Source organism: Pongo abelii, chromosome 21 (assembly GCF_028885655.2).
Source record: "Pongo abelii isolate AG06213 chromosome 21, NHGRI_mPonAbe1-v2.0_pri, whole genome shotgun sequence".
Lineage (NCBI taxonomy): Eukaryota > Metazoa > Chordata > Mammalia > Primates > Hominidae > Pongo > Pongo abelii.
Window position 1 is genome coordinate 36,853,810 of NC_072006.2, and position 58,706 is coordinate 36,912,515.

The following is a 58,706-nucleotide window of genomic DNA, read 5'->3' on the forward strand; positions in this document are numbered from 1 at the left end:
GGCTGGAGTGCAGTGGTGCAATCTCTGCTCACTGCAGCCTCTGCCCCCTGGATTCAAGCAATTCCAGATTACTTTGGGTTAGAAAGATTTTGTAGTGGATTCAGGCAGGGCTGAGAGGAGACTATTTAATAACAACCTAGACACTAGAAGGAGTGGAAATCTAAGAGCTGATGGGCTAGAAATCATGAGATCTTTACCAATTGGTTAAAATTCAGACTCTACCATGTACCAGCTGTGGGCCTTTAGGCAAACTATTTAACCTTTCTGAGCCTCAGTTTCCTCATCTGTAGAATGAAGATAATTATAGTTCTAACTCGGGGTTGCTAAAAGCAGTAAAAATAAGCTAATGTACATAAAGCACTTAATGCAGTGCCTAACACAAGGAATCACTTAGTAAATGTTGGCAATTATTACTTTTATTATTACTCATGGAACACCAGTACTGAAAAGGCCTTGAATTGAATCTAAATCAATTCTTGCATTTCGGCTGGGTGCGGTGGCTCACACCTGTAATCCTAGCACTTTGGGAGGCCGAGGTGGGGAGGGGGCGGTGGATCACTTGAGGTCAGGAGTTCAAGACCAGCCTGGTCAACATGGTGAGACCCTGTCTCTACTAAAAATACAAAAATTAGCCGGGTGTGGTGGCAAGCGCCTGTAGTCTCAGCTACTCAGTAGGCTGAGGCAGGAGGATCACTTGAACCCAGGAAGTGGAGGCTGCAACAAGCCGAGATCGTACCACCGTACTCAAGCCTGGGCAAGAAAATGAGACTCAGTCTCAAAAAAACAAAAACAAAAACAAAAACAAAAAAAGATTCCTGCATTTTATCATCAGGAAACTGATGCAGGAAAAAAAAGGTCTTGCCGGCGCAGTGGCTCACGCCTGTAACCCCAGCACTTTGGGAGGCCGAGGCGGGCAGATTACCTGAGGTCAGGAGTTCGAGATCAGCCTGGGCAACACGATGAAACCCCGTCTCTACTAAAAATACAAAATCAGCCGGGCGTGATGACACATGCCTGTAAACCCAGCTACTCGGGAGGCTGAGGCAGGAGAATTGCTTGAGCCTGGGAGGCGGAGGATGCGGTGAGCTGAGATCGCGCCATTGCACTCCAGCCCTGGGCAACAAGAGTAAATCTTGTTACCAAAAAAAAAAAAGAGAGAGAGAGAGAAAGAAAGGTTTTGCCAGTACCTTCTGTCCAGGCCTTGCAAACCCAGAGTGGCCCCAAATCAGTGGGGTCTCCTTCAGGCCCCGCAAGGCGAGCTGGAGAGCTGCTGGAAATCAGCTGATGTGCTGGCAGAGCTCCAGCCCAGAGTTTCTCATGACTTGCAGCCGACATATTCCCAACATCTCAGCTCATTTCAGGCAAAATTGTCGAGCATATTTTAGGATCAGCAAAAACCCACAATGCCTTTGGCCGAGCACTTTCCCTCTTCTTGTTGAAGCCCAGGGGTATTTTCTAGGAAATTGAGTCCATCTGTTTCTGATTCATTCGTACTTAACTCATCACCGGGCTGTTTTGTAAGAGCCCTTTGATGTGAAAGCCGCCTTATTCTATAAGCCTCTCTAAGCCTTTATTTAGTCAACAGTAGGTAAACGGGTCTCTCCAAAGAGGCCACAGGCAGCATATTGATCTCCTGCTACACAAAGTCCATGTGAAGGGAAAGTGTGGCCCAAACGCCTGCCTGGAGACACTGAGACTCCCCGTCTTTGGGCCTAGCAGGGCAAAGCAGACCACTCCCTAGCCCTGACCCAGCCTGTGGGGCTAAGCCACGCAGAGGGACCTCCTCTGGCGACTCACTAACTCTCCTCCCCAGGCACTGTAACCCAGCGTCCTCCTCCATAACTCACAGCCTTGCTACATAGATTTACGATTTCCTGTAAGTTGCCCAAGAGTTCCTTTTTTTTTCGTGGGGGACAGGGTCTTGTTCTGTCACCCAGGTTGGAGTGCTGTGGTGTGATCATGACTCACTGCAGCCTTGACCTCCCAGGCTCAAGCAATCCTCCCTTCAGCCTCCCACATAGCTGGGACCACAGGCGTGTGCCACCACACCAGGATAATTTTTGTATTTTTTGTTGAGAGAGGGTCTCGCTATGTTGCCCGGACTGGTCTTGAACTCCTGGGCTCAAGTGATCAGCCAACCTCAGTCTCCCAAAGTACTGGGGTTATAGGTGTGAGCCACCGTGCCCAGCCCCAAGTGTTTTTTTTTTGTTTTGTTTTTTGGTTTTTTTTGAGATGGAGTTCAAGCGATCCTCCTGCCTCAGCCTCCCAAATAGCTGGGACTACAGGTGCCTGCCACCAGGCCCAGCTAATTTTTGTATTATTAGTAGAGACAGGGTTTCATTGTGTTGGTCAGGCTGCTCTCGAACTCCTGACCTCAGGTGATCCACCCGCCTTGGCCTCCCAAAGTGCAGGGGTTACAGATGTGAGCCACCGTGCCCAGCCAATAGAATTTTTTTTTTAAAGAGAACCATTGGTCTAGCCATTCATTTAGTCCTTGGGTAGAACTTGCAGGGGGATCAGGTAGCTACCTACCACCAATAAATTTGCTTGGTTTATCATTTTCTCCAAAAGTACTCAGTACTATGGCTTAGTACTAAGCACCCAAAGATGAGTGATAGAGGTGATGATGTACAACTCTGAAGCAGGCACTGCATTCAGTCCTCAGAATCACCTTCAGAGGATACACTATCTCCATTTTATAGATGAACCTCAAAGGTATGGAGAGGTGACACAAGCCTCCAGGTTACGCACTGCTTAGCACCGGGGCTGGTGCACAGTGGGCGGCTAACATATTCTCACTGAACTGGTGTATCCACGAATATAAACAGTAAGAGTGGATTTAGGTCGAGCATGGTGGTTCACTCCTGTCATCCCAACAGTTTGGGAGGCTGAGGCGGGAGGATCACTTGAACCCAAGAGTTTGAGACCAGCCTGGGCAACCGAGTGAGACTTCATCATTGCAAAAAATTTAAAAATTAGCCAGTCATGGTGGTGTGCACCTGTAGTCCTAGCTACTCTGGTGGCTGAGGTGGGAGGAGCTCTTGAGCCCAGGAGTTCAAGGCTGCAGTGAGTTATGATTGTGCCGCTGCACTCCAGCCTGTGACAGAGTGAGACCCTATCTTTAGAAAATAATTAATTTTAAAAAAGGAGGTGGTGGGCTGGGCGCGGCGGCTCATGCCTATAATCCCAACACTTTGGGAGGCCAAGGTGGGCAGATCACCTGAGGTCAGGAATTCAAGACCAGCCTGGCCAACATAGTGAAACCCTGTCTCTACTAAAAATACAAAAAAGTTAGCTGGGCATGGTAGCATGTGACTATAGTGCCAGCTACTCAGGAGGCTGAGGCACGAGAATTGCTCGAACCCAGATGGCCAAGGTTGCAGTGAGCCAAAATCACGCCACTGAACTCCAGCGTGGGAAACAGAATGAGGCTCTGTCTCAAAAAGAAGAAAAAAGAGATGGATTTAAGTCTTAGGCCAGGCACGGTGGCTCATGCCTGTAATCCCAACACTTTGGGAGGCCGAGGCAGGTGGATCACCTGAGATCAGGAGTTCCAGACCAGCCTGGTCAACATGGTGAAACCCCATCTCTACTAAAAATACAAAAATTAGCTGGGCATGGTGGCATGTGCCTGTAATCCCAGCTACTTGGGAGGCTGAGGCAGGAGAATCGTTTGAATCTGGGAGGCGGAGGGTGCAGTGAGTAGAGATCGTGCCACTACACTCCAGCCTGGGCAACAAGAGTGAAACTCCATCTCAAAATAAATAAATAAATAAATAGATAAATAAATAAATAAATAAATAAAAATAAACCCAAGTCTCATTCAAAGTCAAACACATTCTACCACATTAGCAGGAAGTGTTACATGAGGTAATGCACACTGTGGGAAAGAAAGGACTGCCTCCCTTCTTCCTGCCTTCCCTCCCTCCCTCTCATTTGAGTTTATGAAAGCAGTGATGCAACCAAAGCTTTTCTGAATCTAACCTACCCTCAAGACATGCAGGGCCTAACTTAGGGAGCAGCGATGAACAGAGATGGTAAGGAACTGGTTCCACAGGGGCCATGACATGTGGGACCACCTGCTAGAGGAATTGCAAATGACTCAGGCCACGGGCTCAGATCAGCCCAGGGAATCACCGCAGTCTGGACAGCAACAAGGCATCTACAAATAACTGAGGTGGTCAGTGGGGAGGAAGTTCAGGTGTTTTGGCTGGAAAAAAGTTTTTTTTTTTTTTTTTTTTTTTTTTTTGAGATGGAGGCTCTCTCTGTCACCTACGTTGGAGTGCAGTGGCCTGATCTCAGCTCACTGCAACCTCCACCTCCTGGATTCAAGCAATTCTCCTACCTCAGCCTCCCAAATAGCTGGGAGTACAGGTGTGTGCCACTATGCCTGGCTAATTTTTTATTTTTAGTAGAGATGGGGTTTCACCATCTCTACTAAATGGGGTTTCCAGGCTGGTCTTGAACTCCTGAACTGAAGCAATCTGCCCGCCTTGGCCTCCCAAAGTGCTGGGATTACAGCCGGGAGCCATCACTCCCTGCTTGAAAAAATGTTTTTTTAAATGATGTTCTCAGTATCTACGTTCTTAGCAACTAAGATGATGGATCTTAGTTATAGAACTCATAACTAATAAAATCCTTTAGGATTACAGTTCATACACCAAAAAATAGAAGCTATAATAATCTTGTATAAAGGTAAGAATCTAAAATAGAAACTATGGAGAGTGGCTATCTCTGGGGAATAGGTTGTTTTTACTTTTCATCTTTTTCAGTTCTATAACATTTGAATTTTTATTAAGTATATTTCATGTATTGTCTCTATAAATAGAGCACATTAATTTATATTTAAATTGAAAATTTTTGAAACTATAAATAAGCAAAAGAAAAAAATTAAAAACCTATAATTCTACTGCCCAAAAATAACCACTGATAACATTTTTGTTTATATCCATTTTATCCATTTAGTTTGTTTCTATGTAAACATTTTTTTAAAAGAGAAGTTTCACCCTCACCTCACTATGTTTTGGCTTTTTTTTTCTTTGAGATGGAGTCTCGCTCTGTTGCCCAGGCTGGAGTGCAGTGGCACAATCTCAGCTCACTGCAACTTCTGCCTCCCGGGTTCAAGCGATTCTCCTGCCTCAGCCTCCTGAGTAGCTGGGACTACAGGCGCTTGCCACCACACCTGTCTATTTTTTGTATTTTTAGCAGAAACAGGGTTTCACCATATTGGCCAGGCTGGTCTCGAACTCCTGACTTTGTGATCCGCCTGCCTTGGCCTCCCAAAGTACTTGGATTATAGGCATGAGCCACCGCGCCGGCCTGTTTTTTTTGTTTTTTGTTTTTTTTTTTTTTGAGACAGAGTCTTACTCTGTTGCCCAGGCTGGAGTGCAGTGGCGCGACCTTGGCTTACTGCAACCTCCGCCTCCCAGGTTCAAGCGATTCTCCTGCCTCAGCCTCCTGAGTAGCTGGGATTACAGGTGCCACCACTACGACTGGCTAATTTTTTTTAATATTTTTAGTAGAGACAGGGTTTCACCATCTTGGCCAGGCTGGTCTTGAACTCCTGACTTCGTGATCCACCCGCCTTGGCCTCCCAAAGTGCTGGGATTACAGGCGTGAGCCACCGCGCCAAGGCTTTTTTAATTTTTAATTTTTCATAAAGGCAGGGACTCACTGTGTTGTCTGGGCTTGTCTCCAGCTCCTGGGCTCAAGCACTCCTCCCACCTGCGCCTCCCAAAGTGCTAGGATTACAAGCGTGAGCCACTGTGCCTGGCCCTCACCTTACTGTCTTCTAACCTCATTTTTGTGTCTACACATCATGACCATGATCCTCTTTGTAGCACTCTCTTCAACATTAGTTATTCTCATATTAAAACAGGGGCCATTTACATTGGTAAACATTTAAAAAACTGGAATGTATCCATGCTTTGGAATGCAACGCTGGCACAGTGATTCATGCCTGTAATTCCAGAAATTTGGAGGACTGAGGTGGGAGGATTGCTTGAAGCCGGGAGTTCGAGACTAGCCTGAGCAACATAGCAAGAACCTGTCTCTACAAAAAATACAAACAAATTTAGGTGAGCATGGAGACCAGTAAAAGGCAAAACAGTAGGGACAGAAACCAGGCCAGTGGCTGCCAGGACTGTGCTGATGGGAGGGCTGAGCATGGTGGCACATGCCTGTAACCCCGGCTACTTGGGAGGCCGAAGCAGGAGAATCACCTGAGACCAGGAGTTCCAGACCAGCCTGGGCGACATGGCAAAATCCCATCTCTACTAAAAAATACAAAAATTGGCCAGGCATGCACCACAGGGCTTTTAGGCTCAGCCGGGCTCAGGCGGCTCCATGGTGCTTCCAACAAAAATTGAAAAAAAAAAAAAAGAGAGAGAGAAAAAAATTAGCCAGGCATGGTGGCACGCACTTGTATTCCCAGCTACTCAGGAGGCTGAGGTGGGAGGATATCTTGAGCCTGGGAGGTGGAGGTTGTGGAGAGCTGCAATAGTGCACTCCACCCTGGGCAACAGAGTGAGACCCTGTCTCAAAAACAAAACAAAAACAAAAACAAAAAACAACCCAGCCATAAAAACGAAAGAACTACAGACGCACTAGCAATGTAGATGAATCTCAAAAACATTATGCTAAGTGGGAGAAGTGGGGCACAAAAGGCTACATAATGGGCCGGGTGCGGTGGCTCACACCTGTAATCCCAGCACTTTGGGAGGCCAAGGCAGGCGGATTACTTGAGGTCAGGAGTTTGAGACTAGCCTGGCCAACATGGGAAACCCCGTCTATACTAAAAATACAAAAATTAGCTGGGCATACTCAGGATGCTGAGGCAGAAGAATGGTGTGAACCCGGGAGGCGGAGCTTGCAGTGAGCTGAGATCATGCCACTGCACTCTAGCCTGGGTGACAGAGCGAGACTCCGTTTCAAAAAAAAAAAAAAAAAAAAAAAAAATTAGCTGGGCATGGTGGTGTACGCCTGTGGTCCCAGCTACTCAGGAGGCTGAGGCAGGAGAATCACTTGAACCCAGGAGGCGGAGGTTGCAGTGAGCCGAAATCACGCCATTGCACTCTAGCCTGGGCAACAAGAGTGAGACTCCCTCTCAAAAAATAAAAAATAAAACAAGCCTCCATAATGAATGATGCCACTTATATGACATTCTGGAAAAGGCAAAACAGTAGGGACAGAAACCAGGTCAGTGGCTGCCAGGACTGTGCTGCTGGGAGGGCTGACTCTAACCACACACCAGGGCACTTCGTGGGGTAATGAAAATCGTCCATGTCTTGACTGTGGTAGTGATTACACTACCACACATTTATCAAAACTCACTCAACTGCATACTCAAGAAGGGTAAATTTCACTATATGTAAGTTACTTGACTGCTCCCACCCCCCGCCAAAAAAAAACAAACAAAAGTGCTGTCCAAATATAAAGTATCACTAGACATTACAGCACTTTTCTCAGAGATTCTGAAATACCTTTGTGAAATGTGACAAATGTTAAAAAACAAAAACAAAAACGAAAACAAAACCCCAGCCAGGTGTGGTGGCTCATGCTTGTAATCTCAACATTTTGGGAGACCAAGGCAGGAGGATCCCTTGAGCCCAGGAGTTTGAGACCAGCCCTGGCAACAGAGTGAGACCCTGTCTCTACCAAAAAAAAAAAAAAATTAGCCAGGCATAGTGGCGCATGCCTGTAATCCCAGCTACCAGGGAGGAGTACCTGAGCCCAGGAGATCGAGGCTGTGGTGGGCCGTGGTCACACCACTGCACTCCAGCCCAGGCAATAGAATGAGACTCTGTCTCAAAAAAAAATAAAGCAACTTGGAAAAGACCAAGCATCCTTTAGAAAAATATTTGTTGTTGAGTGTTCTGTCTTTCAGAAAGGCCATTTTCCACTCTGGCAAATGCTCATGTGTGAGGTTGCTGGTCCCACAAGGGAGCAGTTGACCACTTGGGCTATTTGAGGACTTTCCACAACATCATCAGCTTTTTTATTTTTATTTTTAAAATATGAGGCTGGAGTGTAGTGGCACAGATCATGGCTCACTGCAGCCTCTAACTCCAGGCTCAAGCAATCCTCCCACTTTAGCCTCCAGAGCAACTGGGACTACAGTCACATGCCACCACATCTGGCTAATTTTTAAGTTTTTTGTAGAGACAGGGTTTTGCTATGTTGACCAGGCTGGTCTGGAACTCCTGGCCTCACATGATCCTCCTGCCTTGGCCTCCTAAAGGGCTGAGATTACAGACGTGAGCCACCGTGCCAGGCCCAGCTTCTTTTTTTTTTTTTTTTGAGATGGAGTCTAGCTCTGTCGCCCAGGCTGCAGTGCAGTGGCGCGATCTCTGCTGGCTGCAAGCTCTGCCTCCTGGGTTCACACCATTCTCCTGCCTTAGCCTCCCAAGTAGCTGGGACTACAGGCGCCTGCCACCACGCCCGGCTAATTTTTTATATTTTTAGTAGAGACGGGGTTTCACCTGTGTTAGCCAGGATGCTCTCGATCTCCTGACCTTGTGATCCACCTGCCTCGGCCTCCCAAAGTGCTGGGATTACAAGCGTGAGCCACGGCACCCGGCCCCCAGCTTCTTTTTTTAATGCCACTATAGTAAAAATAAACAATAGTGTCAGAACTCAACAGTTATAGGAAACAAGAATGATAAGCCAAAAAGTGAAAAAATGAAAGAAAAAAAAAAGAACTGAACAGTCAACACCCCCTCCCCCCACTTGATCTTAACATCCCAGCCAATCCAGTCCTCTTCCCTCCAGGGAAAGAATACAGGTATTTCTGGCTCATCTCCTCTTGGGCCAGACTATTACCATCCTAATGAACACTATACTCCAAAAGCAAATAAACTGCAATCAAAAGTGAGATTACCAGACAGCAGATTTCTAAACAGAATTGGAAGAAGAGTGAATCGATGCAAAGGTGCAGTGCTAACAGTAAGAAAAATCCTGCCCAAATCCCCCAGCATTGCAGCAAAACCCCTTGACAGTCTGCAGAGCCTGATCAATGCCCCTTATTCAACAGAGTATATTCGTGACAAAATTCCAATCCAGCAAAGGAACTGTAGTAGTTCTGGAGTTCATAATGGGCTCTGAACTACTGTAAATGGGAGTGAGGATATAATCTACTCTTACATAGAAAAAACAATCTGGCCAGGTGCAGTGGCTCACGCCTGTAATCCCAGTACTTTGGGAGGCCGAGGCGGGCGGATCAGGAGGTCAGGAGATTGAGACCATCCTGGCCAACACGGTGAAACTCCACCTCTACTAAAAATACAAAAATTAGCTGGGTGTGGTGACGCGTGCCTGTAATCCCAGCTACTGGGAAGGCTGAGGCAGGAGAATCGCTTGAATCAGGGAGTCAGAGGTTGCAGTAAGCCGAGATCATGCCACATCATTCCAGCCTGGTGACAGAGCAAGACTCAGAGGTTGCAGTGAGCCGAGATCATGCCACATCATTCCAGCCTGGTGACAGAGCAAGACTCCGTCTCAAAAAAAAAAAAAGAAAGAAAGAAAAAAAGAAAAAACAACTTGTCAGTTATCTGTGTTCAGGGCTTATCACTCCCTCCCCCAGGGCCTAGCAAAGCTTTTGCCCATAGGAGGCGCTCCAGGAATGTTGGTGGAGTCAGGGAGCAGGATAGTCAACTGCTCTGGGAAGAGGACCCCCTTACACTGTGGAGCTATCTGTGATCTATGTTAAAACTGACCCACAATGAAAACAACTTCCCTGGCCTTTTTTTTTTTTTTTTTTTTTCCAGACAGTGCCTCACTCTGCCGCCCAGGCTGGAGTGCAAAGGCGTGATCTCAATTCACTGCAACCTTCGCCTCCCGGGTTCAAGCAATTCTTGTGTCTCAGCCTCCGGAGTAGCTGGGACTACAGGCACGAGCCACCATACCTGGCTAAGTTTTTGTATTTTTAGTACAGATGGGGTTTCACCATGTTGGCCAGGCTGGTCTCGAACTCCTGACCTCAGGTGATCCGCCTGCCTCGGCCTCCCAAAGTGCAGGGATTACGGGTGTGAGCCACCACACCTGGCCTGGATTTCTTCTTCTAAAGCCAGGGAGGTTTGTTAACATTGCTTCCATGGAGGCTCTACACTCAGCCTCATTTCATTTCAACAAAGGGCAGGACCTGTTCCAAGGCTGGCTTGGGGATGAGGAGTGGGGCTGAATGAGGCTGATTGTAGGGGTGATTGAGCTGAAAAGCAAGTCTCCTATCAAGAAGCTCATGGGCTGGGCATGGTGGCTCACGCCTGTAATTCTAGCACTTTGGGAGGCCGAGACAGGCAGATGGCTTGCGCACAGCAGTTTAAGAACAGCCTGGCCAACATGACAAAACCCTTCTCTACTAAAAATATGAAAATTAGCTGGGTGTGGTGGCAGGTGCCTGTAATCCCAGCTACTAAGGTGGCTGAGGCACAAGAATCGCTTGAACCCCGGAGGTGGGGGTTGCAGTGAGCCAAGATGGTGCCACTGGACTCCAGTCTGGGCAAGAGAGCAAGACTCTGTCTCAAAAACAAGACAAAACAAAACACACACACACACACACACACACGCACAAAATAAAGAAAGAAACTCAGGGGCTAGTGGGAAAGAGAATCCTGGGAACAAATAATTACAACGATTTGATAATAAGTAGCTTACTGGTTAGTTAAGCATGCTCTGTGTGATCTACCCCAATAACCTTGTGAGGTGAGAATTATAACCCTGTTACAAAAGGGGAAACTAAGGTTCTCAGATGTTAAGGAGTTTGCCCAAGGTCACACAGTTAATAAGCAGAAAGGCCAGTATTGAAACCCAAGCAGGGCTGGGTGCAGTGGCTCACACCTGTAATCTTGATGCTTTGGGAGGCCCGAGGCGGGAGAATCACTTGAGTCAAAGAGTTTGAGACCAGCCTGGGCAATGCAGTGAGACCGCCCCCTCCCAATCCTGCCCCCCCCCCCCACTCTCTACAAAGAGAAAAAAGAAACCCCAGGCAGTCTGACTTCAGAGCTTGCACTCCTAACCCCTGAAGCAGTGGAATGAGGGCCCAAGGGGTGTTTATTATGGCCAAGAACTATCAGGAGAGGCCTTTAGAAATGTGGGGCAGCGCTGTGAGCCCAAGGGGAGAAGAGGCAGATGGCATCATGGCTCGGTGGCTGTAAGCAACCTGGTAGTCTAGATGCTCCAGTAGGATGCCTGCCAGGAGGCAGTGGAGATGGAGCATTGGAGGAGGTCAGCAGGGCCAGGCTGTCAGGGCTGGGTGTTCTAAGGAGTTCTGACTTTCCTCTGGACACCTGGCAGAACCCTGAGCAGTGGATCTGTTGGGTGACATGAGACTTGTGCATAAGAATGGTCACACAGGAAATGGGCTGGACTGTGCAAGCTGTGAGGCTGAAGACTCCAGGGGGGCCATCAGGAAGCCAATGTTGTGATCCAGGTGGGGCAGCAGCGGCTGAATTGGGCAGGGCAAGGAGCTCCTTGGTCAGAATCTGTCCAGTGGCCAGCTGGATGCAACTCTTACACAGCACCCGGACTTGGACCTGCACCGGATGGCTTGGCGTGCTGGAGGCCCTTCTAGTCTCAGGAGCCCATTTCTGAATCAAGCAGGACCCCATGGATCACAAGACAGCACTGTCTGACCCCTGGCCAGTGACCACAGTTTCAGTCTCCAGGCCTCAGTTTCCCCATCTGTAATATGAGTGAGTTTTAAACAGGTTGTATTGGCCGAGCATAGTGGCTCACACCTGTAATCCCAGCACTTTGGGAGGCCGAGGCAGGCAGATCACCTGAGGTCAGGAGTTGAAGACCAGCCTGGCCAATATAGCGAAACCCTGTCTCTACTAAAAATACAAATCTAGCCGGGCATGGTGGAATGCATCTGTAGTCCCAGCTACTTGGGAGGCTGAGGCAGGAGAATCGCTTAAACCCAGGAGGCAGAGGTTGCAGTGAGCCAAGATCACACCACTGCACTCTAGCCTGGGCAACAGAGCAAGACTCCATCCCAAAAAATAATAATAATAAATAAATTGATTGTATTTTAGGTACCTTCCCGTTCTGACTTTCTGTGAACTTTTTTTTCTAATTTTTTATTTTTACTTTTTTGTGAATTCTTTTTATTAATACATTAGATTCTCATGGTCTCAAGCTACATGAGGTTCTCTGAAAACTCATGAACACATCTGGACACTGTTCAAAGGCACTCATCTGTTCTTCTTTGGAACTTTTGGACAGTAAACTTGCTGGTGGAAGCAGAAATTGAAAGAAGGTAGAGATCAACTTGGCACTATGAGGATTAATTTTGTGTCAACTTGGCTGGACCACAGTGCTTAGAGAGTTGGTCGAACACTATTCTAGATGTTTTTCTGAAGGTGTTTATGGATGACACTAAACTTTTTTTTTTTTTTTTTTGAGATGGAGTCTCACTCTGTCACCCAGGCTGAAGTGCAGTGGCACAATCTCGGCTCACTGCAACCTCTGCCCCCCGGGTTCAAGCAATTAGATTCTCTTGCCTCAGCCTCCCAAGTAGCTGGGATTATAGGCACCTGCCACTGCGCCCGGCTAATTTTTGTATTTTTAGTAGAGATGGGGTTTCACCATCTTGGCCAGGCTGGTCTTGAACTCCTGACCTCGTGATCCACCTGTCTCAGCCTCCCAAAGGGCTGGGATTACAGACGTGAGCCACTGTGCCCAGCCGACACTAACATTTAAATCAGTGGACTTTTGCCAGGTGCGATGGCTCACCCCTGTAATCCCAGTACTTTGGGAAGCCAAGGTGGGCAGATCACGAGGTCAGGAGTTCCAGACCAGCCTGACCAACATGGTGAAACCCCGTCTCTACTAAAAAAAAAAAATACAAAAATTAGCCGGGCGTGGTAGTACACACCTGTAATCCCAGCTACTCAGGAGGCTGAGGCAGGAGAATCGCTTGAACCCGGGAGGCAGAGGTTGTATTGAGCTGAAATTGTGCCATTGCACTCCAGCCTGGGCGACAGAGTGGGACTCCGTCTCAAAAAAAAAAAAAAAAAAAAAATCAGTGGACTTTTAAGTACAGCAGCCCCCTCTTATCCATGTGGGATATGTTCCAAGACCCCTAGCAGATTCCTAAACCCACAGATAGTCCCGAGCCCAGTTTTTCTCAATCTGACAACAGTACCTGCTACTAAATGATTAACAGCATATATAGCATGGGTACCCCGGAGAAAGGATTGATTCCTATCCCACAACATGAATTCATGTCCAGGATAGAGTGGGCCAGCACGAGATTTCATCATGCTACTCAGGATGGTAGGCAATTTAAAGCTTATAAATTATTTCTGGAATTTTCCACTTAATATTTTCAGACTGTGAGTAAATGAAACCAGGGAAAATGAAAACATGGATACATGGGGACCTATTGTATAGCAAATTCTTCTCCATAATGTGGGTGGGCCTCATCCAATCAGTTAAAGCCTTAAAAAAAAAAAAAAAAAAAGCCTGGCATCCTATGCCTTCCTCCCCAGCAAGGAATTCTGACAGCAGACAGCCTTTATTTTCCTATTTTTTTTAAGAGACAAGGTCTCACACCATTGCTCAGACTGGTCTTGAACTCCTGGGCTCAAGTGATCCTCCTGCCTCGGCCTCCCAAGAAGCTGGGAGTACAGGTGCACACCACAGTGCCTGGCTAGTAGATACCCTTTGAACTGCAACTCTTCCTGCATCTCCAGCCTGCTGGTCTACTCTGAAGACTGACCATGTCACTGTAATCATGTGAGCCAATCTTTTGAAATAAAAATCTCTCTCCCCACATACATATACATATGTACACATACATCCTGTTGATTTTGTTCTGAGAACTGTGATTAACACTGGCACCATTTATCAAAACTGCTCATACTGGACCAGGCACAGTGGCTCATGCCTGTAATCCCAGCACTTTGGGAGCCCGAGGCGGGTGGATCACCTGAGGTCAGGAGTTCGAGACCAGCCTGGCCAACACGGCAAAACCCCGTCTCTACTAAAAATACAAAAAAATTAGCCAGGTGTGGTGGCATGCACCTGTAATCCCAGCTACTCAGAAGGCTGAAGCAGGAGAATCACCTGAACCCAAGAGGCAGAGGCTGCAGTGAGCCAAGATTGCGCCACTTCACTCTAGCCTGGGTGACACAGCGAGACTCCGTCTAAAAAAACACAGAACAAAAACAAAAAAAAAAAAACACTGCTTATGCTGGTTACGATCCATCCACAAAACTGAATATGCTACAGCCACAGGGAGGGGATGCAGACTCTTTATGTAATGATATGGAAAGATCTCATAGATGTATTAACAAAAGTATGTAGAGTGTGCAATTATCTGTGTAAACAAAAAAAGGGTGTAAAAATAAAAATTCCCATTGTTTATTTTTTCATTTTTTGAGACAGGATCTCACTCTGCCACCCAGGCTGCAGTGCCGTGGTATGACTGATCACAGCTCACTGCAGCCTCTAACTCCTAGGATCAAGTAATCCTTCTGCCCCAGCCTCTCAAGTGGCTGGGACAACAGACATACACCACCAAGTTCAGCAATTATTTTTTTTCTCCCTATACGGAGTTTTGCCTGTTGCCCAGGCTGGAGTGCAGTGGTACGATCTCGGCTCACTGCAACTTCTGCCTCCCGGGTTCAAGCAATTCTCCTGCCTCAGACTCCTGAGTAGGTGGGATTACAGGTGTCTGCCACCACAACCGGCTAATTTTTGTATTTTCAGTAGAGATGCAGTTTCATCATGTTGGCCAGGCTGGTCTTGAACTCCTGACCTCGTGATCCGCCTGCCTCAGCCTGCCAAAGTGCTGGGATTACAGGTGTGAGCCACTGTGCCCAGCCACGTTCAGCAAACTTTTAAATTTTTTGTAGAGACGGGGTCTCCCCATGTTGCCCGGGCTGGTTTCAAACTCCTGGCCTCAAGCAATCCTCCTGCCTCGGCCTCCAAAAATGCTGGGATTACAGGTGTGAGCCACCGTGACTGGCCGTATTGTTTCTATGTGGAGGAAAAAAAAAACCTGTGGAAGGGTACCTAAGAAACTAACAACAGAGGTTTTCTATTGGAACAGGCCAGTGGGAGAATTAAGTAAATGGGAGACAAGGGAGAAGAAACCTTTTGTTTTACTCTTTTTTACACTCTTTGATAAACGTACATATTCTATGACCCAGCAGTTCCATACCCATGTAATTACCTTATAAACATACTTCCATATGTGCAAAACGACATATATACAAGGATATTCTGTTGTGGCATTATTTGTAAGAGAAAAAGAATGGGAACAACCTAGACACCCATCAGCAAGAAACTGATTAAATAAATCATCCATTTGAAGTAGAACGGTGCATTTGTTATCAAGAATGACGCAGTTCTCTGTGTTCTGATATGGAACAATTTCCAAGTTGAATGGAAAAAAGAAAGGGGCAGGATGGTGGGTACATAATGCTACCATTTGTGTGGGAAGAAAAGTGAAACTATATGCATATCCGTTTGCAAATGCAGTTAATGTCTCCAGAACAAAGAATAAACTAATAACAGTGGCTACCTCTGGGGAGGAGAACTGGGTAACTGGGGAGGGGTTATTACCTTACACTGTACCTTTTGAATTATGGGCATCTTTTATCTATTCGAAACTTTATAAAATTTCTGAGGTGGTATTTGCCAGGTACGGTGGCTCACGCCTGTGATCCCAGCACTTTGGGAGGCCAAGGCGGGCAGATCACGAGGTCAGGAAATCGAGATCATCCTGGCTAACATGGTGAAACCCCCTCTCTACTAAAAATACAAAAAATTACCCGGGCGTGGTGGCAGGTGCCTGTAGTCCCAGCTACTCAGGAGGCTGAGGCAGGAGAATGGCGTGAACCCGGGAGGCAGAGCTTGCAGTGAGCCGAGATGCTGCCATTGCACTCCAGCCTGGGTGACAGAGCGAGACTCTGTCTCAAAAAAAAAAAAAAAAAAAAATTCTGAGGAGGAGGGGTAGTGGAGGAGGAGGAGCAGGAAAAGTCACATGCTAGAGTGGGGGCTAAAGCCATCTGTACACAAAGCATTTCACATGTTATGCTTTTTCCTGTGGCTTTTAACCTGAGTTTCCCCGGAATTGCTCTTACAAATTCCAACTTTGGAACAGACCCAATTTCACTGGAGACCCAGGATCGTCACAAAACCAAGAAGATAATTTTTAAAGACAAGAGCAAGCACTAGCTCTCTGCAAGGTGCACGACTCTCTAATCCATGCAGAAAGACAACTGGATCCAGACCTTTTCTTCAGAACCTTTTTATTCATCATCTAACCAACAGAGGTGGTTGGCTCGAACTCAAACTAAAATGGCCTCAAAAGGCCTGCCTCGTTAACAACATGACAGGGCAAAACCAGAAGTAGGGACAGAGTTTAGCCTCAGTTCTCTGCAGAGAAGACCAAGCATGTATTTATACACAGGTGCCTCATTAAGAACTGATTGGCAATGTTCCACCAGCACAGACCCAGAGTGTGCAGAAATCCGTGGGGGCTCTGTACATGTGTCATTCAGACAATCTGCCGATTCCTCAGCCATAAACAAGCTCTTGCTTTTTGGGAGGAGGGTGATCAGCATGTTATCTTGAATGATGGCACCATTTCTTTACTCTGGAACTTTGAAGGGGAGGTGACAACTTATTTTCTCCCCTGAATCTGAGATGCAGTGGCCTGTCAGGGTATCTAAAATGTGTCCTAGAAGACAGATAGGTGGTGGTGGTTGCCCTAACAGAGAGTTTACGGGGTAATTGTGTTGCGCTCTTTCAGTATTTAATCCTGCTGTTTTTCAGAAACCCTTTGCACCTGGGCCCCATGGAGCCAGCAGGGCCCCATGGAGTGTCCCACAGGCCTGTGAGTGAAGTGCCTCTCAGAGCAGTCACCCAGGGAAGGGAGGAGGGCAGGGAACGGGGCAAGGGGAGATGCAGGGACAGAAATCAGCAGAAACACTCCATGCTGGTTCTGACTCGCTCCATCTCGTGCAGGAAGCTGTAGAACTGAGGCAAGGTTAATTCTGGGGAGAGAAAATTCAGCTTCAGATAAATGTTTCCAACTCCACAGAATCATCCAAGAAAATTAATTTCCACCCAGAGGATTTTTTTTCTTTTTTGGCTTAATACATCTAAGCAGCTCTTGATGGGTAATTGATCATAATAAAGAACTGAGACTTGAATGCAGAAGGTTCTCTGCTCCAAAGGAAAAAAAAGGGGAGTGAGTGTTCAAATGGCACAGCTCCATGGCACAAAGAGATGAAAGGGTATCATTCGGGATGTTCAATGTGACTTCTATGGCAAGAGCTTCTTGCTCATCAACCTTCTTCTTCAATCCCAGCCATTCCGTTCCCTCCCTTTCCCTTTTTCAAAAGGGCTCTTCAACTGTGGGGGCTCCAACCTGCCAATGGCTTTCTAACACTCCTTGTGCCATCTTTCAGGAGAGGAAACGCAGTGGAACAGCTACTCCACAGCTGGCAATGACTGTTTTTATAGAACACATGATTTGTGGTGAGTGTCACCAGCCCCTGACTGCAGAGAACACAGAAAAGGTGAAGAGGCTCAAGTGGGAATTCAGACTCACCTATATACACATTTTCGGTTTGATTTCCTTTCTTAACCACCAACTTTAGCTGATGAAAGACAAAGAAATAATTTAAATTTAAATGATGACAACTGGGCAAAGAAATTCTTAAAACCCTTTGACTTAATTAAGCTTCCAACCTGAGAGTCATACAAGAGCAGTCTGGATCATCCACCACCGAAAATTCTAACAATTCCCATGATTATAGGAACGATCATGCATCAATGAATAACGCTAGGATCTATTCATCTGAAAGTAGGCAACGTTAGTGACCACATCTTTAGCTGGCCACACTGCTCTGAGATATATAAGGTACTTCAGTAAAACAACCATTTAAATATCCATTTAACCCAACATAGATTTGATAATTTTTAACCAAGTCAAAAATCTACCCATTTTCAAGGATCAGAAGACTTACTTGTAAAAATATACTTCCCACTTTCTCCAATTCGCTGCTCCCAGATGTCACTGTGACAAAAAAAAAAAAAAAGAGAGAGAGAGAGAGAAAAATAACAAGTGACTGATTGAGGACTGACTCTGAAGACCCCAGTTTTGCAGCTGTCCAGCAGAAGCCATGTGGGGGCAAGTATGAGGGCAGCAAGGTGTGCCTTTGGAAAGTCAACTTATCCAGAGGCATGAATGGAAACAGCTACTGAATGTGGACAGAATACAAAACAGCAGCTGCTGCCCCAACAGTGCTGGGGACTAGGTCATGCCTTCCCCATAGTGGCTGTGTCACAGCCTCTGCACCCCAACCCTGTACCACCCAAATAACCCAGGACTGGTTGTAACTAGTTACCTCCAAATTTCCACTCCATATCTATGAGCTGGTTAATCATCAGAGTCTGACCTATGGCCCATCGAGCAAGGGTGGGAGCATTCTGCTTCCACTAGAACAAAAGCAAAAGACAAAGTCAATTACAATAGGAAAATCTCCCCCTCTCCATCCTGCCCCAAACATCGCAATATTTAGCATTGACACAGATAGTGGGGAGGGTGCAGAAGATAGTGGGGAGGGTGCAGAACGAAGGGCTCAGTCTATATGCACATACCTAGGGATGTAGGAGGGCACAGAGTGGCAGATCACAACATTAACGTTGTATTTTTCATTCCAAGATTTAATCCATCTTGGAAAAAAAATGGTGCTGCCATCATACTGGCCCCCACATGGCTTCTACTAGACAATTGCAAGATTGGGGTCTTCAGGGTAAGTTCTCAATCAGTCACTTGTTATTTTTCTCTTTTTTTGTCACAGCGACATCTGAGAGCAGTGAACTGGAGAAAGTAGGAGGCATATATATATATATATACATATATATATATATATATATATATATTTTTTTTTTTTTTTTTTTTTTCTTTGAGACGGAGTCTCGCTCTGTTGCCCAGGCTAGAGTGCAGTGGCGTGATCTCGGCTCACTGCAAGCTCCACCTCCTGGCTTCACGCCACTCTCCTGCCTCAGCCTCCCAAGTAGCTGGGACCACAGGTGCCCACCACCATGCCCAGCTAATTTTTTGTATTTTTAGTAGAGATGGGGTTTCACCGTGTTAGGCAGGATGATCTCAATCTCCTGACCTCGTGATCCGCCCACCTCGGCCTCCCAAAATGCCGGGATTACAGGCGTGAGCCACCGGGCCTTGCCAGTAGCAGGTATATTTTTATAAGTAAGTCCTCTCCTGATCCGTGAAAATGGGCAGATTTTTGACTGGGTCAAATCAGGAGAAATGATTAGAGATGCACTGAATAGTGCTGGTTAAAGCTGTGTGTATGACATGCGCATGAAGTCAAATGAAAACCTTAGGCTGGGGAAATGATGATACTGATAGATAGTTTGGCCTTACTTGGCATTTCCCATTGTTTTCTCTCTTCATGATATAAAAGCAAGGGGCTGGGCATGGTGGTTCACGACTGTAATCCCAGCACTTTCAGGCTGAGGCGGGTGGATCACCTAAGGTCGGGAGTTCAAGACCAGCCTGACCAACATGGTGAAACCCCGTCTCTACTAAAAATGCAAAATTAGCCAGGCATGGTGGCACATGCCTGTAATCCCAGCTACTTGGGAGGCTGGGGTAGGAGAACTGCTTGAACCAAGGAGGTGGAGGTTGCAGTGAGCCGAGATTGTGCCATTGCACTCTAGCCTGGGCAACAAGAGCGAAACTCTGTCTCAAAAAAAAAAAAGAAAGAGGCTGAGCACAGTAGCTCACGCCTGTAATCCCAGCACTTTGGGAGGCCAAGGTGGATGGATCACGAGGTCAGGAGTTCAAGACCAGCCTGGCTAACACGGTGAAACCCCGTCTCTACTAAAAATACAAAAAATTAGCCGGGCATGGTGGCATGCGCCTATAGTCCCAGCTACTCAGGAGGCTGAGGCAGAAGAATCACTTGAACCCGAGAGGCAGAGGTTGTGGTGAGCCGAGATCACGCACTGCCACTGCACTCCAGCCTGGATAGAATGAGACTCCATCTCAGAAAAAAAAAAAGAAAGAAAGAAAAGCAAGGGATCTTAATTAACCATTAACCTTGATTAAGAGGAATTATACCTTTTCAGAAAAGTAAGTGGCTTTCTCCTCACTAAGACCTATAAGAGAACAGAAGGAGATATTAACATAATAAAAAGCCTCAGAAGCCAGTCACCCTGAGCAACCTTGGCCAATGACCTACCCAGAGTTATGAAATCTGCCTGGACCTGCTTGGCTGTGAGACTCTTCTTCAAAGCACCTGGGAGGCAGGGGAGAAATCAGTTAGAAAGGCAGACCAGTGAATTAGTCGGCAATAAGTATTTAATGGGCACAACCTATGTGACCTAAAGGACAAAAGGAACACCCAAAGACTGGCCAGCTCCAAGAAGATCTCAATCCAGCCACAGGGAAAGAGCATCCGAAATGACCGGAAAACAAGAAAGACAGTACATTTTAAAATTTATTTATTTTATTTAAAAAATATATTTATTTTTGCCGGGCACGGTAGCTCAAGCCTGTAATCCCAGCACTTTGGGAGGCCGAGGCAGGTGGATCACGACATCAGGAGATCAAGACCATCCTGGCTAACACGGTGAAACCCTGTCTCTATTAAAAATACAAAAAAAAACAAAAAATTAGCCGGGCGTGGTGGCAGGCACCTGTAGTCCCAGCTACTCGGGAGGCTGAGGCAGGAGAATGGTCCAAACCCGAGAGGCAGAGCTTGCAGTGAGCGGAGATCGCGCCACTGCACTCCAGCCTGGGCGACAGAGTGAGACTCCGTCTCAAAAAAAAATATATATATATATATATATATATATCTCAAAATATATATATATTTATCTCAAAAAATATATATATTCTCACTCTGTCACCCAGGCTGGAGTGCAGTGGCACGATCTCCGCTCACTGCAACCTACACCTCCTGGGTTCAAGTGATTTTCATGCCTCAGCCTCCTGAACAGCTGGGACTATAGGTGTGCGCCACCACACCCAACCAATTTTTGTATTTTTAGTAGAGACTGGGTTTTACCATGTTGATCAGGCTGGTCTTGAACTATTGACCTCAAGTGATCTGCTCACCTTGGCCTCCCAAAGCGCTAGGATTAAAGGGCTGAGAGCCACCATGCCTGGCACATATTTTTTTTTAATTGTACAACACAATTATTTATCCCTCCAACCAGTGTGAGAGAAGTCAGAGACAACAGAAAAGACTTCACGGACTTGGGGATGGAGCAACTGGTCTGAGGAATGAGTAAGGCTACAAATTCCTGGAGCAAGAGGCAGGGGAGCATAATGTCAGGTTGGGCACAGGGGGCAACCACCTAGAGCTCCACAATGCATTATGTAGCCACTATTGCATGTGGTTACGCAAATTTTAATTAAATAAAATTTAAAATTCCATTCCTGTCTCACTAGCTATTTCCTGTGTCAGTCACACAAGGCCAGCGACCATTGTACTGAACACTGAAGATTACAGACCATTTACATCTGCAGAGAAAGTTCTATTGGATGGCGTTGTCCTAAGAAATTAGCTTTCACACAGTACGCCAAGATGGACTAAACAGACTAACCTCTACAATTCACAAGTCACTTCCACAGGGGCTGTCAAAACTTCTCAGAAGCCCTAGGAACACTCCCCTGTGGTGGCCACCTTGTTTTGCTAGGCTCCAATTCCTGAAAACAATGCCAGCAATCTGGGCTTCTCAATGTTTAACCTGCAGGCTACATCCCCAGTCACAATTTGGCAACCACTCTCAAATTTTCTACTTTTTAGTTCACCAGAAAATGACTAATTAAAGAATAGGAAGATGCCCACCACCATCAAGGGAAGGCCCTGAACCTATACCCCAAACCCAAATCCCCACCCCCACCTCACTCCAGAAAAACAATCCTAAAGGCTGTTGTACCGGTAAAATCAACCATATAAACAAAGGGAGGAAATCTTTTATCTCCAAAATCAGACTGAGCAAGGAAGCCACACGGAATAAGAAAAAAAAAGGCAAGACCCCAGGCAACCTTAGCCATAAAGGCCCTCTGAGAAGGTGGCTACTTCCCAGCCAATCCAATTAACTCCTAACTACCATGAATACAGCATCTTAGTTTATATCCAATTCAAATCCAATGCTTTATTTGACAATTCCCAAACACTGGGCTTTATTATTGTAACTTTTTTTTTCTTTGAGACAGTGAGACAGGGTTTCACTCTATTGCCAGACTGGAGTGCAGTTGGGCAATCTCAGCTGACCTCCTACCACCCCGGTGTGGGTGGGTGTGGCTCAAGCAATCCTCCCACCTCAGCCTCCCACATAGCTGGGACTACAGGCGTGTGCCACGACGCCCAGCTAATTTTTTGAATTTTTGTAGGGACAGGGTCTTGCCATGTTGCCCAGGCTGGTCTCAAAATCCTGACCTCAAGCAATCCACCCACCTTGGCCTCCCAAAGTGCTGGGATTATAGACATGAGCCACCATGCCCAGCTATTATTTTAACTTAATTTACCAGGAAAGATTAAGCATTTTGGGGAAAAAATTTGGCAAATGCAGATAGTCAAGAATTACACTGCCAAGAATTCACCCAACCAAGCTGCACCCAAAAGCACACTGAGATATACAGGGGAAGCTCTTTAGCAATGTGGATAGTAGGGATGAAAGGTCATGGAGAGACCAGGCACGGTGGCTCACACCTGTAATCCCAGCACTTTGGGAGGCTGAGGTGGGTGGATCACTTGAGGTTAGTAGTTCGAGACCAGCCTGGCCAACATGGCAAAACCCCGTCTCTACTAAAAGTACAAAATTAGCTGGGTGTGGTGGCATGCGCCTGTAGTCCCAGCTACTCGGGAGGCTGAGGGTGCAGTAAGCCGAGATGGCGCCACTGCATTACAGCCTGGCGACAGAGTGAGACTCTGTCTCAAAAAAAAAAAAAAAAAAAAAAACAGGCTGGGCGCCTGTTACAAAATTAGCCAGGAGGGTGAGGCAGGAGAATCATCTGAGCCTGGGAGGTGGACGCTGCCGTGAGCCGAGATCTGCCACTGCACTCAAGCCTGGGCGACAGAGCGAGACTCCGTCTCAAAAACAAACAACAACAAAAACAACAAACAAAAACCTCAGGTAAGACCATGCTTTTTTTTCTGCTCAAAACCCTCTACTATCTCCTATTTCACTCAGAGTAAAATCCAAAGGTTGTACAGTACCCTGCGTGCTCTGGCCTCTCTTAGAACCCCGAGGCTCTCTCCCTTGCTTACTCTGCTATTTTTACAATATGCCAGACAGCTTTCTACGCCTGGCCATTTGCCCTTGCAGTTTTCTGCACATAGCTCATCCCTTCGCTTCATTCAGGGTTCTGCCTGACTCTTCCCTCCTCAGAAAGGATCCCCGACCATTCTATTTCACATTTTTTCTTTTTTTACTTTTTTTTTTTTTTTTAATCTCATTCTGTCATCCAGGCTGAGTGCGGTGGTGTAATCACAGCTCATTACAGCCTTGACCTCCTGGGCTTAATGGATCCTCCCACCTCAGGCTCCTAAGTAGCTGCGACTACAGGCATGCTCCACAATGCTTGACTAATTTTTAATTTTTTTTCTAGAGATAGAGTCTCACTATCTTGCCACCTTGGCCTCTCAAAATGCTGGGATTACAGGCATGAGCTGCCAATCCCAGGCTCATTCTAATTTAAATAGCACTGCCCTTCATTCATACTCGTATCGTGCTGTGGGATATTCTGCATTGCATTTATAACTACCCAACTTTATGTTATATATTTATTATCAATTTTTCCACTAGAACACCAGCTTGATAAAAACAAAGACTAGGCTCATTTTGCCTACTGCTGTGTCCGAAGCTCTGAGAGAAATGCCTGGCAAAGTTTATTGGTTGGCACTCAATAAAAACACGTTGAGTGCAAGAATCCTTACAATGGATTGCTATCCAGGCTTTAAAAAAATTATGTAAGGCCAAGTGCTGTCATCCCAGCACTTTGGGAGGCTGAGGTGGGAGGATACTTGAGCCCAGGGGTTCAAGACCAGTCTGGGTAATACAGGGAGACGCCATCTCTACAAAATAAAAAAATTAGCAAGGTATAGTGGCACAGGCCTGTGGTCCCAGCTACTCAGGAGGCTGAGGTGGGAGGATGGCTTGAGCCCAGGAGGTTGAGGCTACAGTGAACCTTAACTGCATCACTGCACTCCAGCCTATGTAACAGGGTGAGACCTCATCTCCAAAAAAAAAAAAAGATGTAGCTCAGTAGCTCTTGATGGACCAACCTGCATAATATAATGTCAAGAAAAAAAGGAAAGGCACCTATAATCCCAGCACTTTGGGAAGCTGAGGTGAGAGGATTGCTTGAGGCTAGGAATTTGAGACTAGCCTGGGCATCATAGCAAAACCCTGCCTCTACAAAAAAATAATAAAAAATTACTTGGGTGTGGTGGTGCACACCTGTAATCCAGCTGCTCAGGAGGCTAAGATAGGAGGATCGCTTGAGCCCAGAAGTTTGAGGCTGCAGTGAGCCATGATGGCACCACTTCACTCCAGCCTGGGTGACAGAGCAAGACTCTATCTCTAAAAATAAATAAATAAAAATAAGTGTTACTTTGGCCAGGCGTGGTGGCTCACGCCTGTAATCCCAGCACTTTGGGAGGCTGAGGCGGGTGGATCACTTGAGGTCAGGAGTTCGAGACCAGCCTGGTCAACATGGTGAAACCCCGTCTCCACTAAAAATACAAAAATTAGCTAGGCATGGTGGCACACGTCTGTAGTCCCAGCTACTTGGGAGGCTGAGGCAGGAGAATCGTTTGAACCTGGGAGGCAGAGGTTGCAGTGAGCCGAGATCACACCACTGCACTCCAGCCTGGACGACAGAGTGAGACTGTGTCTTAAAAAAAAAAAAAAAGGAAACAGTTAAAGGAACAAGGCCACAACAGTCAGCAAATGACAGAGCCAAGTGGTTTATAGGCCAGAGGGTCCCCACACCAAGTTCTTTCTACACCAGGTCATTCTCAGACGCTATCTTGGTGCTGCGGTATCAAGCAATGCCTCGACAGTTGCTGACAATGAAGTCAACAAAGCTGCAGGGACTGAAGAGCAAGCTCTCCATCCTGAAGTTACCTCTGGAGGGCAGAGGCCAGACTTGAAACATGGATTGGCATCATGCTAGGCCTCAAGCTCTTAACTTCTTTTTCAGCTTTTTCCTGTGGTGATTCCTTTGTCCTAAGCAAATGCCAGCCACAAGACAGACCTGCAACATTTGACCCTATGTCAGACAGAATGAAAATTGTGTTAGGGCCTCTTGGAGGGTGGGGTGGGGGGAGGGATAGCATTAGGAAAAATAGTTAATCCATGCTGGGCTTAATACCTAGGTGATGGGCCGGGCGTGGTGGCTCATGCCTGTAATCCCAGCACTTTCAGAGGCTGAGGCAGGTGGATCACGAGGTCAAGAGATTGAGACTGAGGGCTGGGCGCGATGGCTCATGCCTGTAATCCCAGCACTTTGGGAGTCCGAAGCGTGCAGATCATGAGGTCAGGAGTTCGAGATCAGCCTGACCAACATGATGAAACCCCATCTCTACTAAAAATACAAAAATTAGCCGGGCGTGGTGGCAGGCACCTGTAATCCCAGATACTCAGGAGGCTGAGACAGGAGAATCGCTTGAACCCGGGAGGCGAAGGTTGCAGTGAGCCGAGATCGTGCCATTGCACTCCAGCCTGGGCCACAGAGCAAGACTCCCGTCCCAAACAAACAAAAAAAAGAGATCAAGACCATCCTGGACAATGTGGTGAAACTCCGTATCTACTAAAAAGTATAAAAATTAGCTGGGCATGGTGGCATGCATCTGTAGTCCCAGCTACTCAGGAGGCTGAGGCAGGAGAATTGCTTGAACCCAGGAGGCAGAGGTTGAAATGAGCCAAGATCGCGCCACTGCACTCCAGCCTAGTGACAGAGCAAGATTCCATCTCAAATAATAATAAAAAAAAAAAACCTAGGTGATGGGTTGACAGGTGCAGCAAACCACCATGGCATACTACGTAACAAACCTGCACACCCTGCACATGTACCCCAGACCTTTAAAAAAAAAAAGAAAGAAAATTGTGTAAACTCCAACAGCTGCAGTCAGCAGAACATGACACGTGGGGAAATTTAAGAACATCCTTCTTCAAACACAGATAACTTTTAGATGGTCCCTTTTTTTTTTTTTTTTTTTGAGATGGAGTCTCACTCTGACCCCCAGACTGGAGTTCAGTGGCGCAATCTTGGCTCACTGCAACCTCCGCCTCCCAGGTTCAAGCGATTCTCTTGCCTCACCCTCCCAAGTAGCTAGCACTATAGGCACGCACCACCATGCCCGGCTAATTTTTTGTATTTTTAGTAGAGACCAGGATGGTCTCGATCTCCTAACCTCGCGATCCGCCTGCCTTGGCCTCCCAAAGTGCTGGGATTACAGGCGTGAGCCACTGTGCCCGCCCTCTTTCTTCTTTTTTTTTTTTTTTTTGAGACAGAGTTTCACTTTTGTTGCCCAGGCTGGAGTGCAATGGCGCAATCTCAGCTCACTGCAACCTCCGCCTCCCAGGTGCAAGAGATTCTCCTGTCTTAGCCTCCCAAGTAGCTGGGATTACAGGCATGCGCCACCAGGCCTGGCTATTTTTTTTGTATTTAGTAGAGACGGGCTTTCACCACGTTAGTCAGGCTGGTTGTGAACTCCTGACCTCAGATGATCCACCTGCCTCGGCTTCCTAAAGTGCTGGGACTACAGGAGTGTGCCAATGCGCCCGGCAACAGGCACCAATTTTCACCAGAACTGTTGCCTTAGCCAAACCCTCAAAGCTGTCAAACGATATGAAGGACAAAACAAAGAGAAGTGAGGGTGACGATTTCAGTTTTGCCAAGACAGTTGGAAAAACAGCAAACATTGTTCTTATTCAGTGTACAAATGGGAGCCCAAGGAATGGACACAGGCTTGGTGAAAACTCCTGGAGGAAGAAGCAGATGGGAGAGGATGGAGAGCTGCTTTCATCCAGTCATTACTGACCCCGAAGGCTGACCAGCTGAAGCCACCCTGTGAGGCTCACAGAGAACAGAGGTCCGTAGTCACACACGTACATTTACTGAGCACTGCCATGTGCCCGCACTGTGCTAGATGCTGGGAAACATCAATGAACTGAACAGACAACAATCTCTGCCCTTATGAGGCTTCCATTCTACTGGCAGGAGAAAGACCACAGCAATAACGTAAAACATAAGCCATACAGGGTATAAGAATGGGGAGGCTGGGCGTGGTGGCTCACGCCTGTAATCCCAGCATTTTGGGAGGCCGAGGCAGGTGGATCTCAAGGTCAGGAGTTCAAGACCAGCCTGGCCAACATGGTGAAACCCCATCTCTACTAAAATACAAAAATTAGCCGAGCATGGTGGTGAGCGCCTGTAATAGCAGCTACTTGGGAGGCTGAGGCAGGAGAATCGCTTGAACCCGGGAGGTGGAGGTTGCAGTGAGCCGAGATCGTGCCACTGCACTCCAGCCTGGGCAACAGAGTGTGACTCTGTCTCAAAAACAAAAACAGAAAAACCCCCAAAAAAGAAGGGGGAAAGTGCCATGGAGAAAAATAGTAGGGTGGCGCATGAGGCTGGCAGTCCTGGGGAATTTAGTTCAATGTTTGATTAAATGCCACTTATGACTACATTTCATTGCTGATTATTCTTTTTTGTGTGTATGTTGCTAGAAAGAACTCGTTGGGGAGTGGGGAAGGGGAGTTACCGCCTTTTCATAAAAAAATAAAATAAAAATCAGTTATGGATCACCCACAGGGGCCAGATATCTTGCTAAGTATTAAAATAAAAATAGGGCCAGGCACAGTGGTTGTAATCCCAGCACTTTGGGAGGCCAAGGCAAGCGGATCACCTGAGGTCAGGAGTTCAAGACCAGCCTGGCCAATATGGTGAAACTCCGTCTCTACTAATAATACAAAAAATTAAGGCCAGGCACGGTGGCTCACACCTGTAGTCCCAGCACTTTGGGAGGCTGAGGTGGGCAGATCATGAGGTCAGGAGTTCCAGGCCAGCCTGGCCAATATGGTGAAACCTCGTCTCTACTAAAAATACAAAAATTAGCCGGGCACGGTGGTGCATGGCTGTAGTCCCAGCTACTCAGGTGGCTGAGGTAGAATAATCGCTTGAACCCGGGAGGTGGAGGTTGTAGTGAGCCGAGATCATGCCACTGCACTCCAGCCTGGGCAACAGAGTAAGACTCCATCTCAAAAAAACAACAACAACAACAATAACAACAACAAAAATTAGCCGGCTGTAGTGGTGCATGCCTGTAATCCCAGCTACTCAGGAGGTTGAGGCAGGAGAATCACTTGAACCTGGGAGGCAGTGGTTGCAGTGAGCCGAGATTGCACCACTGCACTCCAGCCTGGGCGACAGAGTGGGACTCTGTCTCAAAAAAATAAATATAAATAAATAAATAAATAAATAAACGAAATAAAAATAGGCGGCCAAGTGGGGTGGCTGAGCCTGGGGAGGTCGAGGCTGCAGTAAGCAGAGATTGTGCCACTGCACTCCAGCCTGGGCAACACAGCTGGACCCAGCCTCAAAAAAACAAACAAAAAGTATAAAATAAAATAAAAAAACAGGCGGCCAGGCATGATAGCTCATGCCTATATCCCAGCACTTTGGGAGGCTGAGGCAGGTGGACTGCTTGAACTCAGGAGTTCAAGACCAGCCTAGGAAACATGGCGAAACCCTGTCTCTACCAAAAATACCAAAATCAGCCAGGAGTGGTGGCATGCACCTGTGGTCCCAGCTACTCGGGAGGCTGAGGTCAGAGGCTCACTGGAGCTCAGGTAGACAAGGCTGCAGTGAACTGTGATCATGGCACTGCACTCCAACCTGGGTGACACAGTGAGATTCTGTCTCAAAAAGAATAAATTAATCAAAAATAAATAAATTTAAAAATTAATTAAAAACAGGCTTAAATAGTGGCCCTACTGCCAAGTTATCTGTAATCTCAGCTAGGAGATAACACATAATAATAATGACAATCATAATATTAGCAGCAGTGTGCTACCACTTAGTGAAGTGAGCAGCTTATTACATTTATTATCTTTATCCTTATAATAAAAGTATGAGTCTACTATTAGTTCTCAGGTACCATTGGGTCTCAGAGCTGTTAAATCCCTGGTGAGTAAGCAAGCACAGGAGGGCCACCCAGCAGCCACGTGCTGGACTGGAGTCCTATCTAGATCCTGATGGGAACCCATTCCAAACAAACAAAATACAGGAGACAATGGGGAAATTAATACTGACCTTGTATTTTCCTTTTAGATATGATAATGGCATTGTAGTTTGATAAGGGGGAAATTCCTTTTTTCTTTTAGAGATAGACATCTAGGTATTTAGGAATAAAGTATGTCTGATATTGCCTTTAACATAATCCAGTTTGGGCCAGGCACAGTGGCTCACATCTGTAATCCCAGCACTTTGGGAGGCCAAGGGGGTGGATCACGAGGTCAGGAGATCTAGACCATCCTGGCTAACACGGTGAAACCCCGTCTCTACTAAAAATACAAAAAATTAGCCAGGCGTGGTGGCAGGCGCCTGTAGTCCCAGCTACTCGGGAGGCTGAGGCAGGAGAATGGCGTGAACCCAGGAGGCGGAGCTTGCAGTGAGCCAAGATCGCGCCACTGCACTCCAGCCTGGGTGACAGAGCGAGACTCCGTCTCAAAAAAAAAAAAAACATAATCCAGTTTGCACTGGGCATGTTGCCCACATCTGTAATCCCAGCTACTCAGCAGGCTGAGGTGGGAGGACTGCTTGAGGCCAGGAGTTTGAGACTAGCCCAAGCAGCAAAGACCCCCAACTCTCTAAAACGAAACTAAACTGAAGTAATCCAGTTCAGAGAGCAGTAAGGAGCCATGGGTGGGGTCCACATGAATCAATCTGGCTATGGGTTAGTAACTTTTTTTTTTTTTTTTTTGTAATATGGACTCTAGCTCTGTCATCCAGGCCAGAGTGCAGTGTTGGGAACTCTGCTCCCCGCCTCCCGGGTTCAGCCTCCGATGTAGCTGGGACTACAGGCGCCCACCAACATGCTCGGCTAATTTTTTGTATTTTTAGTAGAGACGTGGTTTCACCGTATCAGCCAGAATGGTCTCGATCTCCTGACCTCGTGATCCACACACCTCGGCCTCCCAAAGGGCTGGGATTACAGGCGTGAGCCACCGTGCCCAGCCCAGGTTAATAACTTTTGAAGGATTTTCTTTGGTTTGTTTTTTAGAGACAGGGTCTTCCTCCGTAGTGCAAACTGGAGGACAGTGGTGCAATCATGGCTCACTGCAGCCTGGACTCCTGGGCTCAAGGTATCTTCCTGTCTCAGCCTCTGAAGTAGTTGAGATTACAGGTGTGCACCACCATGCCCAGTTAATTTTTATTTTTATTTATTTATTTTTTTTAAGACAGAGTCTCACTCTGTCACCCAGGCTGGAGTGCGGTGGTGTAATCAGCTCACTGCAACCTCTGCCTCCCAGGTTCAAGTGATTTTCATGCCTCATCCTCCTAAGTAGCTGGGATTACAGGCATGTGCCACCACACCTCGTTCATTTTTGTATTTTTAGTAGAGACAGGGTTTTGCCATGTTTGCCAGGCTGGTCTCAAACTCTTGACCTCAAGTGATCTGCCTGCCTCAGCCTCCCAAAGTGCTGGGATTACAGGCGTGAGCCACCATAACTGGCCAATTTTTTTTCATTTTTTGTAGAGGTAGTGTCTCACTATGTTGCCCAGGCTGTTCTTCAACTCCTGGCCTCAAGAGATTGACTTCCCAAAAGTGCTGGGATTACACTTTTTGTGTAATCCACCTTTTGTGTAATCCACTTTTGTGTAATACACTTTTGTGTAATCCACCTTTGACTTCCCAAAGTGCTGGGATTACAGGCATGAGTCATTGTGCCTGGCTGAAGTCAGGTGTTTTAAAGAATTACATACTAAATAGTACAAGAAAAACATTTTTTAAAAAAGGCAAAAAAGGCCAGGCACAGTGGCTCATGCTTGTAATCTCAGCACTTTTGGAGGCTGAGGTGAGTGGAACACCAGAGGTCAGGAGTTTGAGACCACCCTGGCCGACATGGTAAAACACTCTCTTGACCAAAAAAAAAAAAAAAAAAAAAAAAAGCCTGGCGTAGTAGTGTGTGCCTGTAATCCCAGCTACTCAGGAGGCTGAGGCAGGAGAATCACTTGAACCCAGGAGGTGGAGGTTGCAGTGAGCCGAGATCGTGCCACTGCACTCGAGCCTTGGCGACAGAGAAAGACTGCCTCTGAAAAAAAAATAAATCAGTAAAATAAAAAGGGGGGCCGGGCGCGGTGGCTCATGCCTGTAATCCCAGCACTTTGGGAGGCTGAGGCGGGTGGATCACGAGGTCAGGAGATCGAGATCATCCTGGTTAACACAGTGAAACCCCGTCTCTACTAAAAATACAAAAAATTACCCGGGCGTGGTGGCGGGCGCCTGTGGTTCCAGCTACTCAGGAGGTTGAACAAGGAGAATGGCGTGAACCCAGGAGGCAGAGCTTGCAGTGAGCCGAGTTCGTGCCACTGCAGTCCAGCCTGGGCTACAGAGCGAAACTCCATCTAAAAAAAAAAAAAAAAAAAAAAAAGGGGGCCGGACGCAGTGGCTCATGCCTGTAATCACAGCACTTTGAGAGGTCAAGGTGGGTGGACTGCCTGAACTCAGGAGTTCGAGACCAGCCTGGGCAACACAGTGAAACCCCGTCTCTACTAAAATACAAAAAATTAGCTGGGCGTGACAGCATGGGCCTGTAATCCCAGCTACCTGGGAGGCTGAGACAGGAGAATCGCTTGAACTCAGGAGGCGGAGGTTGCAGTGAGCAGAGACTGTGCCATTGCACTCCAGCCTGGGCGACAGAGCAAGACTCTGTCTCAAATAAATACATTAATAAAATAAAATAAAATGCCAAAAAAGATCAGTACTTTACAAAGCTTTTAATTGACTCTCCCCCTGCCAAAAAGAAAAAAAGAAACCAAAAAGTTCCCATTAACTATGCTTCACAGATACTGGTTAAGCAAGTTTCTTTACTGTAGGACTTTTCAGAACCTGAGATGTGTCAATGTGTGCTTGAATCTCCAGGGTTCCAAGGCTCGGGTTGTGGGGAGAGTATTTCTGACTCTGGACACACCAATTTGAGGAAGATTGATCTGGTGGTTTCTTGAGGCCACTTCAGCTCTAACAAACTGTACTTCTACACTAAGAGCTTCTGGCACAGGCAGGACCAGGCTAAAGGAAGAGGACACTGATGAGGGCCTGGAGGCTCTTACATTGCAGATTAGATTAGGAAAGGCCTTGAATGCCAAACTGAGGCCTACAGACTTCATTACGCAAGGTAAACAGTTGAGAGGAGCAGCATGATCCAAGTTGTGCTGTAGTAAGTATGCTCCAAGGCAAACTGGAGTCTAGATGGGAGAATGGAGGTGGAGATGTAACTGCCATAACTAGGCATGAAGGGCTAAGAAACTGTTCTGGGATGGCAGCCTTTGGGACTAGAAAGAAGGGATGCACAAAGACAAAGGATAAGAAGGGGCCAGGAAGGCCGGGAGCAGTGGCTCACACCTGTAATCCCAGCACTTTGGGAGGCCAAGGTGGGGTGGATCACCTGAGGTCAGGAGTTCGAGACCAGCCTGGCCAACAAGGTGAAACCCCATCTCTAATGAAAATACAAAAAATTAGCCAGGCGTGGTGGCGGGTGCCTGTAATCCCAGCTACTCAGGAGGCTGAGGCAGAATTGCTTGAACCTGGGAGGCGGAGGTTGCAGTGAGCCAAGATGGCGCCATTGCACTCCAGCCTGGGCAACGAGAGCAAAACTCCATCTCAAAAAAAATAAAATAATAAAACTAAGAAGGCTTTGGGACATTAACTAGCCCAGACATACATTCACATACTCATTATTAGGTAAAAGTTTTATCCCATAATTTGACATAAACGAATAGGACTGAACACTAGCTGCTCTATCAATAAATAAAGGCCATAACAGCTGGGCACAGTAAAACGCCTATAATCCCAGCTACTTGAGAGGTTAAGACAGGAGAATCATTTCAGCCAAGGACTTCCAGACCAGCCTGGGCAACACAGCAAGACCCTGGCTCAACAAAAGCCTCAACAAAACAAAGGTTACAGTTGAGCAAGCACTGTGTTAAGTACTTTACAGGCATTCATCTATTCATTCCTAACACCGCAAGAAGCTGCTATTATTATTCTACTTTTCAGAGTTGAACTCAGGAGGCTGAGGCAGGAGAATTGCTTGAACCCGGGAAGCAGAGGTTGCAGTGCACCGAGATTGAGCCATTGCACTCCAGCCTGGGAGACAAGAGCAAAACTCTGTCTCAGAAAAAGAAAAAGAAAGAAAAATATAGACTAGGCCGGGCATGGTGGTTCATGCCTGTAATCCCAGCATTTTGGGAGGCCAAGGCAGACAGATTGCTTGAGCCCAAGAATCAAGACCAGCCAGGGCAACGTGGTAAAACCTCGTCTCTACAAAAAATACAAAAATTAGCCAGGTGTGTTGGTGCACCGTAGTCCCAGCTACTCAGGAGGCTGAAGCAGAAGAATCACTCAAGCCCTGGAGGTGGAGGTTGTGGTGAGCTATGATGATCAGTCTAGGTGAGACCTCGTCCCAAAATAAATAAATAAATAACAAGAAGGAAAATATAGACTCAACGTCCCCTGGGAGGGTCACAGCATCTCCTAAATTCTATTCAATTCGCTCTGCATGTACTGAGCACCTGCTTTATGCCATTACCTTGCTTCTAACCATGGCTTAGGAAAGAACAAGACTCGCCCCTGAGTTTGAGGAACTCTCTATTAGAGCCATGAGACAGACACATCAGATACAAACAAAACAGCAGGAACAATAGAAACCTGTAAATTAGTACTGACCAAAATGATAGTTACAGATAAAAAACATATCTCAGATGCTGGAAGGGGAGGTCACTGTGAACTCAAGCGATTTGGGAAGGCTTTCTGAGGCAGCACAGGGCTGGAGCTCAAGGCTGAAGACAGGGCTGGAGCTCAAGGCTGAAGACAATCTAACAGGATACAGTTAGGTGCCAGGTGTGGTGGCTTATGCCTGTAATCCCAGCACTTTCAGACTCCAAGGCAGGAGGATCGCTTCGGCCCAGGATCGCTGGAGACCAGCCTGGGCAACATAGGAAGACCCTGACTCTATTTATTTTTAAAATAATAGGCCAGGCACAGTGGCTCACATCTATAATCTCAGGACTTTGGGAGGCCAAAGCAGGCGGATCACCTGAGGTCAGGAGTTCGAGACCAGCCAGACCAACATGGTGAAACCCCATCCCTACTAAAAGTACAAAAAATTGCTGGGCAGGGCAACTCACACCTGTAATCCCAGCACTTTGGGAGGCTGAGGTGGGTGGATTACTTGGGGTCAAAAGTTCAAGACCAGCCTGGCCAACATGGCAAAACTCCATCTTTACTAAAAATAAAAAAAATTAGCCGGGCACAGTGGCTCATGCCTGTAATCCCAGCACTTGGGAGGCCGAGGCAGGCAGATCACCTGAGGTCAGGAGTTCGAGACCAGCCTGACCAACATGGAGAAACATCATCTCTACTAAAAAAAATATATATATATTAGGCAGGTGTGGTGGTGGGCGCCTATAATGCCAGCTACTCAGGAGGCTAAGGCAGGAGAACTGCTTGAACCCGGGAGACGGAGGTTTGCAGTGAGCCAAAATCACGCCACTGCACTCCAGCCTGGGAGACAGAGCAAGATGTTGTCTTAAAAAAAAAAAAAAAAACATTAGCCGAGTGTGGTGGCGCACATCTGTAGTCCCAGCTATTTGGGAGGCTGAGGCAGAAGAATCGCTTGAACACAGGAGGTGGAGGTTGCAGTGAGCCGAGATCATGCCACTGCACTCCAGCCTGGGCAACGGAGTGAGAATCCATCTCAAAAAAAAAAAAGAAAATAAATAACAAATAATAAAAATAAAAATACAACTACAAAAAACTAGCCAGGTATGGTGGTGCATGCCTGTAGTTCCAGCTACTCGGGAGGCTGAGGAAGGAGAATTGCTTGAACCTTGTCGACAGAGTTTGCAGTGAGCCAAAATCTTGCCACTGTACTCTAGCCTGGGTGACAAGCAAAACTCTTGTCTCAAAAAAAAAAAAAAAAGGATACAGTGTGGTGGGGTGAGGAAGACAGGGAAGACTGGGGACAGGGACACTAGACAGAGATCTCCTGAAAATAGTGCCCATAACAGGTGTTTGGTAGACAGGTCTCAGCCCTCAGATAAACCCATTTCCAAAGATGAAGGCCAGAGAATGAGAATAATGACTTATGGTTCTGGCCGGGTGTGATGGCTCATGCCTGTAATCCCAGCGCTTAAACTCCTGGTCAGGAGTTCAAGACCAGCCTGGCCAACATGGTGAAACTTGGTCTCTACTAAAAATACAAAAATTAGACAGGCATAGTGGTGGGTGCCTGTAATCCCAGCTACTCAGAAGGCTGAGTCAGAAGAATCACTTGAACCCGGGAGGTGGAGGTTGCAGTGAGCCGAGATCGTGCCACTGCACTCCAGCCTGGGTGACAGAGTGAGACTCCATCTCAGGAAAAAAAAAAAAAGACTTGGCCGGCGCAGTGGCTCACGCCTGTAATCTCAGCACTTTGGAAGGCTGAGGCAGGTGGATCACGAGGTCAAGAGATCGAGACCATCCTGGCCAACACGGTGAAACCCCATCTCTACTAAAAAATACAAAAAATTAGCTGGGCATGGTGGTGGGCACCTGTAGTCCCAGCTACTCGGGAGGCTGAGGCAGAATGGCGTGAACCTGGTAGGCAGAGCTTGCAGTGAGCTGAGATCACGCCACTGTGCTCCAGTCTGGGTGACATAGCAAGACTCCATCTCAAAAAATAATAATAATAATAATAATAATAATAATAATAAAGACTTGTGGTTCTGCACTTTAGGCACCATGTTGGTCAGGCTGGTCTCAAAGTACTCGCATTTGTGAGTAAGAAGAGGTTGTAAGGATGTTCACTGTGGCATTGTTTGTAAGGGTGAGATATGGGAACAACAGAAATATCCAACAACAGGATATAGATTAACTAAAAGGAGATATATTCAGTCTATGGGATATTACATCCATCTAAAGAATGAAGGTGATGTGGAAAGAGCTCCATGATATATCAGGTATGATGAAAAAATATGAGTTCCAGGACACTTTTTACGGTTTGCTACCATTTATGAAAAACAAAGCTACACGAATGTATATGTTCATTAGTGTACATAAAAATATAAAAGGCCATAGTCCAAAATTATATTGTGATTATCTCTAGGGAGAAAAGTAGGAGGACAGTAAAAGAGGATTTTTACTTTCGACTCTGTATAGCTCTATACCGTTTTTTTTTTTGAGACGGAGTCTCGCTCTGTCGCCCAGGCTGGAGTGCAGTGGAGCAATCTCGGCTCACTGCAAACTCCGCCTCCGGGGATCACACTATTCTCCTGCCTCAGCCTCCAAAGTAGCTGGGACTACAGGCACCTGCCACCATGCCCGGCTAATTTTTTGTATTTTTAGTAGAGATGGGGTTTCACTGTGTTAGCCAGGATGGTCTCAATCTCCTGACCTCGTGATCCGCCCATCTTGGCCTCCCAAAGTGCTGGGATTACAGGCGTGAGCCACCACTCCTGACCGCTCTGTACTGTTTTTGAAAGTTTAAAATGAAAATTTATTCCTGCTGGTGCAATGGCTCACACCTGTAATCCTAACACTTTGGGAGGCTGAGGCGGGCAGATCGCTTGAGCTCAGGAATTTGAAACCAGCCTGGCCAGCATGGCAAAACCCCATCTCTACAAATAATAATAATAATAATACAAAAAATAGCCAGGCGTGGTGGTGCATGCCTGTAGTCCCAGCTATGCTGGAGGCTGACGTGGGAGGATCACTTAAGCCAGGGAGGTGGAGGTTGCAGTAAGCTGAGATCATGCCACTGCACTCCAGTGTGAGCAACCGAACAAAAGCCTGTCTCAAAAAAAAAAAAAAAAAAAAAAGTATTCCTATATAAAAAGACTTTGGCTGAGTACAGTGGCTCATGTCTGTAATCCAGCACTTTGGGGAGCCGAGGCGGGTGGATCATGAGGTCAGGAGTTCAAGACCAGCCTGGCCAACATAGTGAAACCCCATCTCTACTAAAAATACAAAAATTAGCCAGGCATGGTGGCACTTGCCTGTGCCTGTAAGCTACTCGGGAGGCTGAGGCAGGAGAATCGCTTGAACCTGGGAGGCAGAGGTTGCAGTGAGCCAAGATTCCGCCACTGCACTCCAGCCTAGGCGACAGAGCGAGACTCCGTCTCAAAAAAACAAACAAAAGACTTCAAGGCCAGGCGCAGGGACTCACTCCTGTAATCCTAACACTTTGGGAGGCCGAGGTGGGTGGATCACCTAAGGTCAGGAGTTTGAGATCAGCCTCTCCAACATGGTGAAACCCTGTCTCTACTAAAAATACAAAAAATTAGCTGGGTGTGGTGGTGGGCACCTGTAATCCCAGCTACTTGGGAGGCTGAGGCAGGAGAATCACTTGAACCCAGGAAGCGGAGGTTGCGGTGAGCCAAGACCGCGCCATTGCACTCCAGCCTGGGCAAAAAGATTGAAACTCCATCTCAAAAACAAAACAAAACAAAAAAACCCTCAAATTCTTATCGAGTCATGACAGCAAAGAAGGCAAGAATCACAAAAACATGAGGCTCAGAAAATTTCACAGTTGAAAATCTCTGGAATGTTCTGGTTCAAGCCCCCAGAACCTCAGGACCACAATACAGGGCAAAGGGAAGAACCTTCACTAAGATATAGGAAGGTGCCGAACAGAAGCAAACAAATTAAACCCCCAACTTCTAATACACTTGAACTGAAGCTGGGCATGGTGGCTTATACCTATAATCCCAGCACTTTGGGAGGCCAAGGCAGGAGGACAGCTTGAGCTAGGAGTTTGAGACTAGCCTGGGTAACACAGAGAGACTCTGTCTCTACACACAAAAAACATTAGCCAGGCAGGGTGGTGCACACCTGTGGTCCCACTACTTGGGGGGTTGAGGGAGGAGGATCACTTGAGCCTAGGAGTTTGAGGCTGAAGTGAGCTATGACTGCACCACTGTATTCCAGCTTGGGCAACAGAGCAAGACCCTGTCAAAAAAAAAAAAAAAAAATGCTTCATTTAAAAAAATTATTAGATTCAGGCCGGGCACGGTGGTTCACGCCTGTAATCCCAGCACTATGGGAGGCCGAGGCGGGCAGATCATGAGGTCAAGGGATCACGACCATCCTGGCCAACATGGTCTCTACTAAAAATAAAAAAATTAGCTGGGCATGGTGGCGTGTGCCTGTAATCCCAGCTACTCGGGAGGCTGAGTAGGAGAATCACTTGAACTCGGATGGCAGAGGTTACAGTGAGCCAAGATTGCACCACTGCACTTCAGCCTGTCAACAGAGAGAGACTCTGTCTCAAAAAAAAAAAAAAAAAAAAGTATTAGATTCAAGGGACATTGTCAAATTGCTATAAAAGGTTCCAAATGCTTATTCTCAATTTCTGTCCTTATTATAGAGAGGACAAGAGGACATTCTGGGGACATAATCCAAGATGCATACTGAACTTTTGAGCTGTGCTGCACCACAGCGCACTACTATTCCACTATACTGTGTTCACCTGTTACGTGGGCTACCTCTGGAGACAGAGTCCCACCTACGTCTGGCTCATTACCAAATGCTCTGGCTTGGTCCATGGAGCATGCTTCAATGACTCCATGGACTAAAGGAATGTTCAAGTTAATGTCTCTGGCCACAGCTGCTAAGACAGGTTACTCACCATTTGGAACCAGAAGGAGGCTTTTCACGATGCTTCTGAGGGAGCCAAGACTGATCTGATTGGTGGTGGCAAATTCAGAGAGCTGAGCCAGAAACCTTTCCACCTGCAGAGAGAGAACAGTGAAAACCCGGGCCTTTACTTTCTAAGCATCTCAGGGACCATGGACCCACTCTCCCTAACACAGAATGTTTTATTTACCTCTTTTGGCTCAGTTAGGAAGTGGAAAAGCACCTCTGTCAGGGCTGAGAACTGCTGTGAAAAAAACACAGAACATCAGTACAATTTCTACTCCTGGGTCAGCATGCCCCACCCCAGGCAACTGCAGAGCCTTGAGAGGGAAGAACAGTAACAGCCAAGTGTTATGCCTGTTCTGATCATCCTACAGTTACAAATGTTCACAATACCCACCACCAGTGTCAATATACCTGTGTCACTACATCATCTGAAAAACACATTTATTGGGATACTTAGCAGACATGTATTGAGAGACTGTAAGCATACGCACTCAGATGCACACATATATCTCTAGGACACAGACACACACAGACATACACACACACACACACACACACACACACACACACGCGCACAAAGGGGAAATCATCAGAAAATTAAAAGCGGTTACCACTTTTAACCACTGGATGATTTTTATTTTCTTCTGTTTTACCTATCCATATTTTCTTTTTTTTTTTTTCTTTCCCTGAGACAGGGTCTCTCTGTCGCCCAGGCTGGAATGCAGTGATGCAATCTCGGCTCACTGCAACCTCTGCCTCCTGGGGTCAAGTGACCCTCCCACCTCAGCCTCCAGAGTAGCTGGGACTACAGGCACATGCCACCATACCCAGCTAATTTTTTTTTTTTAAGTGTAGAGACAGGGTCTCACTTTGTTGCCCAGGATGGTCTCAAACTCCTGGGCTCAAGTGATCTACCCACGTCAGCCTCCCAAAGTGCTGGAATTACAGGCATAAGCCATGCACCTGGCCTCATATTTTCTTGGGCTCCCCCCACCCATAAACATCTCGTTACTTGTGTAAGACAACAATAAATTGTAACACTTTATTATGCACCCAGAACAGATGCTTACAGTTTTGTGTGGCTTAATCTTTTCTCTTTACTGGTAATGTGTTGTTAGGAACCGAATGTTTGTTGTCTCCCCAAAATTCATATATTGAAGCCCTAACTTCCACTGTGACAATATTTGAAGACAGGGCCTGTTAGATGATAAAGGTTAAATGAGGTCATAAGAGTGAGACCCTAAACCCATAGGGCTGGGGGCCCTTATTTTGATTTTATTTTATTTTTTAGATGGAATCTCACTCTGTCACCCAGGCTGGAGTGCAGTGGTGTGATGTTGGCTCACTGCAACCTCCACCTCCCGAGTTCAAGCAATTCTCCTACCTCAGCCTTCCGAGCAGCTGGGATTACAGGTGCCTGCCACCACACCTGGATAATTTTTGTATTTTTAGTAAAGATGGGTTTTACCATATTGGCCAGGCTGGTCTCGAACTCTTCACCTCAAGTGATCCACCTGCCTCGGCCTCCCAAAGCGCTGGGATTATAGGTATATAATCCGAGCCTAGGGCTGGGGCCCTTATAAGAAGAGGAAGAGGCCAGGTGCAGTGGCTCATGCCTGTAATCCCAGCATTTTGGGAGGCCAAGATGGGAGGATTGCTTGAGACTGTGAGTTTGAGATCTGCCTGGGCAACACAGCAAGACCTCACCTCTTGAAAAAAAAAAAAAAAAAAAAAAAAGGAAAGAGGGAGTCATCTACAAGCCAGGAATCACACTGGCTGGCACTTGATCTTGTACTTCCAAGCAAGCAGAACTGTTAGAAATAAATGTCTGGGCTGGGCATAGTGGCTCACACCTGTAATCCCAGCACTTTGGGAGGCTGAAGTGAGTGGATCATGAGGTCAGGAGTTTGAGACCAGCCTGGCCAGCATAGTGAAACCCTGTCTCTACTAAAACAAAAAAACAAAAAAAAAATTAGCCGGGCGTGGTGGTGTGTACTTGTAATCCCAGCTACTCGGGAGGCTGTGGCAGGAGACTCACTTGAACCCAGGAGGCAGGGGTTGCGGTGAGCTGTGATCATGTCACTGCACACCAGTCTGGACGACAGATCGAGACTCTGTCTCAAAAAAAAGAAAGAAAGAAAGAAAGAAATGTCTGCTGTTGGAGCCAACCAGTCTATGGTATTTTGCCTTAACAAAATACCAGCTGCCCAGGTATTTTGTTATGGCAGCCTGAGCTGACTGAGACACAGATCATTACTTTCTCACGTCCCTCCCTGTGAACAGTGTGTATGGGCTGGACGCGGTGGCTCACGCATGTAATCCCAGCACTTTGAGAGGCCGAGGTTGGCGGATCATTTGAGGTCAGGAGTTCAAGACCAGCCTGACCAACATGGTGAAACCACGTCTCTACTAAGAATACAAAAATTAGCCAGGCGTGGTGCTGCGTGCCTGTAATCCTAGCTACTCGGGAGGCTGAGGCAGAAGAATTGCTTGAACCTGGGAGGCGGAGGTTGCAGTGAGCGGAGATCGTGCCACTGCACTCCAGCCTGGGTGACAGAGCGAGACTCTGTTTCAAAAAACAACAACAACAACAACAAAAAGCCCACTGTGTATGGCACAGTGGGGAAAACCAGGATGCCAGGGTTTAAAAGACCCAGTTCAATCAGTGTTCTCCGTTGACTACTCTTGTGAATTTGGTCAAGCCATTTAGCATCTGTGTCCCAGTCCCCACGAGGAAAACAAACGTAAGAATACACAGCTTCCAATACTAACAGTAACACATGCAGAGCCTCTAGCACAGAGCCAGGCTGGACGCTAAACAAATGGTAGCTACAGTTAGAGCCATGAGAGTCACTATACCATTTGATTCACCTTCTAGAAGCAATATACAAAAAAAGAAAAAGATTATAGGCAGATACTTCAGCTTAAAACCCCCAAAGTTATATGTGTAGTATGTTAAATGCACCTATCCCTTCTGCTATGACATATTAAACTCTACACATCTGTCAGGGCTCTGTATTATTTTATTGAAAAATTTATTCTATTTTAAAAGAAAACGAAACTGGGTGTGGTGGCTCATGCCTGTAATCCCAGCACTCTGGGAGGCCAAGGTGAGAGGATTGCTTGAGGCCAGGAATTCGAGACCAGCTTGGGCAATCTGCATAAAAAAATTTAAAAATTAGCCAGGCAAGGTGGCATGCTCCTGTAGTCCTAGCTACTCAGGAGGCTGAGGCAGGAGGATTGCTTCAGCCCAGGCATTCCAAGCTGCAGTGAGTTATGATCACACCACTGAACTCCAGCCTGTGTGACAGAACAAGATCCTAGCTCAAAAAATAAAAATAAATTAGTCAGGCGTGGTGGTATGCACCTGTAGTTCTAGCTACTCTGGAGGCTGAGGTGGAAGGATTGCTTGAGCCCAGGTGCTTGAGGCTGCAGCAAACTATGATTGCGCCACTGCAATCCAGCCTGAGCAACAGTGCAAGAATGTGTTATTGATCCCTCATCCCTATCTCTCCCTTCCCAAGCCCTCCTTATCCTCCAAAGCCCTGCCAAGAAACCATGACACTCCCAACAAGAAAGGGACCTACCCAGATTCTCAACTTCTGAGGCTCCCTGGGGCCACCTAGAATTTTCAGCTCTGATAAGGAACACAAACATGTCTTAGAAGAGAAGGTTCCTTATATGGCACTGCAGCTTCACAGCAACTTAAATATTGTAAGTGCACAGTAAGTATTTGCTGAATAAATCTTTCCTAAACACTCCCCCCATGCTTTGCCTTTGCAATTGCATAGGTGCCTCCCTCTGGAATGCTCACCCACACATGGCTATTTATGCATGCATCTCAAAATCTTAAGGATTCTCCCCAGTAAACTTAGGAAGAGATGCACAAGGTCATTCCAGACTAGAGAAATGCAAATCAGTAAAAACAGAAGATATTATTTTTCACTTATCAGATCTGCAAACCCAAAAGTTTGACTAGGACACCAGTGCTGATGAAAGTACAAGGAAGCAGACAGGTTCCTGCATGACTGATGATAGGATACACTGGGGTGACTTTTCTAGAGGGCAATTTCACAATGTGCATCTAACTCGTACTTTTTTGAGGCAGAGTCTGGCTCTCTCGCCCAGACTGGAGTGCAGTGGCGCAATCACGGCTCACTGGAGCCTCCAACCTCTTGGGTTCAAAGCAATCCTCCCACCTCAGTCTCCTGAGTAGCTGAGATTACAGGCACACGCCACCACATCCACATTGGGCTAATTTTTTTATATTTTGTAGAGACAGGGTCTCACAATGTTGCCCCAGCTCATCTGGAACTCCTGGGCTCAAGCAATCCTCCTGCCTCACCCTCCCTAAGAACTGGGATTATAGGTATGACCGACCACACCCAACCGGCATCAAATTTTTAAATGATTATACCCCTCGACCTAGTAATTCCATTCCATGAAGTATATCCTTTAGGTATGTTCCAAAAAGTAAATGTTTTGGCAAGTTACAGTGGCTCATGCCTGTAATGCCAGCACTTTGGGAGGCAGAGGCAGGAGGACCGCTTGAGCCCAGGAGACAAGCATTATGTTCAGGCAACATAGTGAGAGCCCATCTCTACAAATCATAATAATACATTTAAATTTAAAAAGAAAAGAAGAGGCCTGGCGCGGTGGCTCAAGCCTGTAATCCCAGCACTTTGGGAGGCTGAGGCGGGCGGATCATGAGGTCATGAGATCTAGACCATCCTGGCTAACATGGTGAAACCCCGTCTCTCAACTCTCTACTAAAAATACAAAAAAATTAGCCGGTCTTGGTAGCGGGCACCTGTAGTCCCAGCTACTCCGGAGGCTGAGGCAGGAGAATGGTGTGAACCTGGGAGACGGAGCTTGCAGTGAGCCGAGATCACGCCACTGCACTCCAGCCTGGGCGACAGAGCGAGATTCTGTCTCAAAAAAAAAAAAAAAAAAAAAAAGAAAGAAAGAAAAAAGAAGGTCAGATGCGGTGGCTCACATCTGTAATCCCAGCACTTTGGAGGCTGAGGCGGGCGGATCACCTGAGGTCAGGAGCTTGAGACCAGCCTGGCCAACATGGCGAAACCCCGTCTCTACTAAAAATACAAAAATTAGCTGGGCATGGTGGCGGGCGCCTGTAATCCCAGCAGAATTACTTGAACCCGGGAGGCGGAGGCTACAGCGAGCTGAGATTGTGCCACTGCACTCCAGCCTGGGCAACAGAGTGAGACTCCATCTCAAAAAAAAAAATGCAGTAGATCTGTTTGAAGGGAGAAAATAGTCAGGATACATTGTTCAGTTTAAAAAACAGCAACAACAAAACAGGCCAGGCACGGTGGCTCACGCCTGTAATCCCGGCACTTTGGGAGGTTGAGGCGGGGGGATAACCAGAGGTCAGGAGTTTGAGACCAGCCTGGCCAACTTGGCCAAACCCCGTCTCTACTAAAAATTCAAAAATGGCCTGGTGCAGCGGCTCACGCCTGTAATCCCAGCACTTTGGGAGGCCGAGGTGGGCAGATCACCTGAGGTCAGGAGTTTGAGACCAGCCTAGCTAACATGGTGAAACCCTGTCTCGACTAAAGAAACAAAAAATTAGCCGAGTGTGGTGGCATGTACATATTGGGAGCTAATTGGGAGGCTGAGCTAATTGGGAGGCTGAGGCAGGAGAATTGCTTGAACCTGGGAGGTGGAGGTTGCAGTGAGCCGAGATTGCACCATTGCATTCCAACCTGGGCGACAGGGCAAGACTCCATCTCAAAAAAAAAAAAAATTTAGCCAGGTGTGGTGGTGTGCGTCTATAATCCCAGCTACTTGGGAGGCTGAGGCAGGAGAATCGCTTGAACCTGGGAGGCAGAGGTTGCAGTGAGCCGAGATCGCACCATTGCATTCCAGCCTGGGCGACGAGTGGAAATCCTTCTCAAAAAAAAAAAAAAAAAAAGGCCGGGCGCGGTGGCTCATGCCTGTAATCCCAATACTTAGGGAGGCCAAGGCGCGCAGACCACGAGGTCAGGAGACGGAGACCATCCTGGCTAGGGTGAAACCCCATCTCTACTAAAAATAAAAAAAATAAAATTAGCCAAGCATGGTAGGGGGCGCCTATAGTCCCAACTACAGGGGAGGCTGAGGCAGGAAAATGGCATGAACCCGGGAGGCGGAGCTTGTGGTGAGCCCAGATCACGCCACTGCACTCCAGCCTGGGCAACACAGCGAGACTCCGTCACAAAAAAAAAAAAAAAAAAAGTGCCGTGCCTCACGCTTGTAATCCCAGCACTTTGGGAGGCCAAGGCGGGTGGAACCCAAGGTCAGGAGTTCAAGACCAGCCTGGCCAAGATGGTGAAACCCTGTCTCTACTAAAAATACAAAAATTAGCCGGACATGGTGGCACGCGCCTGTAATCCCAGCTACTCAGGAGGCTGAGGCAGAGAATTGCTTGAACCCGGGAGGTGGAGGTTGCAGTGAGCCCAGATCACGCCACTGCACTCCAGCCTGGGTGACAGAGCTTAACTCCGTCTCAAAACAAACAAACCAAAAAAAACCCAGCAAGATGAAGAAAAAATATATACAGAATGATCCATTTTCTATATATATATAAACATTCAAAGCCAGAAATGGGAGGATCACTTGAGCCTAGATGTTCAAGGTCACTAGGGGCAGCATACTAAGACCTCATCTTTAAAAAATAAAAATAAGGCCAGGCACAGCGGCTCACGCTTGTAATCCCAGCACTTTGGGAGGCCGAGGATGGCAGATCAACCTAAGGTAAGGAGTTCAAGACCATCCTGGCCAACATAGTGAAACCCCATGTCTACTAAAAATACAAAAATTAGCCAGGTGTGGTGGCATGCACCTGTAGTCCCAGCTACTCGGGAGGCTGAGCCAGGAGAATGGCTTAAACCCAGGAGGCAAAGGTTGCAGTGAGCCAAGATTGTGCCATTGCAGTCCAGCTTGGGCAACACAGTGAGACTCCATCTCAAAAATAAAATAAAATAAAAATAAGAAAACATGGCCAGGCACTGTGGCTCACGCCTGTAATCCTAGCACTTTGGGAGTCTGAGGAAGGTGGATCACCTGAGGTCAGGAGTTCAAGACCAGACTGGCAAACATGGTGAAACCCCCTTCTACTAAAAATATAAAAAATTAGCTGGGCATCGTGGTGAGCGCCTGTAATCCCAGCTACTTGGGAGGCTGAGGCAGAAGAACTGCTTGAACCCGGGAGGCGGAGGTTGCAGTGAGCCAAGATTGCGCCATTGCACTCCAGCCTGGGCAACGGCACAAGACTCAAAAAAAAATTTTTTTTAAAGGATACTCATATATATGCTGCCAAATTAAGACTTTCTTTCTATAAAAATAAGTAAGAAACTATTTTTTTTTGTTTTTTGAGACAGAGTCTCTCTGTGTCACCCAGGCTGGAGTGCAGTGGTGCGATCATGGCTCACTGCAACCTCCGCCTCCTGGGTCTGAGTGATTATCCTGCCTCAGCCTCCTGAGTAGCTGGGATTATAAGCGTGCACTACCATGCCTGGCTAATTTTTGTATTTTTAGTGGAGACAGGGTTTCACCATGTTGGCCAGGCTGGTCTTAGACTCCTGGCCTCAAGTGATCCACCTGCCTCGGTTTCCCAAAGTGGTTGGATTACAGGCGTGAGTCACTGTGACCGGCTGTAAGAAACTATTAAAATGATTTCTAGAGATAAGAAAAATAAATATTTTATTTTTAAGAGATGGGGGTCTCACTCTTTCACTCAGGCTGGAGTACAGTGGGGTGATCATCATAGCTCACTGCAGCTTCCAACTCCTAGGCTCCTGCCTCAGCCTCCTGGGTTGCTCTGGGATTACAGACATGCTGTACCATACCTAGCTTATTTCACTTTGATATCTTTGTGTACTGTTTGAATTTCCTGTCTGTTACTTTCATTTCCAGCTTGGTGAGAGGACTGTGGGCCACTTGCTTGTATTATCCTTAATACTTCTCTGAGTTTACTCTCATTCTAAAATGATTAACTTAAAATCCTGCCTATTCGCAGACTCCACATTGCCTAGGACTGGCCACGGGCATCAGAGGGCACATCTATGTGCAATTTGGTACTATCTGCTTCTTCATTTTATTACCTGCTGTAGAAGATCACAACTTCCCCAGGACAAAAGGCCTTGACCATCAAATCTTCCTAAGTCCTACCAGGTTTAGTGGCTATTTGGTTTATTGTAGGCATTCAGGTAAACACCCACTGAATGAGCAATAAATGTTAAAGACAAGGTTCACACAATGATTCGTTTACTCCTTGAGGCCTACACCTCAGAATTCAAAATAAATTCAGCTAACAGAGTACGTACTTGGAGAAGTCCGATTATCCAACAAAAGACAGAGAAATGGGCCAAACGACTCATGTAAGTTGCTTATTAGGAGAAAGGTTTAAGGTTTCTGTATTAACAATAAAGGTAGCTGGGCCTGGTGGCTCACACCTGTAATCCCAGCACTTTGGGAGGCTGAGGCGGCCGGATCACGAGGTCAGGAGATCGAGACCATCCTGGCTAACACGGTGAAACCCCGTCTCTACTAAAAATACAAAAAATTAGCCAGGCATGGTGGCACATGCCTGTAATCCCAGGTACTCAGGAGCCTGAGGCAGGAGAATCGCTTGAACCCAGGAGGCGGAGGTTGCAGTGAGCTGAGATCACACCACTGCACTCCAGCCTGAGTGACACAGCGAGACTCTGACTCAAACAAACAAACAAACAAACAAACAACAACAACAAAAATAAAGGTAAAGGTTTACAGTATGTTTCAAGGTTAGAAAATGAGTCAATTCCTGGGGGTGATGGCTCACACCTGTAATCCCAGCAATTTGGGAAGCCACAGTGGGTATATCACTTGAGCCCAAAGTTCTAGACCAGCCTGGGCAACATGGCAAAACTCCATTTCTTCAAAAAATACAAAAATTAGCCAGAGCTGGGTGCCATGGCTCATGCCTATAATCCCAGCACTTTAGGAGGCTGAGGCAGGTGGATCACCTAAGGTCAGGAGTTCAAGACCAGCCTGACCAACATGGTGAAACCCCGTCTCTACTAAAAATACAAAAAATTAGCTGGGCGTGGTGGCGGGCACCTGTAGTCCCAGCTACTCGGGAGGCTGAGGCAGGAGAATGGTGTGAACGCGTGAGGCAGAGCTTGCAGTGAGCCGAGATTGCACCACTGCACTCCAGCCTGGGCGACAGAGCGAGACTCTGTCTCAAAAAAATATATATATACACACACACATATATATATGTGTGTGTGTATATATATATACACATATGTGTGTGTGTGTGTATATATATATACACATATGTGTGTGTGTGTATATATATGTGTGTGTGTGTATATATATATATATACACATGTGTGTGTGTATATATATATATGTGTGTGTGTGTGTGTGTGTATATATATATATATATGTATATATAGAAGTTTAGCCAGGCGTGAGGGAGGGCACCTGTAATCTCAGCTACTCGGGAGGCTGAGGCAGAAGAATTGCTTGAACCTGGGAGACAGAGGTTGCAGTGAGCTGAGATCGTGCCATTGCACTCCAGCCTGGGCAACAGAGCAAGACTCCATTTCAAAAAAAAAAAAAAAAAAAAATTAGCCAGGCACGGTGGCACATGCCTATAGTCCCAGCTACTAGAAAGGCTGAAGTAGGAGGATTACTTGAGCCTGGAAGGTCGAGGCTGCACTCCAGCCTGGGTGACAGAATGAGACCCTCTCTCAAATTTAAAAAAAGGAAAGAAAGAAAAGAAAATGAGTCAACTCTGGGTGTAGTGGCTCACACCTATAATCCCAGCACTTTGGGAGGCTGAGGTGGGAGGATCCCTTAAGGCCAGGAGGCCCAGACCAACCTAGGCAACATACAGCGACTGTGTTGCTATAAAAAAATTAAAAAATAAAAAATTAGCCTGGTGTGGTGGCACATGCCTGTGGTTCCAGCTACTCAAGAGGCTGAGGCAGGAGGACACCTTGAGCCCAGGAGTTCAAGACTGCAGTGAGCCATTATTGTAACACTGCTCTCAAGCCTTGGCAACAGAGTGAGATCCTGTTTTAAAAAAAAAAAAAAGAAAATGAGTCAAGTGCTGATCTCAAAGGAAGTGGTTTGTATTTTCTATGAATACCAAGCTGGAGGTAATTTTACAGATCATACAATCCAGTATCTTAAAAAAAAAAAAAAAAAGAGAAAAACTTTGTTAGTAGCAGAATCTTTTTTTATTCTCCAAATGGATATCTTCCAGAGAACACTGATATATTAACAAGTAAAAGCTAAGCTACCTCCATAGGCTTTGAAGCCAAACATGTGATCCTAAATTCCTGGCTCCATCACTTCCTGGCTGACATTATTTATTTATTTTCTTGAGACAGGGTCTCATTTTCTCACCCAGGCTGGAGTGCAATGCCATGGTCATAGCTCACCGCAGCCTCAAATTTCTGGGCTTAGGGGATTCTCCTGCCTCAGCCACTTAAGTAGCTAGAACTACAGGCACATACCACCACTCTCAGCTAATTTTTAAAACTGTTGGCCAGGTGCGGTGGCTCACGCCTGTAATCCCAGCACTTTGGGAGGCCGAGGTGGGCGGGTTACGAGGTCAGGAGTTCGAGACCAGCCTAGCCAACATGGTGAAACCTCATCTCTACTAAAAATACAAACATGAGCCGGGCGTGGTGGTGCATGCCTGTAGTCCCAGCTACTTGGGAGGCTGAGACAGGAGAATCACTTGAACCTGGGAGGCGGAGGTTGCAGTAAACCAAGATCATGCCATTGCACTACAGCCTGGGCAATACTGAGACTATCTCAAAGAAAAAAAATGTTTTCCTAGAGATGGGGTCTTGCTATGTTGCCCAGGCTAGTCTTGAACTCCTGGCCTCAAGTGATCCCCCTATCTCTGCCTCCCAAAGTGCTTGATTACAGGCATGAGCCACCTTGCCTGGCTTTCTGCATGATTTTATTTATTTATTTATTTGAAACAGGGTCTGGTCTGTTCTCTGGGCTGGAGTGCAGTGGCATAATCATAGCTAACTGCAGCCTCCAATTTCTGACTCAAGTGATCCTCCTACCTAAGCCTCTGGAGTAGCTGGGACCACCGGTGTGTGCCACCATGCCTGGCTAATTTTTTATCTTATTGTAGAGGTGGAGTCTTGCTACGTTGCCTAGGCTGGTCTTGAACTCCTGTCTACATGACTTTAGACAGGTCAATTTATTTCTCTGAACCATCTTTCTTAACTGTAGAATGGGAATAATAATAGTGCCTTCCTTTTAGAGTTGTTATGCATACATTTAAAATGGTGCCTGGCCACATGGTGCATGCTCAATATATTAATATCATATAATAGCTATGTTCATTTAACTGCTCTGTGATTCAGTTTCTTTGTCCATAAAATGTGAATAATAATAAGTGGCTGGGTGCAGTGGCTCATGCCTGTAATTCCATCACTTTGGGAAGCCAAGATGGATCACCAGAGACCATGAGTTCAAGACAAGCCTAGACAACATAGGGAGACCCTGTCTCAATTTAAAATAATAACAGCAACTACCTATAAAAGTGATTGCAAGGACTCAATGAGTTAACATACATAAGCTGGGCGCGGTGGCTCACGCCTGTAATCCCAGCACTTTGGGAGGCTGAGGCGGGCGGATCACGAGGTCAGGAGATAGAGACCATCCTCACTAACTCGGTGAAACCCCGTCTCTACTAAAAATACAAAAAATTAGCAGGGCGTAGTGGCAGGTGCCTGTAGTCCCAGCTACTCAGGAGGCTGAGGCAGGAGAATGGCGTGAACCCGGGAAGCGGAGCTTGCAGTGAGCTGAGATCACGCCACTGCACTCCAGCCTGCGACGGGGCCAGACTCTGTCTCAAAAAAAAAGAAAAGGGCTAATCTACTTTAAGATGTGCTGTAAGTGTAAAACACCAGATTTAGAAAACTTTGTACCAAAAAGTAAAATGTCATTGATATTTGTATATGGGTTAGATATTGACAAATATTTTGATATTGTGGATTTAAGCATGGCATTTTGATCAATGATGAACCATATATAAAATGATGGTCTCATAACATTATAATGGAGGTGAAATATCCCTGTTACCTAGTGATTGTCACAGAAATCCACGCCCAGCCATGTTTGTGTTTTAAGCTATGCGTTACTACAAAAGTGCCAAAAAGTTCAACAAAACCAACCTGGGCAACATGGCAAAACTCTGCCTCTACAAAAAACACAAAAATTAGCCAGGTGTGGTGGCGCGTGCCTATAGTCCCAGCTATTTGGGAGGCTGAGGTGGGAGGATTGCTTGAGCCCAGGAGATCGAGGCTACAGTGAGCAATGGGTGACAGAGCGAGAACCTGCCTCAAAAAAAAAAAAAAAAAAAAAGGTAAGCATTCATGAAGTAAAAAGTTACAGTTGGCCGGGTGCATGGCTCACGCCTATAATCCCAGCACTCTGGGAGTTCGAGGCAGGCAGATCACTTGAGGTCAGGAGTTCGTGACCAGCCTGGCCAACATGGTGAAACCCTGTCTCTACTAAAAATACAAAAATTAGCCAGGCATGGTGGTGCACGCCTGTAGTCCCAGCTACTTGGGAGTCTGAGGCAAAAGAATCACTTGAGCCCAGAAGGCGAAGGCTGCAGTGAGCCAAGATCACACCACTGCACTCCAGCCTGGGTGACAGGAAGACTCCGTCTAAAACAAACAAACAAACAAAACTGACAGTAGGCTAAGGTCAACTTATCAAAAACAGAAAAAAAAATTTTTTTTTTTAGAGATGGGGGTCTCACTATGCTGCCCAGGCTGGAGTGCAATGGCTATTCACAGGTGGAATCACCGTGCACTACAGCCTTGAAATCCTGGGCTCAAGTGATCCTCCTGTCTCAGCCTCCCAAGTAGCTGGGACTACTGTGGTAGCTGTGCCACCATACCCAACTAGAAAGTTTTTTTTATTTTTTGAGACGAAGTCTTGCTCTATTGCCCAGGCTGGAATGCAGTGGTGCAATCGTGGCTCACTGCAACTTTCACCTCTCAGGTTCAAGCGATTCTCCTGCCTTAGCCTCCAGAGTAGCTGGGACTACAAGCGCCCGCCACCACACTCAGCTAATTTTTGTATTTTTAGTAGAGACGGGGTTTCACCATATTGGCCAGGCTGGTGTCAAACTCCTGACCTTGTGATGCACCTGCCTCAGCCTCCCAAAGTGCTAGGATTACAGGTGTGAGCCATGGTGCCCGGCCTAGAAAGTATTTTTCATAAATTTAGTGTAACTTAAGTATACAGGGTTTATAAAGTCTACAATACTGTACAGTAATGTCCTAGGCCTTCACACTCACTCACTGCCTCACCCAGAGCAACTTCCAATCCTGCAAGCGTCGTTCATAGTAAGTACCCTAGGTGTGTTTTTTTTTTAATCTTTTTTTTTTTTTTTTTTTTGAGATAGAGTCTCACTCTGTCACCAGGCTAGAGTGCAGTGGCACGATCTCGGCTCACTGCAACCTCCGCCTCCCAGGTTCAAACAATTCTGCTGCCTCAGCCTCCCAAGTAGCTGCGACTACAGGGGCGTGCCACCACACCCAGCAAATTTTTGTATTTTTAGTAGAGACGGGGTTTCATCATGTTGGCCAGGATGATCTTGATCTCCTGACCTTGTGATCCACCCACCTTGGCCTCCCAAAGTCCTAGGGTAGGTGTGAGCCACTGTGCCCGGCCTATTTTTTATCTTTTATACTGTATTTGTACTGTACCTTTTCTATTTAGATTTGTCTAAACACACAAATATTTACCACTATGTTCCAGCTGCCTATGGTATTCAGTACAGTCACATGCTGTATAGGTTTGTAGCCTAGGAGCAATGGGCTATACCATATATCCTAGTGTGTAGTAGGTTTGTGTAAATAAACTCTAGGATGCTTGCATAAGATGAACTCAGGGCCCGGCACAGTGGCTCACGCCTGTAATCCCAACACTCTGGGATGCTGAGGCAGGCAGATCACCTGAGGTCAGGTGTTCAAGACCAGCCTGGCCAACATGGTCAAACCCCATCTCTACTAAAAATACAAAAATTAGCCGGGCATGGTGGCATGTGCCTGTAGTCCCAGTTACTCGGGAGGCTGAGACAGAGAACTGGTTGAACCCGGGAGGTGGAAGTTGCAGTGACCCGAGATGCGCCACTGCACTCCAGCCTGAGTGACAGAATGAGACTATGTCTCAAAAAAAAAAATTTAATTTCCATTTCTATTTAATTTTTACATGTGGCTACTACAAAATGCAAAGTTAGAAATGTGGCTTGCAAATTTTTCTATTGCATAGCTCAAGCTTAGAACCTTCCTGTTGTTACAAGTTCTAAGTTTGGTTTTTATCTCGCAAGCAGCACTACTGTGTGGGAAGTTGTGGGGGGTATGGAGATGAAAGAGAGGGGCGCTACCTCCTGGGAAGTGACAACCTAATGGGGGAAATAGATGTATCTTCCCAGTGGGGGTGAGAAGTGTCATTCTCACCTATTTCAGCAGCCTTGGTGGTATGAAAAGTCATCCCATCCAGCACAGAAGCAGGATGCCTCCAAGGCTGCCTTGGTTGGCACCTGCAGCCTGAAGGGGGAGAAAAGGGCTTTGCTAGCTCCCCTACCATCAAGGATGGGGACCCCCACTGTACACAGTGTATAAGGTTTCTTTCCATGTGAATCCCAGTGACTCTCCTTAACTGGGTGGAGGTGGAAGGTGTCATCAGCCTTGTCCCAGATCGAGCCCCTCAGGCCCACAGAGCCCCAGTGGGGCCTGGCTATTACTGACACTCATGTCACACTGAGATGTAAGACGGCAGCCCAGGCCGAGCTTCCCCGGGCCCCCTCGGATTCTCGGGCCCTCCCACTCCCCTCAGGCTTACTCGGCCTCCCTGCCAAACATCTATCTCCCTTTGGACCCCACTCCTCCCCAAAACTCCCCACGCCCTTAGTCTGTTCCTTCAGTTCCCCAAACTCCTTCAGCCTCATCTAGACTCCCCTCCGTCCCTCTTCTAGGACCCCAAAAGCTCTCCTCGGCCCCAGGACCCCGCAGACGTCCCGTAGTCCCATCTCTGAGACCCCCACAAAGCCTTTCGGACCCCTCAGGTGGCCCTTAGGCCTCCGGAAATCCCTTGGCTCCCCACACTCTCCTCAGACCCCAGCTCCCCTTAGCCTCGCCCCGAACCCACCTCACACACCCCAAACGCCCACCAGACGCCGCTCTGTCTAGTCTCTCTCAACTCCCGCGCATCCCCCGGACGTCCCCCGCCCCCAGGCCCCGCTCCTGGAATCACCTGGGCCCCGCGCCCCACGCCCTGCCGCCGGGCCCACCTGCGCGCCCAGCTGGTTCAGCTGCTGCATGTCGCCGCCCACGGCCTCGGGCACCGGGTCCTCAGTGCAGTGCAGGCGCCCCATGGCGCGCGCCCCAGCCCCGCAGGTTCCACCGCCGCCGCCGCCCTGCTCAGCTTCCTCCTCCGCTGCCGCTGCCGCCGCCGCCGCCGGCCTCTCCGCGCATCCACAATCGCACTTTCGCCACGGCCGTCGCAGCGCGCTCCTCCCCCGGCCGCCCTGGGCTGTCCGGAGCCGGGGAGCCCTTGCAGGGCCGCGGACACGCGCGGCCGCCGGGCTCCGGGGAGGGGCAGGGGCGGCCCCGGCACCGGCAGACGCGAGGTTTCCCGCCAGCTCTCCCGCTGAGTGACCTTTGGGTACGGCGCTTGGCCTCTCTGAACCTCAGTTTCACCATCTGAGAAAATGATGGCTGGGGTAGCTCCTTAAATGAGTTAAGCCTCCAGAAATGTTTAACGCAGAGACCGGCACACAAGAGGTCTTCAATCAATGGCTAGCTGCTATTATCATCATCACTGTTATTACGCACTCCACAGATATTTATGGCACGCCTACTCGATGCCAGACACTGGGGACAGGGAAGGGAACAAAGCAGGCCAGAGTGTCTCTGGAGAGCTGACATCAGAGTAGAGCACTAGGTCTCAACCTTGGAAGGGCATCAGCATCACCCCAGCATCACCTGGTATTGCCGGGCCCCGCCCCCAGAGGATCTGATTCGAAAGGCCAGGGTGGAGCCTGAGAATTTGCATTTCCAATAAGCACCCAGGGACCACACTCTGAGACCTTCTAGAGTGGAGGAAACTGACTTACCAAAGTTTCCTCAAAATAGTGCGAGGGCATTCACTGTGCGGGGCAGGGAGGGTGGTGGTCAGGTGGGTGAGGGGAGGTTACTGAGACTGTGATCATCACTGCAGCCCCTCAAACACTCTAACCCCTATGCCCTCTCTTCCCAGGGGCTCCTCACAGTTCCCAGGTGAATATTACCCTGATCCCCACTGGAAACATGATAAAATAGAGACATGCTACCCAGAATCTAGGAACTGAACGCCAAGCCTAAGGGCTTCACCTAGCCCCTAAGTCCAGCCTTGAGGGTAAGGAGGTAATGCCGAGAAACCTGGAGCAGGGAAATGGGCGGGGTTTGGCTGGCCTTCCTCACTTGCCCTCCTCCTCTCCTCTACCCTTTCCTGAAAATCCCTTCTATAAAAGTATAAACAAAATGTCTTCTACCCGGCCCGGCGCGGTGGCTCACGCCTGTGATCCCAGCACTTTGGGAGGCTGAGGCGGGCGGATCACCTGAGGTCAGGAGTTTGAGACCAGCCTCAACATGGAGAAACCCCATCTCTACTAAAAATACAAAATTAGCCGGTGGTAGTGGTGCCTGTAATCTCAGCTATTCGGGAGGCTGAGGCAGGAGAATCCCTTGAACCCGGGAGGCGGAGGTTGCGGTGAGCCGAGATCGCACCTTTGCACTCCAGCCTGGGCAACAAGAGCGAAACTCTGTCTCAAAGAAAAAAAAAAAAGTCTTCTACCCAAAGGCCAAGCCCATCTCCTTCAGTCATTATATCATTCATACATTCATTCAACAAATATTGAGTGGCACATTCCTGTGGTCCCAGCTACTCGGAGGCTGAGGCAAGAGGATCACTGGAGATCTTGAGGTCGAGGCTGCAGTGAACCCAGATGGCGCCACTGCACTCCAGCCTGGGCGACAGAGCAAGACCACATCTCCAAAAAAAAAAAAAAGGTCTGCTGTGAGGCAGATACCATGACATGACAGGCGGTGGGGATCCCACAGTGACACAACCAGATGAACCAGATGCAGTGCCTGGCCCCTGAGAAGTCAGAATTGACCCAGGGAGGCAAACGCAGGTGTGTGTGAAAGTATTAAGGGATGCCAAAAAGTAGGAGGTGCTTTGAGAATGTGTACAGGACACAGTCCGAGTTTGGAGTACCTGGAAGAGAATAAACCTTCCGGTTACAAACAGACAGGAACTCAGAGGCCCTACTCACCGTGCAAGAATTTTTTTTTTTTTTTTTTTTTTTGAGACAAATTCTGGCTCTGTCACCCAGGCTGGAGTGCAGTGGCACAATCTCGGCTCACTGCAATTTCTGCCTCCCAGGTTCTAGTGATTCTCCAACCTCAGCCTCCCGAATAGCTGGGAATACAGGTGGCCACCACCACACCCAGCTAACTTTTGTCTTTTTTTTTTTTGAAACGAAGTTTTGCTCTTTTTGCCCAGGCTGGAGTGCAATGGCGTGATCTCGGCTCACTGCAACCTCCGCCTCCCGGGTTCAAGCGATTCTCCTGTCTCAGCCTCCCAAGTAGCTGGGATTACAGGCACCCCGGCTGTTTTTGTATTTTTAGTAGAGACGGGGTTTCTCCATGTTGGTCAGGCTGGTCTCAAACTCCCCACCTCAGGTGATCCAGCCGCCTTGGCCTCCCAAAGTGCTGGGATTACAGGCGTGAGCCACAGCACCCGGCCCAACTTTTGTCTTTTTACTAGAGATGGGTTTTCACCACATTGGCCAGGCTGGTCTCAAACTGCTGACCTCAAGTGATCCACCCGCATCAGCCTCCCAGAGTGCTGGCATTACAGGCATGAGCCACTGCACCTGGCCCGGAATTTTTATTTTTAAATATTTTTAACCTTGTTAAAAAAGAAGATCTGGGCTGGGCGCAGTGACTCATGCCTGTAATCCTAGCACTTTGGGAGGCCGAGGCAGGTGGATCACCTGAGGTCAGGAGTTCAAGACCAGCCTAGCCAACATAGTGAAACCCTGGTTCTACTAAAAATACAAAAATTAACCAGGGATGGTGGTTCATGCCTGTAATCCCAGCTACTCTAGAGGCTGAGGCACGAAAATCACTTGAACCCAGTAGGCAGAGATTGCAGTGAGCCAAAATCGCACCACTGCACTCCAGCCTGAGCGACAGAGCGAGACTCTGTTCAAAAATAAATAAATAAATAGTTGGGGGGAAAAAAAAAGAAGATCCCCATCAGGGCATTACATTTCTTCATATCTTTAAGTGTTAAATCAACTGTTTAGGTATAAAAAATAAAATGAACCCATTTTAAGTTTTGTTTTGTTTTTAACATCCTGGAGAAAACCACTGGATTTCTTTCATTTCTGCTTCCACAGTGACTGGTGCTGAGTCACTTGGTAAGTACTGTATTTGTGGAATGGAATTAGCTCATGTGACAGAAAATACAGAAAAGGAAAGGAATTCACTTGAAACTGGCACCCAATACTGTAGGAATATGGTGACTCTTCTTTTCCAATCTTTTTTTTTTTTTTGAGACAGAGTCTCGCTCTGTCGCCCAGGCTGGAGTGCAGTGGTGCGATCTCGGCTCACTGCAAGCTCCGTCTCCCGGGTTCACGCCATTCTCCTGCCTTAGCCTCCCGAGTAGCTGGGACTACAGGTGCCTGCCATCACACCCGGCTAATTTTTTGTATTTTTAGTAGAGACGGGGTTTCACCATGTTAGCCAGGATGATCTCGATCTCCTGACCTCGTGATCCACCCGCCTCAGCCTCCCAAAGTGCTGGGATTACAGGCGTGAGCCACTACGCCCGGCCTTTTTCCAGTCTTTTTCCACATCGCAGGTCACTGGGGTTGTGTGATTTGTTTTCGTTTTACATACACAGGACTCTCCCATTTCACCAAGTTATTTAATAATCCTTCATACTCCACGTGTGGTCCTTGGACCAGCAGTGCAGGTGTTACCTGGAAGCTTGTTAGAAATGCTGAATCTCAGGCTGGTTGCGGTGGCTCTCGCCTGTAATCCCAGCACTTTGGGAGGCTCGAGGCGGGCGGATCACAAGGTCAAGAGATTGAGACCATCCTGGCCAACATGGTGAAACCCCGTCTCTACTAAAAATACAAAAATTATCCGGGCGTGGTAGCAAGCGCCTGTAGTCCCAGCTACTAGGGAGGCTGAGGCAGGAGAATAGCTTGAACCCGGGAGGCAGAAGTTGCAGTGGGCCGAGATCGGGCCACTGCACTCCAGCCTGGTGACAGAGTGAGACTATATCTCACAAAAAAAAAAAAAAAAAAAAAGAAAGAAAGAAAAAGAAATGCTGAATCTCATTCCAGCCCTTTAGGAGGCCGAGGCAGGTAGATCACCTGAGGTCGGGAGTTCGAGACCAGCCTGGCCAACGTGGAGAAATCCTGTCTCTACTAAAAATACAAAAATTAGCCGGGCGTGGTGGCACATGCCTGCAATCGCAGCTATTCCGCAGGCTGAGGCAGGAGAGTCGCTTGAATTTGGGAGGCGGAGGTTGCAGTGAGCTTAGATCACTCCACTGCACACAAGCTTGGGTGACAGAGTGAGACTTTGTCTCAAAAATAAATAAATAAATAAATAAAATAAATACCGAATCTCAGGTCTACTAGACCTGCTGATTCAGGATCTGAATTTTAACAAGATTCCCAAGTGATTTGTGGGCACATTAAAA

At 47.3% G+C, this 58,706-nt stretch overlaps 1 protein-coding gene across 2 annotated transcripts; it reads right to left on the bottom strand.

Annotated features, from left to right (window-relative positions):
* Positions 1-16,239: 16,239 nt before the first annotated feature.
* On the bottom strand, positions 16,240-54,705 carry COMMD7 (COMM domain containing 7). Of its 2 annotated transcripts, none has more exons than XM_002830196.6 (9): positions 54,235-54,705; positions 39,091-39,144; positions 38,893-38,995; positions 20,226-20,282; positions 20,105-20,142; positions 18,363-18,453; positions 17,982-18,031; positions 17,564-17,612; positions 16,240-17,003 (listed from the first exon to the last, which is right to left on the bottom strand). In XM_002830196.6, exons 1-9 carry the CDS (start codon positions 54,316-54,318, stop codon positions 16,927-16,929), a joined length of 603 nt encoding a protein of 200 aa, XP_002830242.2. In that variant the 5' UTR covers positions 54,319-54,705; the 3' UTR covers positions 16,240-16,926. The 2 variants fall into 2 exon arrangements, with proteins under 2 accessions (XP_002830242.2, XP_024094820.1); XM_024239052.3 differs by having other exon boundaries at positions 39,091-39,141; positions 54,235-54,475.
* Positions 54,706-58,706: the final 4,001 nt, after the last annotated feature.

Bases quoted from the DNA above. Each gene is read 5' to 3' on its own strand.
- COMMD7 (XM_002830196.6), bottom strand. From the start codon at position 54,318: ATGGGGCGCCTGCACTGCACTGAGGACCCGGTGCCCGAGGCCGTGGGC. The intron at 38,996-39,090 runs GTAAATAAAACA...CTCTCTCTGCAG, and splicing joins TCCTAACTGAGCCAAAAGAG to GTGGAAAGGTTTCTGGCTCA. The intron at 18,032-18,362 runs GTAACTAGTTAC...TTTTTGTCACAG, and splicing joins TATGGAGTGGAAATTTGGAG to TGACATCTGGGAGCAGCGAA.